This window comes from Amblyomma americanum, chromosome 1, assembly GCF_052857255.1.
Source record: "Amblyomma americanum isolate KBUSLIRL-KWMA chromosome 1, ASM5285725v1, whole genome shotgun sequence".
In the NCBI taxonomy this organism is placed as follows: Eukaryota; Metazoa; Arthropoda; class Arachnida; order Ixodida; family Ixodidae; genus Amblyomma; species Amblyomma americanum.
This window is the reverse complement of record NC_135497.1, coordinates 499,210,666-499,282,754: the sequence shown is the minus strand read 5'-3', so window position 1 is coordinate 499,282,754 and position 72,089 is coordinate 499,210,666. Positions and strand designations below refer to the sequence as shown.

The following is a 72,089-nucleotide window of genomic DNA, read 5'->3' as shown; positions in this document are numbered from 1 at the left end:
TTATTTGTGGCTTGGCTTTCGCGCGGCTAACTTCCCACTGAAGATGCAGGTTTCCGAGCCACGTCAAGTTTCCGCGCAGCGGCTGCTATTGCAGGCGTTTTGCAGAGTGCAGAATTGTAGAAAAAAAAAAGTCTTTTTTGCAAAAAACAGAGTAGCCGGAGAGGACTAGCTGTTTTTTTTTTCTGTACTCAATGTGCGAGAGCGCCATTTATTTTTCACGTAGACATTTAATTGTAGTCCTTGTAAGACAGTAAGCTCCAGAAGCAAATATGAAAATAACGATTGCTCGGATACTCACGGAATGCTAGATACAAAAACTGAGACTATATCAGGCCATATGCTGAGCTCCAGCGGTTCGGCAGGCAGTGAACGGAACGACGCCTGTCATTTAGGTTGTAGCCTTGGAGCGATACGCGAGAAGTAGTGAGAGCACGGCTACCCTCAATTCTGTTCCTACGAACCGCAAGTGGCGGATCGAGGATCTTAGAAGTAGGTCAATTCTGAAAGGCGGCTTTGATAAATGGATGAAATGATGATTATTGTACCCCCTCCCCCCTATCATGTTAACAATTCCACACTTGAGATACCATAGCTGATCAAAAGCAGAAAAAAAAGTGTCACCTCAATTGAAGAGTATCCCGATTTCCACAGCACATGATCTGAGAACACGAAGAAGAAACTCGAAGCTGAGGGTCGATGGGGCAGAGGGGGCCGGAGGGGGGAAAGCGAAATAGAAGATTTCGGCCAAAGGCGGAATGCGAATCAGGCGGCCATAAAACGCGCGTGCAACGCGGCGTTCCTTGGGACTCTCTTTAAGAGTGAAAAAGAAAGCTTCCGCGTCACGAAGGTGCCGACCAACTCCACGCCGGCTTCGCCAGCGGCTACTACCGAGGGGAACGAACGTTGCTCACGCGGCCCGCCTCGCTCGGCGAGCAGCACACAGACAGGGGCAGGGTGCGTCGCGCTGTGTATAGCCTACGGGCCAACGGCGCCGCCTCCTTGAACAGCGAGCGTTGTCGCGTTTACCTTACGCGGAGATGAGGGGAGTGCGGAGCTGTTTCGGGAGAAGAAGGTGGCTGCTCCAGTGACGAAGGGCTGGAAGTTAGCTAGCCGGTGCTGAGTAACAGCCGAGAGCAGACGAAGTTGCGTGTCTTCTGCTTCCTTCTCTGGCGTGTCAGCTCCCGGATGATTCCAAAAACTGTGGTCCCAGTTACAGCGCGTGCGCTGCAACTGAAATCTATATCACTTAGCTCTCATTGACTAACGAGGAATGCATAGCACAGCAGCTGTCATTTGATTTTTTAACGCAAAATCATCTGGTATGCGTAGGCTCAACTAGGATACAAGTTGTCCTTGGTACTCCCAGCCATGGGCATTTTGAACGATTAATCTGTGTTTTCTAATAAAATGAGACACTTCTCCCTCTAGCGAAAGGAATTTTTCTCGTAGCTGTTAAGAGCCCCTGCAGAAAACACGGTGTGTGAGCGATTCCAACGGGTTCCAGCGGCCTACGCTTTGCCGTCTTAGTCAAGGGCAGTTGAGCGGCACTAGAACATGAAACCCTCCCGCATTACTGTGCAATTGTCAACTGTAGCGCCTCTATGTAAACCACATTGTTGCATCGTCGGTAACCTGTTCGATATCCTTGACGGTCTTCGTTTTTGATCATTATTTACAAACGGAACGCTTTCTCTTGGGGACGGAAGTATATTCCCTCTGCAAAGCATAGTAACTTAATGCAGTTAGCAATGGGGTGAGACTTTTAAACGCCGAGCCGGAGACCCAAACAGAGATTGAAACACCACTTAAAATCTTCGCAACTGCTACAACTTTGCATGTTTTGAAGACGGAATTCGTTTCCGTGGCCAACCGCAATTATTCCGCATATCTATCCAAGGAAATCGACCTCTGGGCTAGGGCAGCATATCCTGCCCCTTAAAAGGAGCACGCCAGAAGACAGCTTACTTTTTTTTTTTACTCCATTGGTGTTTAGAGTGTATACGTTCCACAAAGACTCCAGCGCTGTTGCGCTGAGCACGTCGTCCCGAGCTCAGTTTCTGATCATAACTTTCAATGGAGTCAAAATTCAAGGGCTCCCAACAGTTCATTTCTCTTGCACGCCGAAGAATCGTATTTGGTCAGGTTCATCGCGAAGCACTGTACTGAAGTCTCGTTTCACAGTTCCAGTGTAGATTAGGGTAGGATAGCACGCTAATCGAACGTTCAATTTTTGCACGCGTGCGCCGAAAAAGAAAATACTTGGACGCAGCTCCTCACAGGTCTCTAGGCAGCGTCCGCAGAGGACACGGTTGTATACAGAACCCCTCAGCGATGTAGCAGGCCGTAGCACCCGTTCAGAAGCCCGCTGACACCACGGGGAATCCCCGGCCGCATAAGGCGCTCTTTGAGACTGCCGCCCTCGTATCAGCTTCTCGGAGTGTATACTTCGCCTCAAACGAGCTGCAGGCGGCCGCTCGCTTGCCTTGATTGATAGCGAGCGTCGCCGTTGTGGGCGTCTGCACTACGTCCGCCGAGCTGACCTGCCTTCGACAAGCACGAGGATGGCGCCGCCTCGCTGTACTTCTTTGGGAGGTCGTCTGGATTTTCAGTGTGCAGTGTGCATTGTTATTTAAGGCCGCGAGGAATTGGAGAAGTCCTTCATTATTTCCGCCCGCCGTGGTGTGCGGGGTGCTCAGTCAAGCCTAATCGCAAGCAGGATGCTGCTTCCGCGCACAAAAACTGAGCTCGCATGTTGAAACATGGCACTTAATTACGTCTGCCTAGTTCAGAAGCACCATTGAGCGGTGACGGAGCAGGCCTATTGTGTTTCGGATGTTTCTATGTGCCTGGGCGTCTTGCCTAAAGTTAGCGAAATAGTGTTACGGTTCTCTTCGGGGTATGCAATAGTAATATAAGATGAGCTCACCTGGTTGTCCGGCAGTAACGCAGTCCAACGTTAAAACTATCAGGCATGTACGCCACGCATATGGCAGGAACGGCGGACATAAAATGTCAACAAAAGAGTGAGACATGTTTTTCAACGGGCGGAGATTAAGAGTTACGCACGTCTACAATGCCTAGCCGATATGAAATTGAGGGCCACTGAGCGGGGACTAGAATATTTCAGCGCCACTTATTTCTCAACCCCTCTGACAATTCCTTGGATCCCTTGGAAGCAAGAAGTATCATACAACTCTCTCCACCCCGAGAGCAGCGTACATTAACAGCCGCTCTCAGGAAAAGAAAGCACCGAGAAATAACGAAAATTGCTTTCTGTTTTGTCGTAGCTAATCTCGCGACTAGCGTTCGGAGCAAAGCGCAGCGAAGGCTGTTTGCACGCCTATAAGGGTTTCAGAGAAGAGCAGAACTTTACGAAATGCTGAAGCCTGGCTGCCAGGGAGGCAGGCATAGGCCAATGGCCAGTGCACGTGCGTAAGAGAAGTTTTCTGAATATCAACCCAAGAGCGTAGCGCAGAGGGGAGGGGGAAAACATCAATTCTGGCCCACGCGGGACGGCCGCAAACGTCGCGAGGGTGGGCATCGCGCCGTGAGGTTCGCGCCCATCAAGGCGGGAGACGAGCTCGTGCGCCCGAATCCTAAGTATACAGAGCGGGCAGGTGTGCCCGGCGCCGGAGCTGATCGGCCGTCGCCGCAGCCGAGGCGCGGCCGGGGAATCCCCGATGCCTCAACGCGCGGGTCCTGACGCGCGCTCGCCACGAGCCCCTAATTGTACTTTTTTTCGGGAAGTGTCCACTTTTAACGAAGCTGAGGTGGGCCCACTGCTCATGACGGAAATACCTGTCGCGAGCGGGGAGCGCCTCAAGCCTCGCAAAAAACTGATATCGATCGCGGTCGTCACTAACGCAGTTCAGTGCATTATATACGAAAGCGTAAAATGATTGAGGAAATCGGATGGCAATAAAGCCTCGCTGTAGGCTGTGTGAGGAACGCCAGAAGCCAGTAGAAGAGTTTAAGAATGCCAGTAGAAGGCGGCGTGTTGGTTTCGTCGACATAAGCGGTTTTTTGAGCCGCACAGAAATGTCAGTGCAAGAGCGTTTTCGCGTTTCGCCTCCATCGAAATGCGGCCGCAAGTCTCCACAGTATAACCTGCTAATTCGCTCGCGTTCAGCAAGAAAAGCTTCAGAACCGCACAAGCCACATTAGCACATAGTTTCGTTATTCTTTCGCTTTCCTTCGCAGCCATGTATGGGCTCTCGGAGTAAGGTAATGAGAAATTGCCTAAGTACACTAATATGAGCTTCGGAGGTACAAGACCTCTGGAAAGCCAGAGCTGTCGACGAAATGGTTAGGAACACTACGTTGCAGCTAGAAAACACTCCCATTAAAGTAGTAGTAGTACTGGTTTATTAAAAAAAAGAGAAAAAGTGAAGGAAAAAAAATGTTGCAGGCAGTGGCAATTACTATCTAATATCTTGAGCACCCGAGCTGCGGCCGGCGCAGGTGAAAGGGAAAGGAAGATGATAGCGAGGAGTAGTATAGAGGGGAGCGATATCAAGAATGGACAGGGGAGATGCATTAAACTCGCCTGTCTCTTCAGGAATTCGGCTTTCGCGGGCACGGCCTTTTTATTAATGCTGAAGAACTATGCTAGAAAGAAGGCTTCTTAAACGTTACAAAATAGATTTGAATGAGAAACAACTTTTCTCTAGTTGCTGCTATTACGGTGCAAGCGTCACGCAGAGCGGAAAAATCGTAGAAATAATTGCGGAGCTCATATCGGCCAGCACATGTTTATGCTGAGCAGCGTTAAATGGTATCATCTTTTAATGCGTACTAGGCCGCAGCATTGAGCAGAGGACTTAATACATGAGGGAGACGTATTTCAAGTTTCATCACAGCAAACTTTATGCGAGAAGCGGTAGCCCAATGGTACTCTTCAATTTTGGACGACCTCAGACTTCACATTGCGTTGCGCCTCATTGATTTCAGATCAATGGACCAGGAACCAGCACTCTAATAACCTAACTTATTTAGTGGTTCAGTGACGCACTGCGGTAACTTCTTTTCTCTTCTTGCATGCCAGTGCTCCTCAAAGTGGACAAGTGGTCACGCACGAGAACAGAAGAAAATTACATGCGTTGAGTTTGTAGGAGGAAGCTTTATAACTGCAGGCAGGCATCGCAAGCTTTTCGTATTTCTCTAGAGTAGCATGTTAGTGAAGACAACTCGCTCCCGCGTGTGCTTCGCCGTCGGAGGCAACGATTCGCGAGTCGACAACACGAACAATCTCTAACCGCTTTCGGATGGGGCGGATACTGTTTCAAACCCACGCAGTAGATCTGTTTTGGCAACAGCCGCTGCATTCCCCTCCCGAGACAGCATGTGGCAGAGCGCAGCGTACGGTTGGGGTCTGCCACTCGCACGCCGCAAAGCACACACGTCGCCGGGACGCGGCGCACGTACTGTTGCTGCGCAGTGTGAACGGGCGGCCGGCACGTGACGCAACGCCGCCGCGCTGGCAACGCGCGCGAGGTGACCGCCGCCGGCGCCGAACAACGGCGTCCCCGTTTTCGCTGGGCCGCCAGCAGCAGCGGCCGCAGCGAAGGAAAGGGGGTGAGGGCGGCCAAGAAGGGAGAGTCGTCGAGCGGGATGCCTGTTTGCAGCGGGGCCAAGAAAGACCTTCGGCTGGCCTAATTCCGCCCTTTCGCCGACCCGAGGGGGTCCCATTGTTCTTGAGCCGCCCGCCATTGGCGTCCAGGATTGGTGGGGCCGCCGTTCATTCTGCGGGAGGGTGCCGGCTGTTCGGGCCGCGAACGCGACAACGCCCCGCTCCCGCTGTGACAGAGCGAGCAACGACACCCGCGTGTGACGCCGCGACCTCCTTACCCGCGGACGGGCGACGCCACCGTGGCGTGGCGCGTGCATTGCCCAGCACGAAGAAAGCCGAGTGCCACCAGCCATGCACGGTACTGCACGAGCTCAGAGCCGCGTGGTCGGGCATCCCCTGCACTGACGACAGCGAACGCAGTACGCGAGCAGAACATCACCGACTCGGCGCTTGTGGGCTTGTTGTCCCAGGTGGCGCAGTTTGTTTGCGCCGAGCGGAACGTTGGATGAAAGGACCGATGCACGACGCGTGCGTCGGGCCAAATACGTGCATGAGCACAAGCCCGCATGCCGCGGCAAGCACTCGCGAGACATATAGGTATGCGAAATCAGTGCATCAGTAAATCGATATTGCTCCTGACGGAAGCCAAAAATATCGTGTGCCATCAGGCAGACGCAGCGCCTGTCTTGACAGCCTAATATTCAAGCATCCGCTCAAAAACGGCGCACGGACAGGACGATACTCACGCCTCTTGGGTATTAATCGAAACATGGCTCTGTAGACTCAAGGTGCCAGGCAGAGTCAGTTGGTAGTGGATTGGCATTCTTTAGACTGAACAGCGTGAAGACAACGAGATCCCTCGGGGATGTACTACACAAGGCTGCGCATAGGTTACCTGGTTCTCGACGTCTTGCAACTCTTTAGTCGCAAGAATGACTCCGCAGAACCTGGCCAACTCTGAGCTTTTGTTAAGGAGCACTGAGGAGAAATTGAAGTTGGCTTACCTAGAGTGATTGATATGTTCTTACGAAAAAGAGGTCACTTACATGAAAAACGAAACTTCAATAGGAAACGCGAACTTAAATACGAGTATTGCCGCCACAAGCCGTTTTGAAAAGGAAACAGCGATGACGTGAAATTATTTTTGTGTGGATCTGCGAGGCTACAGCGTACCCCTTTGGCCGCTCATCACGGAGTCCATAATGCACTCGTAGTCTTCCTCGTCTACTTCACGCGTTTGAATCAAGTAAAGATATTTTATTTTAAACTTCATATTTCTCAGAAATAAATCCGTATTTTCCTACCGAACGAAAGTCAAGAGAGCCACAAAAAACGAATAGTTTTATCATCATGAAAATAACCGAATGAATAATTAAGTGAACACCAACCAGCACCCTGAGCTTCCGTTGGAAATTCACCGTTCTACTGAAAGTGTAAAATGCTGCAGGTATGCAACATATCATGATATCTGTCCGAACACTCAGGCCGATATCATCAGGCGCCTGCTGTCACTTCAGCACTGTTTTAGTTTATACTAGGCAGTGAACAACGAAAGCACAGCCAGTACTAAGAAAAAGAACTGCGAAAAACACCCAATGGACGCGAAAGCCTGTATGTGCATAACCTCCAATTGATGACAGAAGTAACCATTCTTCTGCCTTCATTTTTCGGTCTTTTAAAAGCTACGCCCTCGGCAAGTATATAATTTCACGTTGAGAAGAACTCGAGATCAGCTTTCACGTTTAAAAACCAGATATTAAAAGTAACGATGCCTCGAAAAGTAACCTGAAGGTCCATAACGCTTTGTGCCGCACAAAAATTGCAATTAAAACTACTCAGATTAAAACGAAAATTGGATGCCCTTTATGGCTATACTGACCACGTTCTGCGACTACGAGTACTCACAATGAGCTGCATCAGCACAACTATAGCACTCCAGACTCTTCGAACACAGGCGACAGTATAAAATGGTCAGTCACGCTTTTGCACTGTCGTCCAGTACGTGGCCTGCGTTGTTTTCCGAGGCGGGCTGGTACTGACGGCGCTGTATAATTTGCAGTTTTTGCACACACGAAGGTTATGATCTTCTTGCTGTCCAATGCGTTTGCATGCCAGTGAACACGGCAAGTACACTTCCTGCAACGAGAAGTTTATGACCAGCACAGAATGCGTGCCTCATATCCCCCCCCCCCCGCGCGGAGAACCAATGGGGTGGAGAGAGAGAGAGAGAGTAACGGCTTTTGAGGCACCGCTCAACCGGGCCTCCGTTCGAAACGACGAGGACAAAGCCGGCACCCGCTTCCCTTCGCTCACGCGGTCTTCGATGGCCTCACGGACACCCTGGGCGGCGCGGACTGTTTTACGACGAGCCGAGGCATAACGGAGAAACACCGGGCAGGCACGCCATGCATTGGTGCCTTTCACACGCTGGCCCCGTCACTTTCCACGCAGCCGCGACCCCGGAATGAGCGTGTATAGCCTCTTGCCTCGAGTTTATGAGGCCGGGAAAAAAACAAAATCAAAAGGGTTCAACTCGCAGAGCGCCATGCTTCCTACTCGACCGGTTCGTTGTTCGGCGCCGTACTCCTTTGGTCTGCTCTTTTGTCGCCTGTTGGAGCTACTTTGTGGACGGCTAGATTCGTGCGACCATTAATGTTTCTCTGGGGGGACGTGGAAAAACCCAGAGGACCTAATCAATCAAGCACAACGAAAAAATGCATTAGATCGAAGCTTACCGACTTAGCGAATTATCCAGCTAATGCTGATTGGCATTTGCGGCCGATAGGTCCGGAGTGGCAGGCCCATTTCGATGTTTCACAGGCCACTGCCCGGTTGGTCGTCTCAGTTGTTCGTTTTGGCGTCTAAACGCTCACGTGCACATTCTGCCTTCTTCCGCTTGCGGTCTTCGGTTCACTTCCCGGCACACTTGACAGACTTCACGACCCACTTGCACGAAGCAAATACTCTAGTTCCTAGTGTTGTCTTATTCGCAGTCTAAACCTTCCGTTGGTTATGAAGAAAGCAAAGGCGCATATCTGGCTCACTGGGTCAGTGGACACCTCATCGGACAACACCAATCCCCACAAGCGGCATACAACACGAAGTCTGTATATTCACTCTATGACCATCATGTCGTGCGCATAGGAAAATTACCTTTTGCTACTGATGATGACAGCTAAAAAACTAGAGTGAAATCTCAGTTGATTAGTTGGACGAGAGCTTGAGCCATGGCATCTGATATCGGGCATGAAGGCAGTGTTCGCTAAACCTGGATGAACCGTGTCGCTTCGCCCATTCTTGATGGCCATGCGTATGAGCCTTATCAACGCCGCAACACGAATAGGTGGCGTCGCGACGCTGAACCGTTCCCGCACAGACCGATGGCAACCGTGTGCTGCGCGGTGTCCGAGGAGGCCCTGTCTTTGAAACAGCCGTGGGGAAAAAAACAAAACAAAACTATGATGTGCCCTGTTCACACTTCGCACCAATTGTTCGGAAACTTTAGAACGGATTTGTTTCATTTCGGGTAATTTTAAGCATTCACTTTTCGATGCGTTCAGAGAATCGAATGAAAGGGTATTCGATTGAATTCCCGATTACAAAAATTTCGAATATTCTCGCATTCCTAGTGTGGGGTGCGAGAACACATATTTGGCGGGATCCTCGCTGCTAGGTGACGATCATTCAAATGCTCCAGAACAAGTTTATTCAAGCCCGGGAGCTTCTGTTGCTGCTTTTGTTTTGGCTGCTCGTCATCGTCGCTCTCTGTGTTTTCTTGATACGGACATCCATGAAGTTGACATATTTTCAACGGGGACAAAATGATTAACGATTGAAAATGTGAAATTTGACAATTTACATCAGGAGGCAAGGGCCTAGCATATCTATCTGCGAAAAGGGACCGCAGGGGTGCGCTACAGAACTGCAAGCTTGGTGCGGCTGTTCAGTTAATTTGCATGCAGACTTCTTTCTGAGAATCAGTGGTGAATAAAACTGCGCATCATCCGGTCTGTTTGTCATACCGAACAACTCTAACCACTTCCCTTTGCGCTTGCTTTTAAGCAGCAGCACGAAGGTGTCTGTGTGTGTGCGGGGTGGAGGGGGGGTGAGTGGTAATGGCGGTACAACTTCCGCAGTTCCTTCTGCCGCATCATATATACTCGTATATATAATATACGAACGAAATTGTCTGGAAGTTTTTTTTTTTTTTTCTGTGCCTTACGGGGAATAACTGCATACGTTTGGTCCTCATTTCAGCCTTTGTCAGGCTATATTGTTCGAATAAACCGACCGGTCGCAGTGTATCTTCTGCTAAGCCACACACGCGATTTTCGTGCTGCGCCACGCACTAGTGCATGCGCGCAGAGGCCTAAGAGGCTTGCGTGCTGCGCCTTAAGCGGGACAGCGCCGTGGGGCGACAGTGGACAGATGGCCGCCGCGCGAAGCTGCACCGGCGGGTTGCCCAAGAAAGGGCTGCATGAAGCGACAAATGTCGTCCTCCATTCCGTGCTTGCGCTTCTCGACAATTCGCGCTGGCGGGCACCGTCAACGGCGTACCCGCTGCGCTATGAAAAAGGACGGCTTGTTGGCGCCCCTAATCTGAGCAGTGCTGCGCCCTCATAGCCTCTTTGAACGGCTTAGAAATTATTTGTATCAGCAGCGGCACTACCGCGTACTGCAGTTAAGGGAAAACAATGCACGTTTTCTTCTGCTCTAAGCGCCTCCCAAGCCGACATCCTAATTCCACGCTGCTCACTGACACACATGCATTTTAGACGTCGTTAAGGCGAGTGAAAAGTACACCATGCGGGCGAATATTTTAGACGATACGTGTGCATTTCAGATTTTCCATCTGCATACGTTACTATAAATATAAAAAAATACGCGAGTACAATTTTAAATGAAAATAAGTTTCCAGATGGCTTTTGTGAAATATGTTTCAGAATCTACGTATCTTACTATAATAACAAAACACATATTGAGGACTTATTTTTCATTCGCCCGTGGTCGGCCTCCTTTATTAGTTTTTCGCTTTAGGAGGTGAACTCGTACGTGGGAATCAGCAGCTGCACATTGAGATGATGTCATGCGCATCGACAATGCGATGTTGCCACTTACGTGTCATCGACGCCGGGTTTTTGCGTTTAATGACAAGAATATGTGAGGAAAGGTTAGTGTATTGCAGGGCCACCGGGCACTCTGTGCTACATAAGCAGACGAGTATAGGTCCTTGAAATCTTGAAAATAAAAATAGTTTTGAACTCATTAGTCCTCCATACTCCAAATTACTCCAGTTTCATCTTTAGCTGTGTGAGTGGGCAGATTCTCGCCTATACGATGGCACTTAGTTAGTGACCAAATAAGAAAGAGTTAGGACGGGATTGGTTTCGTGGCTGGACCGTTTTAGAATGCAGGTCCTGTTACTGCCTCCAGTGGTGCGGCGCTTTTGATTTCCGACACAGATAGACTGCAAGACCAGCCCTTTGTTTAGTGAAGAACACCTCAATTCTCAGCAGTTGCCGCAAACACTGACGAAGACACTTGTTCACATTCATAAAAAAAAAAGAAAACTGGTTGCAAATAGGGCTTACACCGCACATTGTAAAGACAAGTTCCCAGCTGCTCCGACCGGCCCACTAGAACTTCTTTTCAGTTGTTCATTATTAGTGTCGTAAGTCCTAATGCAGAGATACATCAAGCGCAAAAAGAACTGAAAGAGAACCATATCTTGGCTGTTGAAAAACGCCTGCTCCCAACAGCTCGGCTTCACGGTTGCTATACATTTGGTACTCGACTCTCCTACAGAGAAAAGCTTTCGCTCCCATCAAGGTGATCTGTCTGCAAATATTCCCCGTACATCCGCGCAAAATTAAACTGTGCATTCAATATAAAGCAATGGCCATCGGGTTCGCTGAATAAGAACAGCCTGACCAAAAGTAAGATAAAAAGAGGAGTATATCCGCCGGCGGATGAGCTAGCCCCGGCATGCGGCGTTTCCGCTGTCCCCTTATTGGGCATGGCGTTCTTTGTTCCATCACTCCGGTCTTTTCATTTGCTTTTGTGCCTTTCCGGGCAAGGCCGTCCGTGCGAGACCTTCATTTGGCCCGTCCGCATGAGCTGTGCGGAAGTGGCTGCCACCGCGACCAGCAATTCGGTGCGGCCTTGAACGGGCACAGCGTGCGACATGCAACGTCATGTTTGGACACTGGCTCAACATCATCGGTATGCGCATACTGTTGAGGTTCACCTACGGGTAGGGAACGAGCATATGTCTTCTTTTTTTTAGCGGATAAATTGCACGCATTGGACAAGATACCATTGTGAGATGACTTGAACAGGGTATCATGACTGCGTCTGGTGCGAATGCATGCACGGATATGCAGATCTGTACTTGGCGATGGCTGCTCTCTGTTTCGGAAGTTGGTGCGATCCGGACAAGATGCTTGGAGTAGGACTGAAAGTGGCTGTGATTTAATTGCGCTAGCTATTTTTTAGGCCAATCGAGGTTTTTGCCCTGTCTTATGCTCTCTGCAGTACTGAACTGATGTTTTAGCAATTCTGTGAACTGGGAATCCTTAAACGGCTTAATGTTTCTATCAATTTGGGAGCAAAGTGCGCAACCAACAAGGCGGGACTTATTATATTGAAACACTTGTTGCACGATGTTCTTGAACTCTGCAAGGAATTATGCAGAGAGTGTCGTATCATGCACGGAGATCAGTCTATAAATAGCACCAGCAAGTTACCTAAATTGGAGCAAACCAATCATGAGAACAAGAAAGCTGGCACCGATAAGACTCTTACGCCGAACGCATTGCGTCCAGGAGTCATGGACAGCTGATGCTTAAAAAAGCCATCAGTATCCCCTGTACTAGCCGTGATACCACTGCATGAAATTTTGCAAAAAGAACGAGGCAATGTTCGTTTTGCAAACTTTCACGCCCATAAATATGTACGATATATTCGCGATCAGTATGTATTACAAGCGGTTCCAGCATCGTGATGTTTACGATGCACGTGGGCTCGAGTAGTTAGGCTGGTCGGCGTGCCTAAGGGGAAAATAGGATACTCACCGCGAAGCTGCTTGAGAAAAATCCAAGGGAGGCTCTTCTGACGCACTGCTTCAGTAAGTTTCCTTCTTGCCTATAACTCACGTCCTCTGAGCATCCACTGTGAGCAAAGTCGCTTTCACAACGATGCCGATCGTCTGGTCCAGGCACAATCAAGCATAGGATAACGCTGGTCGAGCACTCGCATGTCGAAAATGCAACTCGCCGGCTCTTTCACTCACCGAAGGCCGCTTGATTGCCTCTCAAGGAAAACACTGCTCGTGTACAGTCTCTCAGCGCATTCCGACCATGCGAGAAGAGGAAGATGCCGAAGGGCAGCGGCTTCGGAACCGTGAGTGCTCCCGTTAGGAAATGGTTGAGATTCTGGCTGCACGGTTTCGAGCACTCGAACAAGTACAAAGCGAGGACACCGTGCAAGGAGAACCGGGAAAACGCGTCTCGGCGGCTCTGCACCTATGCAGGGAGGCAGGCAGTCAGTCGCCGAACGGGGGCAGTCGACGCCTCGGGCGCGCGCTCCTTTGAAGCGGCCCACGTCGGACCGAGTGACGCACGTTGGGCGGCCGTCCGACCGGGCGCTGTGCGGCGGCCGGTACGCGCGCGTGGTGCCCGCGAGCTGATGCACACTGGCACTAGGTGCGCGTACTACTCGCCCGTTGCCGCTGCCAGCGACAACAAAAGGCACCGCCGCCCTCCTTTTTCCTCTCTCCTCCGCCTCCTCACCCTCTTTCTCTCCGGCCGAGTGCCTTGAACGGGAAGGAAAACGCCGCGCTGCTTTGCCGGCAGCCGCGGCGCGCGTGAAAGGTGGAAAGGCGGAAATCGAGGCGCGCGGAAGCGCGGGCGAAACCGAAACAAGCTGGCGGCGGCGCGCCTCCGAGCGCAGTAGTGGCCAGTGCGCCGTCGTCTTTCGTTGCGCGGCGTCAGACGTGGCGTCATTCGGTCGCACTAATGGCTAGCTGAGGAACAGAGGAAAACTCGGAAGTCACGAGTCGAGGTGCTAATAGGAGCGGACCACCACGTCCTGGATGAGAAGCGTTCTGCATTTTTAGCGTCTGAATAGTTAAAAAAAAAATTTCATGAAGGGTTCCGCGCAGCTCACGCTAGCACGCTTCAAATATTATTTTCGCAATTGTACTCGGAGCTTCAGTTATGTGGCGGGAGCGCCGTTGTTGGTTGAAGTGTTGTCTCTGCAGCGTCTGCAAAGCAATCACCATGTACATAACCCGTGGATCATCCCATGCCATGCGTCCTAGCTGGGACGCTTTTCCATCTATGATTTCACGAAAAACATCGCGGCGCTTTAACTCTATCTTGCATACGCGTTCCTGGAGACAATTTGCTTAATAAAAATCTCGGAAGTCGACCAAAAATTGGTGCCAGTTCAAAAGTCCCCACAAACACTGGTTGGTAGTTGCATTTTGAAATTTTGCTTGGTGTAATTTATGATTGTAGGCTGGTCGCCCATACAATGACCATAGAGAACATTGGATTTTATTCTAGTTTAGACAGCCCTTATTAACGGCAAAATATGGGATTTCCGAGAATTTTTGATCAAATAGACGTTATCGGTTCGAATTCAAAACTGTTCTCCATGTGCTTGCGATGTATTTCCTCTATACAATAATTTCAAATTTGCTGTTGAGGTGCAAGTACCGCAATGTGTTCCAAATAAGAATACACCGACCTGGGCGAAGGATAGATCGTATAGCAGCTGTCAGCAAAGGCTTGTAAAACTTGCATGTAGTATCTTTCATCGTTTAAAAGAGAAAATGTTTTTTTATTATTTGAGCATCGACAACACCGCGCGGCAAGTCCCTGAATGCTCATCCCGCCGCATACCAAGTTGGGGGCGTTCTGGTACTGTCTGTTGGTCACGCACCGAAATTCTGCACTTGAAAACTGAACTATCTTTAACGCTTGTTGTTAAGAGAGCTATGTGTTTAAAGGCTGCACTAATTTTTTTTTTGGCCCGCGGAGTATGCTGAAGAGGCGGCGAGTTGGTCGAAGCGGTCACGCACATTAAACTGCTAAATACATATCTACTGCAGATTTAGTGCAGCTAAAGAGACGACAGATTGCAGTTGTTTTTTTTTTTATGCAGCGCCTTCTTTTTCATTTTACAGACAGTAGAGATCAATCTAGCGAGTTTTAAGGGCCACATAAAAGAACATGAAAATGAAAATTGGTTTTTGGGGAAAGCGAATGGCGCAGTATCTGTCTCACATATCGGCGGACACCTGAACCACGCTTCCACTTCAAATCAAAATCTCGTTTCATGATATAGGAATTTTTAGCACAAATCTAATAATAATAATAATAATAATAATAATAATAATAATAATAATAATAATAATAATAATAATAATAATAATAATAATAATAATAATAATATAGTAATAATAATAATAATAATAATAATAATAATAATAATAATAATAATAATAATAATAATAATAATTGGTTTGGGGGAAAGGAAATGGCGCAGTATCTGTCTCATATATCGTTGGACACCTGAACCGCGCCGTAAGGGAAGGGATAAAGGAGGGAGTGAAAGAAGAAAGGAAGAGAGAGGTGCCGTAGTGGAGGGCTCCGGAATAATTTCGACCACCTGGGGATCTTTAATGTGCACTGACATCGGACAGCACACGGGCGCCTTAGCGTTTTTCCTCCATAAAAACGCAGCCGCCGCGGTCGGGTTCGAACCCGGGAACTCCGGATCAGTAGTCGAGCGCCCTAACCACTGAGCCACCGCGGGGCACACCTGCGCAGACTTCCATTACTTTGGTGTTTTTTTTTTGTACTAAGGATGCCGACAGGAGCCACCTGAAGGTGGTAATATTAGGACGCTATAACGATGGAAAACTCAGCTTTTACCCAGAGGCTCAACTAAGGATCTTCCGACTGACATAAGACACCATCGGGATCCAAGAACCGCTAAGCGTCGCCTAAGGTGCGAGGGCTAAAAAAAAAAGCCTTCCCTATATCTGCTGGACAATACAGTTATTCCGTCCATCCATACACGTACTCAGGGCGGAGGCCGGAAATAATCCAGGCGTTAAACTGAGGCATGAGGCAAAAAATTTTGGCCCCCGTGAATACCACTCATACGTTCGGTTTTGATGAGACTTGTGTGGCGCCGAAAGAACTTGTCCCATACCACCTATTCTCTGATGGGCATAAATTGTTTTCAACGGGGACTTACCGCTGTCAGAAGAGAATGACAGAAAGAACTAACCTTGAAGGGAAATTTATCTTGCAGTCCCCGGCTACACCTAGCGGCGCATGCTGGGTAGTATGTTATGCGCACCCATAATTGTCCCCGTGGCACTTGGCTTCACATCCCTGACAATCTGCGTGCATTTGTGACAGGGACAGTACACATGCAGTAGGAGTGTCAAGTGGTGAACTCGCATCAAGAATACTTCCCATGCCAGTGTCGGAATGAATTGAAAATTATTCTTTTGCAGGGGAGTCGAAAAGCAGCGACTTGTAAAATCACCAGTGCTCCTGAAGTGCAATGGCAATTCAATTGTGCCGCTTTTTTTTCTGTGAATAGAATGACAGCTATTCCGCGTCAGGGCGCGTTGGACAGTGGTGTGCAGCCCAGCTGGTGCTTTAAACAATGGTTCAAGAGTCGAGGGCATCAACATTGAACGACGGTGGGCTTATAATTAAAACGAATTGACTGCCGGTTAACTGTGACTGACTCCTTCCCAAATAAATATATGTATTTTTTCTGGAAGTCCTCTGTTTAGTCCACGGTGATGGTAGCTTTCAAGAGTTTCCCACGGTGACACCTTATCAGCAGAGTGTCCTTCATTCGTTCTGGCCATTTACAGCTATTACGCACTTCGTTAGTCTCGGTGTTTTACTCCGGCTGTTTCCGGTGTCCATCATTTCCCACATTTGGTCCACATGATGATGGTAGTGTATTATGTTTTCGCGCTGCTGTGGCACTGTACATTACGGCTTTCACTTGCCGACGCATCAAAAAGAAACGAAAGAAGATGAGAAGCCCTGAAGTACGCTCGGTCATCGCAGATACCCCCCCCCCCCCCCCCCCCCCTTAAGCGACCGAAGTTTCTCTCTCGTCCGAATGGAGTATAATGAGCTCTTGCTCTTCGGTCTTGTAGGGTACCTCGATGTGCGTGCTCTTTCTGGGCCCGCGTAAGACAGCTTCACTTTGTTACAGGCCTGCACGTCCATTGTGGAGTCTTCCGTACATCGCGCTCTCCTGTGGCTAAAAAAGTGCAGGAAACTTTCGTTTATTTGGGACACTGAGGACAGGTCAAAAGCAATATGCCGCACGCAAGCAATGTCGCCGCACGAGAAGCTCAGACAACTTTTCTCGGAGGCGCTGACACCGAAACGTGCTGCATGGCATTCCATGTGGCACATGTGATAAGATGCCTCGCGCAAGACAACGCGCTGGTAATTTTTGCGGCGTACAGGGGTGCTCAGTCGAAGCACGATGGAGGCTTAAAATTTCGCTTCGGTGACCATCCGGGGAAGAATCACGCCCCTTTATTTTGGCAGCCACTTGGCATTAAAGGGAATCAAATAACTAACTAAACGCTTTGGAGAAATGCAAGATTTAAGCGTTCAAACGTTCGCCCACGTGTTTGAAAGAAACTGGTAGTAAAATCACCAGTGTCGAAGGTGACGTTCCTAGCAGACTGGGCAAACAAGGAAATCCCAAGCGCAGTTTCGCGTGAGATGCTGTGATGTTTTAAATAAGGAAGCCCTTGAGGGGGCGTTCTTTTTACATTGATAGCAAGCAGGGCAGAAAAAGTTTGGCATCCAGAACCGCAAAAATTATGGCATGTAAAGCTGCGCCACGGTATGTTTTGCCGTGCCCATTAATTTTACTAATCTGGCGAATGTTCAAATGCTTTTACACGTCTAATATTGTGTGGACTTCTAATTTTTTTCCAAGCCCCGCTCAGTCCGAGGCATTCCACTTGCAAGCCCATACTTTACAGCTGCTATACTTGGATACAGAGACGGGCTGATAACCTTGACATTATTTTTTCTTGAAATCTCGCATGTTATAAACACGTAGATTATGTAACTATGAAAGCTAGCCATGCGTTTAATTTCATCAAGCGAAATTTCAGGACTGCTCCCAGTGAAATTAAGAAAACGTTATATTTTACTAATGTTAGCTCCATCCTACAATATGCTGCAGCAGTCTGGGATCCTAATTTCATTGCACCGATAATAAAATTAGAATATATTCAAGATAGGGCTGCACGTTTCGTGACTAACCCTTACAGGTATAATATCAGGGTGCCCACACCGAAGACAGTACTTTCATGGCAAGCTTTTGAAATACACCGCCCCTTATTTAGGTTCACACTGCTGAAGCAAATAACGCGGGAAAATTTTTCGTTGATCGCTATCTCTACCTAAATCCGCCTACTCTAATCTCTGCCAGAAGAAACCATAGTTGCAAATTTTATAAAATAGCTTGCCGGACATCTGTATACTAATCGCGGTTTTTCCCAAGTAAAATAAATCAATTGAAAAGGCTACCAGAGTGTGCAGGTTCGGACACTGACGGCACTATTCCAGATCTGATTATGCAGCAGCCATGGGCTTCAGTGTGAAGATTGAATCCCCGAGTTTTTTTTTTCTTTTTCGGCGCATAGTATGGCACAGGCGAGTTATCTATGTTGAGTGGGCTTACCTTCAGGTTAAATGTTATTGCTAGAACCGTTTATTTTATACGACGCTTCTTGTCTTGCCTTGACGTTTTGCCCTTGACGACTGTACCATTGCTTCGCATGTTAAGCCACATTGTTGGTAAAATACCATCCTACTCTACTCCCTTAGGGAGCGATGCAGGTACATGAATGAATGAATGATTGAATGAATGAATGAATGAATGAATGAATGAATGAATGAATGATCTTTCTATTTGTGAGCTGTGGGACAGAGGCCTGTAATGCGGTGTAATGTTGATACTAACAGAACAATCATTTTCATTTGATTATAGAGATCCTGGCTAATCGCAGCGGTAGTGGAGTTATATAACTCTGCTTTAGCCAGTGACGAGCGACAAATGGAATCAGACGAAGGGGAAGGGAACTGGAAATGAATCGCTGTATGGAGTTACTCTAAATAAGCAAACAACCACATCACCATGCGTGCATGCCGCAACAAATCTGAACTAATTTCCAGCATCGAAGGAAGGTTGTTATTAAACGCAACCATGACAGAAAACTTGACTTGTCGATTTTCGCGTCTATATAGCGTGCAATTAGTCGTGCGCTCAGCACTGTGTCAATAATTACTTAATTGTGCTCATCTGGGACTGCCTAAGACCGCAGACAACAATCTTTCAGAGTGATGCTAAATTCTTGACAAGAAACACGCGGCTACAGTACGTGCCAGGAAAAGTTGCGCTTTTATGCAAACATTAAGGGGCACGCTGTGGCGTGAAGCTTCGGAATGATTCTGCCCATTTGTGGCTACCTGATGAAGACTAAAATCGTAGTAGACCTGCGTCCTTGCGTTTTCCTGGATCCAAAAGGCAGCAGGAGCCAAGATAGAGCCCGCGACTGCTTGTTCATTCATCTAGAAAATACTTACGACTTAACACGAGACACGAAGAGAAAAAGCCGCCGTGGTGGCTCTGTGGCTTTGGCGTTCATCTGATGAATCCAAGGTCGCGGGTTCGATTCCGCCCCTGCAGCCATAATGTGACGAAGGCGAAATGACTGTGTGCTACGCGATGTTAGCACACGTTGAACAACCCCAGCCGCGGCGGTGGCTGAGTGGTTACGGCGCTCGGCTGCTGGCCCGAAAGACGCGGGTTCGATCCCGGCCGCGGTGCTTGAATTCTGAAAGCCCGTGTACGGTGCGATGTCAGTGCACGTTAAAGAACCCCAGGTGGTCGAAATTTCTGGAGCGCTTCACTACGGCCTCTCTTCATACCCTGAGTCACTTTGGGACGTTTAAACCCCCATAAACCCATAAAATATACAGAATTACATTTGCTCTGCGGTGCACCGTCCTCCAGAGGGTATTTTGAATTCTTTTATCGATCACCTTGACAATCTCTTGAGCCGTGTAAATGATAACAGATGCAAATTACTACTCGGAGGGCATGTTAACATCGACCTGCTGAGTGCTAGTCCCGAGAAAGGTTTGCTTCTGTTTACCATAGTGTCGAATGGCAATACCGTTATCGCAGACACGCCCACACGGGTTACCGCTAGCACAACGACGCTCATTGATATCGTTATCACTAATACAGATAAAAGCAATACTTTATCAGGCGCCCTGTTCCCGGACATGTTATCACTTTCCCGTTTTTTTTTCCTTTCGAAAGTTGCCATGAAACCAATGCATCATATCGCAGAAAGGTCATATAAGAGAATCACGCCCCAAAAATTGGACACATTTCTTAGTAGCCAGAGGGACGAAGGATGGAATATAGTCAAACGCTGTGACTCCGCGGACGCTGAACACATAGTGTTTATTCATATTTTCAAGCGCGTTTACCATGAACATTTTTCCTGAAAAACGCTTCACGAGAACGAGCGCTAAAGGCCGCAAACCATGAATCAGCGGCGAATCTTTGAAACGAATCAAATTATACAAAAAGTTTTTGAAAAAAAAGTCGGTCCCAGACTTGACTAAACTCTAGCAGTATCGCAACAAGCTGAACTCATTTTTGAAGAGTGAGAAAAGTAGGTATCTAAGTAACGAGTTCAGCAGAGAATGCTGCAAGGGAACTGCTGATGCTTGGAGAAAACTTAATGAGTTTTTGTATCGTATGCAGGCGCCTTTGGTAGTTAACGATCTTGTTCTGGAAGGTCTTCACACGCATGGTGCTGATTTGGCTGAAAAATTCAACAAATTTTCCAAGGACGTTGCCAGTCAAGCCCAGCAGGCCTCCCCGACGATATGCAGCATTACGCGAAATACTCCCACCATATACTTGGAACCGACGGATGAATCCGAAGTGCGAAATACATGCACATCTTTAAACAACAGCAAGACACGGGATACTGACGACATTCAAAGTGAACCTGTTAAGTATGTGCGTGATGCTATTTCCCCACTTCTTGCTCATATTTACAACCTTGCGTTACGCATGGGTGTCTTCCCTAAGCTGATGCAGGTATCTAAAGTTATAGTCGTGTTTAAAAATGGCGATAGAAATGATTTACGCAATTACAGGCTGATTTATATTTTGCCTATTCCCTTACAAAAATTTCTTTAGACAGTCCATAGACTGTCTATGGACTTTAGTCTAAGAAGTCTATAGACTGTCTATAGACAAATCCTTTAGACCAGTCTATAGACAATTTATAGGTTTATGGCCACACATTTATTAGACTTTTATTTATAGACAGTCCATAGACAAATGTCTACTGAAAGTAGATAGGTCCATGGACAGTCTATAGACACAGGTCCATAGACAGTCTATAGAAGATTTATATATTTACGGCCATACACTTCCTATAGACTTCTGTCCATAGACCGTCTATAGACGAATGTCTACTGATAATAGACACAGGTCTATAGGCAGTCTATAGATGATCTATAGACTTAGGCCATATACTTCCTGTAGATTTCTGTCTATAGACAAAAGTCTACTGGTCCAGTAGACATAGGTCTATAGACTGTCTTTAGACATTCCACAGTTATGTGGCCTGGCAATGCTGTAGACGTTTGTCTATAGACAGTCTATAGAGCTCTGTCTAAAAACCTTAATAGACCATTGTCTGTAGACTGCCTATAGACAGTCTACAACTGTTGAAACAGGTCACCACATGGTCTTCACAAATGACATGACGATCAATATACTTACAATTTAGTTTATTTCCAAGCTATGCAGGCAAGGAATATGCAATACATGCACCATAAGAATGCACCACATAAAAATAAATGTTGAAAGTAATGGTCCGACTATAGTTTCCTCAGAAGCAATCTTGCGACCTGTTGTTTGCAGTCAGTCATCCGGGCATGTTGACCTGTACAGTGGAAGGAAGAAAATAAGAGGAACTGAAAAAAAATTCCCACTTCATATCTACAAATGCGCTTTACAACACAAGGCATATATATATCCTGGCTATCCCATTCAAGAAAGCTAGTCGATGTTTTGGTTTGGTTTTATGTGGTCCAAAAACCCAAGGTGACTCAGGCTATGAGAGGCGCCGTAGTGAAAGGTTGCGGAGTAATTTCTGCCACCTGCGGTTTCTTACCGTACACTGACATTGCACAGAACACAGGCCTCTAGCATTTTGCCTCTACCAAAACGCGACCGGCTAGGCCAGGATCGAACCTGCATCATTCAGGTAATAGTAGTAGTACAGTTTATTTGGGACAAAAATATACAAAATTTGTCCTGGGTGAGAAGGCTAATGGCATTTTTGCCTGATGAGGCCATCCCACCCCTGACAGCAGTGACAACCACTATAGGCATATTCGAACGCATTTTCAGTACAGTACATCATACAACAACCAATATGTATGCAAGCACACAAAACAAAACAAATGGACAACCCTGAGGACTGTGTGCATGCTTCTGTATATGAAAAAAAAGGTTTACAGATTCCTGAATACTATTTACACGTACAACAGACCAATATATCATCCATGACACAAAAGAAATTCTTTGACTTATTATTCCATTAGGTACATATGTCTTAGTGTTTTCTTTAGGTAGTGATGGGTAGATTCGTAATAATTCAAAGATGGCTGGATATTGATTCAATAAATTTGCTATTTGCATACATAATCTCACATCGCCATAGTTGGTGCAAGATCGGGGTACCTGTATTTTATCTTCCCTAAGGAGACGTGGAGTGTGTTTCTTTTTGTATTGAACCTCAATATTTGAACGGTGTAACATATACTCGTGCATGATTTCCAGAAATAACTTATATTTGAATAGCTTACTGATCTCTAGTATGTCATAGATTTTAAAGTATGGCAAGCAATGTTCTATTTTTGGAATTTTCGAATACCACATATTGAGCGCTTTTGCAGAGGGTGCAGCTAATCAAGGTTTCTTTGTGTTGTGTCTGACGATACCCGGGAGCAGTATGTTAAACGGGAATCAAAGAGAGCATAGTAAGTTTGTTGCTTCACTGGAAACCTGTTTAATATGCCAAAAACACGTGAAAGTTCAATTCAGAGAGCTTCTGTGTGCGAATTCCAGAGAAACGTTTCATGAAAGATAGCACCTAGAAAGCAAATCCTCTTAGACTGGTTGATAATGTTATTCCGGAACTTCAATTTGAACTCTCTATCTTTTTTTGCTACCTTTAGGCTTGAAAATCAGGTATTCCATCTTGTTTATCTTTAGGTCTAGTTTATTAAAGGTTAACCAAAAGTTTAAATAGTGAAGCCATTCATTTGCTTCCCTGTAAACAAAGCTTTCATTGCAACCTGAAAAAAAATACATTAGTGTCATCTGCATGTAACACCATTTCAGAGCAGCGTGGGGTGTTCACAATATCACTCATATATATCAAGAATAATATGGGGCCTAGAATGGATCCCTATGGAACTCCGTATATAATAGTGCCTCGATCGGATTCGATGCTCTTTATTGTGGTGTATTGCTCCATGCAAATTAAACAGCTTTCCATCAGGACATGTGCTGTACCTTGGATTCCACAGAATGGTAGTTTTATTAATAATATATCATGATGGACAGAATCAAAGGCTTTCCTGAAATTAGGAAATAAACCCAAAGTAAGCTTTCATTTCTTAATGTTGTCAAGAATTTTCTGTTTAATATAAAGTAAAGCAGTTTCAGTTGCCTTATTCTTTCTGAATCCAAACTGCTCTTTTACTATCAAGTTATGCAGAGTGAGGAAATCGACAATTCTTTTGTTCATCATGTGTTCAGAAACTTTTGAAAAGACTGAAAGCACTGACATTGGTCTATAGTTGTTCAAGTCTTCAAAAGCACCACCTTTATCAATAGCTGGAACACGCACAAGCTTTATTTGGTTTTGAAATATCCCTACTTGAAGTATGCAGTTGCATATATGCGTAAGGACTGGAGTTATCAGTTTGGCTACAGCTTTCACGGGGGAAACTTTCACATTATCTTAGGCTGATGCACAGTTGTCCTTCAGCGTCATGATTATGTTGAGGACTTCTTCGGTGCAAGTTGAAGCGAGAAATACAGCTTGAGCACATTGAACATTTATGTATTGTTCACACGATAATGTACCATGAATATCATTTGAGGCACCAACTTCTACAAAGTGCATGTTGAAAAGGTTTGCAATGTTTTTGTCAGTTCAGCCCTGTGTAGGTAATGCACAGTGGTAATGTCATCTTGTGTAATAGCCTTAACTTGCAGCTTTTCTACAATCTCATTTACTTTGCTTAGCAAGTCCTCATCCTGGATTTCAGTCAATATATGAAGCTCTAGGGTTAGAAAGCGACTACAGCCACCCCAAATCATCTAGGTCCTGCTTCAGCTGAGTTATATCACTACTTATATTGTTAGATTCCAGCCCTTCAACTCGCTTCGTTAGTTGTTTTGTAGTATTTTCTTGAACAGTCAGGTGGTTCTGAAAGTCGTCAAACTTATCAGAGAGCAACTGCATTTGCGACTCAAATGCATCAAACTTTTTTGACAAAGGCAAAAGAGCATTAAGCTTCATTTCAGTCTGCAGTAATCTGAGTATCACGTCGGAATCATGCTGCGGATTTTCTGTGGTGCTTGTGCCCTTGCGGTTTCCTCGACAAGAGTCACATTTCCATGCTTTCTTTTTGGCTTCACGCTTAACATTGAAAGATTCTTCTGTTATTCCCGCACATGCACCACGATGAAAATTAAATTTGCACTCTGAGCATGTTGCAAAGATGCTATCAGTGAGTGGAAGACGGCAAGCACAGCAACGAGCTATAGTACACTCAGATCTTTTACAAAAAACCCATCCACTTAGCAGCAGCGACGACATAAAAGGAAAACAAAATCACATTGAGTGAGGCATAATTATGCACAAACCTGCACAAAGGCAGAGACGGTTACATGATGCTCGCAGTTACGGTCACCACTGCCAAGTGAGGCCCCAGTGGAAGGAATCTTCTTTTATAGCCCACAATGAACCGTTGATGCTGTGCCGGATTTCCGGGTGACACCGACGACCACGCCTTCCTGGTCCGCTGCTTGAGACTACCGTCTGTCTTCAGGGCACGTGCGATGACCAGTGAGATGTACGGCTGCACAGTGGGTAATCTGCACATAGGCAGAGAGGGTTACGTGATGCTCGCAGTTATCGTCGCTACTTTGCAGTGGTGACAATAACTTGAGCACCTGAAGAACACGACAACCACTGAGCCATCGCGCTGGATTCATCATTTCAGTAAATATGCATGACAAATTCTAAGTGGCTTGTCATAAAACATTGTAACTAATATCCACATTCCATGCAGCACTCTACCTCTACACTAAATACCTACTGCGAATACTGACCTCTGTATGCATTCCCTTTACATTAATTGGAATAGAATACTTAGAAAACTTGTGCCACTTATCATCATTGACTCACTACGAGCTGTTGAGAATGCTGCCCCATAAAACGTACATTCAGTGCTCCTTGCAAAGGATCCCAACTGGAGAATATTCAAGCATTTGTTCTTATACCCGCTATTGAACAAGCGCTTCAAAATATCCTGCATGAAGCCTGGTACATACGCCGATACTCAAACGGGCACAAGCCATGCAAAACCTACCAGGCAGACTGCGAACCAGTTCACCACGGTTTTGTGCCCACAACTTGAAACACTAAGACGAAACAGCATACTCATACACCAGCGTGCGCTCTTTGGAACAAGCGGGTTACAGCGCTTCCATGCCGTGCTAATTATCCAGAAAAACTCAAACAGCACATAGTGGTTGCAGCAGCGCCATTTCAGAACCAGACGTGAGCTTCAGACCACAAGCTCATTATTGTAAGGATGAAATACCACCTCAAATTCAGTTAATTTTTACTTCAAGTGCAGCCCGGACAGAGCAGTAAAAAGGAGACACTTGCATGCAGGTACGCTAACCTAACCCTGATAGAAAAATCAACGAAAGCAACGAACACGCTCAAAGTAAGAATTATTTCATTGAAACAATTAACGTGTTCATCAAAAGGCGCAGCCATAAAAAAACATCGCGAGCAGAATTGCATTCGTGGAGCAAATAAGCGCAAAGTTACATTGGCGTTTTTGTGATGTAGCAGTCTGAGATGAGAAACGCATGCTCTGCCTCTCGCACAATTGGTACTGAAGAAATTTGTGCCCGCGTAAGCGGGGTTCATGAACGAGCCTCTCGGAAAGAAATGTAAGCCATCTCTTATCGAGGCGAGCTTTACTCAGCTTTCGAAATGAATTGCCCGCAGGCCAGCGGCGGCGGCCAACGGCTCGGATAACAGGGATAGACGAATCCATACGTGTGCAACGAAAGGGGAGGCGGGATGCAGCTCGTAGGTTCTTCGCGGTGTTTGTACAGGCTCGCCATTTGCGCCGGCAACCACTTTTTTTTTTCAACCATAACTCTATTAGCATTCCTCCACCGCCGCTTCACTACAACTTTGACAAACGCCTCGAGCTCTAGTCTATTGACTCGGTCTGTGCGCACGACGTCGTGATTTTGAACCGGAAAAGGTATGCACACGACGCGACCTTAGCGCCCTCGGTCGCCGGCTGCCGCGACTACTCGATTAAAATCGGCGGCCGGACGTACTACTGCTTGGCGCGCCGTCGTGAGCTGCTGCTGGCGTTGCAATCTGTAAATAAAGCGATGTGCAGTGGCAATTCTTTTCCGCTTCTACGGGGGTACCCGAATTGCTGGCAGCGAGATTCGTGACAGTTGCGCTGAAAAGCACAACGCCGTGCTCGTGCCGTATTGCCCGAATCAGAATTAACTGACATCCCTTTGCTGTTGAAGAATGTTTGGCTCGGCCGCCGCAACGCCGTGCTCGTGCCGTATTGCTCAGAGTCAGAACTGACACGCCTTACAACAGTAATATACCCCGACCCTAATCGTCGTCGGGCTGACTCGCGCGCGGAACTCGACCTTAGGTTGGTGCTCCTTATCACGTTTAACAGCAGTAATAGACTGTACGACAGCAGCTTATAACTGTTTTACTAGCAGTGCTACATTCTCTGTTCGGTGAAGTGGCTGCCTGCCTGGAATCGTGGAGCCGTGTGAAGTGCTGCTACTTAAGTTTTGAAGACTGTCACATAAGTTCTAGTAGTTCGCAATGAAAAAGCATAGGCATGCGAGGAAACAGTGGTAAAGTAGAACTACAATTTTCCGGAAAATTATCAGAAGGAACAGTAATAATTATTTCTTTCCATTAAGTAAAAGTGCAGAGTGTGGCATAATAAGTCGTAACCGAAACTCCTGTACGTGCCCGGGGGGGTCCAAACTCAATTTGCATGTATCCGGCTTTCGTAAGTCCGCTGCTGCTGCGGCCGATTATGTTTGCAAAGGAAAATTCGATGTGCCCAAGGAAGCGGGCGACCATCACGGCGCTGACCGCACCCGCGATAGATCAGTATATATCGCCAGCATGGGCAGCGGTAGCGGCACACAACGCCGAGCCGTCCGGCCGCCGATTTGAGTAACGTGACTGCGACGAGAAAGCAGTCTCCGCGACCGTCCGTGAGGCATGTTTGGCGCCGGAGTAGGGGCACGGGCTCGACAGCCGGCAGCCGAACCCGACCAGCCTTCGTCGAGCACGCGCCGCCACCGCCGCTGATGGCACTAAGGTCGCGTCGTGCGCATACCTTTTCCGGATCAAGATCACGACGTCGTGCGCACAGACCGAGTCTTTGGTGAAACCTCGCTGCCCACGACGCGCACCGAGTGAGCGGCTACAACAAACAAGCAATTAATGCACACCTCTCAATGAACATCACTCCATGGTCCCGACAGGCGATAACACAAAGAATAAAAAATAAATGTAATCCACCTCAGAACTTGATTGTGCGTTTCCGCAGATGCCAAGTAAATCGTGCTCAAACGGCTCTAACGCATAGTTTCATTTCGGCCTTCACTCACGGGCTAAGTGATATTTCTGGCTGCGCACCTACCTTTCAACACGGAAAAGCCAGTAGAGAGCTCGCGAGAAGGGCTTACCGTCCCGGGTTTCGCACCGTATGCCTTTCCGCGCGTCAGGAAAGACATAGCGGCACAGACGTAAGCGCATTATTCGAGAACATGGCGACTGCCGCTGCTCACACAAACGTGGGCGCGTCTAAATGGAGCAGGAACCGATAGGGACACCAGCCCTCTAGCGCAGGAACCTAGCGCCTTATGGCCCCTAGGCATTTTAGGCGTTTCAGAAATCCTTAGGTTGCGATATTTACGTGTCAAAAAGTACCTGGTCATCTCGCTTTCCTTTCACGCGAGTTAACCCCGCGAACTTCGACCGTGCGACCAAATTGGCGGTTCTTTTCCTCTCGCTGTGCTAGCTGTCGCTTCCAGCGTTTCTGAGTGCCGATTTGCAGCGGCGTTGCGCGGGGCACGCGTCAGCGACATCCAACTGAAGCGATTGTGCAGGTGCCGTCTGCGGTGTTTCCCGTCGGTGGAGACGTGCAGATTCAGCTTTGGTGGCTACGATGTCGTGCGCATCAGCCTGCACCCTGCAGATTTCGCGATTTTGTATGTGGGGGGCAACGACCTGTGGAGTTCCAATGCGAGTGCGCAGTTTACCAGCGACAGCATCACGGTACGTGGGTACAATGCGCTGAACCTCGGCAAATTTCTGTAATGAATTCTTATTTATAATTTTTCATCACAGGCTGCCGTCTTGCATCTGCTGCGTGGCCCCCCTGCGGTGCTTGTCTTCAGGATCTTGCCAACTTTCTCGGTGGTTTGCCACGGCAGACGTTGAGGCGAGCCGTCGCTGGCTCGGCCGCTGTCGCTTGTTCAACCTCAAGTTGACGGCTACCATCCGGACGTAAGTACCCGACCCATGCTTGTCTTTCTGTACGCCTTTCGAGTGAACAGAGCACAAAAAGGCAAGTCCCAACTAGCCCAGCAGCAAGCACTTCTAAAAGGAAGACCAGAAGAACACAGCACATGACTTACAACATTTGGGAATCGACATTTGTGCATGGCAATCAATTAACAGTCGAGGAAGAGTAGATTATAAGGCCTGTTGGCGCGAACTGGCGTGCTCTCGGCCACCTCGGCCTTGCCCAGCGGAACCGAACGTCTTTTGTTTGAACAGCTGGTCGCCGCGCGATACTCTTCCGTCATGAGTTTTGCTGACCAGACGGGTTTTCGTTGATACAGTCTTCGCCTTCTTCTGCAGACACCTCGGCTTCCATACTTCCCTGCGTCTGGTCATCTTTGTTTCGGAGGGCGGAACAACCCACGAATTCAAGTGTGCGTCCACAGGTAATACAATGCAGTTGCCCTTCGAGGCCAGTTTTCACCATGACGGCACTCACACTCAACATTTCATAACAGAGTGGCTACTCTTGCAAGCATGCTAACTGCTTAATTGCTGCACGAGGAAGGACTGTAGTATACCACATAGTCTACACACATGAGAAACTTCAACTCATGATAGCACTCAGCAACATAGCTACTATGGGCCAGAAACATAGAGGCTAACAAGAAGGGTTCAACTTAAATTCAGGACAACGCAGTGAACTATGGAAATGAAAGTGATAAATGTTACATTAAGAGACAAGAAGAAAGTAGAGTGGGTCAGGGAGCAAACACAGGGTAACAGCATACTAGTTGAAAACAAGAAGAAATGGTCTTGGGCAAGGCATGTAATGTGAAGGCAAGATAACCACTGGTCCTTAAGGGTAAAAGATAGGATTCCAAGGGAAGGGAAGCACAGCAAGGAGTGGCAGAAAGTTAGGTGCGCTGATGAGATTCGGAAGTCTGCGGGGAAACGGTGGCCGCAGCTGGCACAGGACAGGGTTAATTGGAGAGGTGTGGGAGAAGCCCTTGTCTTGAAGTGGACCTAGTCAGGCTGATGGCGTTGATGGCCATATCATTAGAAGAGTTAACTGCTGGGCTAGTTGGTGATCATACATACTAAAAAGATTTTTGCGCCCAAACAACACACACAGGAAAGACGACGACACCATAGGCCAAATCACAATTGGCATGTTCCCTAAATTTGGCCTATTTCTGAGCAAAATTCTATTTTTTTCAGCTTCGTTTCTTGGGTGCAGCAAAGCGCAGAAGAGGCAATTTTTTGCTGGTGACGGGTGCGACCTATCGGCAGGCAAAGGAATTGAGGAGCCAGCCAAGACCCTCATCAGAGGCCTGTACATAACAGGCATTCTTGCACTTCGCCAGTCAGGCAGTCCTTTTAGCAATGCCATCACTGTGTTGCCAAGGGCTCTTTAACATGCAGTGGCATCACACAGCACACAGGCATTTTTGCATTCGGCATACCTGCCGGCATTTGTGGCCAAAATCAATCCAGAGCTCCCCACTCGGTATCGCATGTAGCCCATGTGGACCTTTGGGACGTTACAGCCCATGTTACAAGGATTATTCACATTGACTGATATTGTGCTATCCTTCAGAATTTCTACCAATGGCAAGTTAGAAATCTTGGGCGGGAAGAATAATTGTGAAGGACATGCAGTGTGTGGACCTTTACTCCTCTGTAAGCTGCGTCCCTGCAAATAGCAGACATAGCCATGTACCTCTGCTGCACTTCTCTAGTTCACCAAATCACCTCAGCACAGTGAATGTGCCTCGTGCTATGAAGGAAGTTTGCTGCTTAGCCATTTCCCAGTGTATGGTGCACATGCATTATGTCCAGGCCAGTCTTGATTGACTGAGACTGTTTGCATCAGGTGCCATGGAGAGGGTTGCCTAGCATCTTGGTGCCTAATGAAACCTTGCACAACGACAGACTGGTCCCGGAAAACATGTTCTACTGTGTTGACCATGTGGGTGCTCTGAACATACAAAGACATTCTGAAGTAGAGGCCTGCTGCTTCCATTGTGAACGCTGATGTACTCAGTCATTTACTGGTGACGTCGTCTCCAACTCTGGAGTCTGTCCTGCAGAAGGGTTCATGCTAGAGGAGTCCTACCCAAGGATGTTGCCTGCCTGTGCTCTGGTTGAGAGCACTGTAAACATGCAAACCCTTGTGAAGCTTTTGGATGATTTGTGCCTATGCAGGGACTCATTTGAATCAGCTTTGAAGCAGCATGCAAGGGCAAGGTAGCTGTGTTCATGAGAACTGCATATTACTGTGTGCTAGAGTCAAAATTGCTCCGTTTGTACAGCATGCCATCCTGCAGTTGAGTCGCAAAAGACAATGTAGTGTCATTAAAATTAATCTTACAGCCAAAGGCATATTGAGTGCTCTTCTGTCGATGAACATACCACAGTCACAGTCTATCACTGGCTAATATGTCAGGACCATCGCAGGCCGACGTTCCCTTAGCCATTTCCTTAGTAGCTGCACTTGTGCCTTCTTGTAGAATTTGCAGCACTTCTTACAGGTTGATATCACATTGTCATACTGAATGGTTTTGCAAAAAGGTTTAAATATTTTCAAGCACACATTTGCTCATCAGAAGCCATAATTTTGAGTCTATTTCATGTTCTCTAGTCATGGCTTGCCTGAATTCATTGCCTCTCACTGTGGTGCAGCACTTACTGCTGGTTTGAAGATATTTCTACACCACAATGGACCACTGCATCATGTCTTCCTGCATAATGGTGTTGCTGCAGATTTGGTCCAAATACCTCAGTCCACACTCAGGAAAGTCACTGATAAAAATCAGCTAGCTCAGTCAGATACCGGTGAAATATGCGGCGTCTTTGACGCAACAGGGTCTTTATGTGCACAGCTGCTGGTGGACTGGAAATTGAAGGTAGCATTCATTGTGCTGCACCCGGATCTCGTTTCGTTTGTCCTGCAGAAACAAGTGATGACATGTGACATGTCTGGTTCCTCCTTCATGGCCACATGAGGCAGTTTTTGTCTGAAACCTCCACCCAGGACCTTCCAGGTACATCATCGTCATCAGCCTGACTATACCCACTGCATGACAAAGGCCTCTCTCTAATTTCCCCTATTAACCCAGTCCTGCACTAGTCGCGGTCATGTTATCCCTGCAAACTTCCTGATCTGCCCACCTTACTCTGTCACCTCCTGCTATGCTTACCTTCTCTTAGAATCCATTCCGTTTCCCTTAATGACCATCGGTTATCTTGCTTTGTTATTATATTCCCAGCCCATGCCCATTTCTTCTTCATTTCGACTAGGATGACATTAACTCGCATTGTTCCGTGACCCACTTTCTTCTTATCTCTCAATGTCACACTTATCACTTTCCTTTGGATAGCTCTCTGCATCACCCTCAATTTACGTTGAACCCCTTTCATCGCCCTCCAAGTTTCTGCCCCATACGTTAGTACAGCTGGAATACAACTATTGTATATTTTTCTCTTGAGGGATACTGGCAAACTGCCCTTCATGATCTGAAAATGCTTGCCAAATGCACTCCATCCCATTCTTATTCCTCTAGTTACTTCAGTTTCGTAGTCCGGATTTGTGGTTACTACCTGCTCCGGGCACATAATTGATAGTAATTGGTGCATAGAAAATTTTAGGTGTCAGGCTGCGGGATAGTCAGTACTGTTACCTTCGTACCCAGCTGTGTTGGGAAACTAGGGATCTGTGTCTATAAACCTGGGCCACATTCGGATGGGGAGACGAGATAGGAGAATTTCTAGAGCTCAAAATGAATCAAGTTCAAAAGCATTGTCACGTGCACATTCTGCTGTAGTGACTCGCATGTCACTGCCTGGATGAAGCTGGAGCTGCTCTTATAGGAGGCTGGTTGTGCAGCTGTTGATTTCACTTTGTTGAAAGGAGGGGTGGATCACTTCACTCATTCTGACGTGCTAATGTGACATATTATGATATGATGTCTACTGAGTGCATTTGTGTACTAATTGAATTTTCTCTTTGACAGTTCCTAGTGTTGTGCGTGCGTTGTAAATTTGGATAAGGCTTAAAGAGTACAAGTGCTGTGGTATGCAGCTGTTACCATTTGTGCAAAACATTTCAGCTCTGCACATTTGTTTCCCTATCCTCCGCTCGTGTCTTTTTTTGTAGTGCAGAGATAGGAACAGTAAATTATTTCGGTACAAGTGGTGCTTACAGAATGGCAATATGGGTAGTGTGTGTTTAATGGTCCTACCTGTTGTGGCTGCATGCTCGTGTCTGTTCACCGAAAGAAGCGACTCTAATTGGTTACTGTATATATTGGTTCTGTCTCTGTTCTGCTCCCGTTCCTTGCAGAGTGCCATCACAAGATAGTGCTGAAGAAGGTTGTTATCACATGCAACCATTCTTTGTCCAGTGGACAGCCTTGTCACATTCCTAGCTCTGCCTGTGCGTTCTTAAAGGGAAACTGCATTGGAATGTCTACATACTTAATTGCCGTGCATTAGCAGCAGATCCGTGCACAAAGAGGTAGTATGCACCCCCAAGTGGCATGATGGAGAGGGCACAAATTTTGTCCCCCCCATATGGAGAGAGCTGAGCATGCTTATGGTTAGCATTTAGAGTAACCGCATGACTCAGAGAGGTGTTTCTTGATGCCTTACCGCCTTGCATCTCTGGATTACAAAATTCTGCTTACAATGTAAACAGTCTAGTAAGCTTCTATGCTGTTAACTTTGGTGTGCCTCTTGTACCATCCTCTATCCTGGTTTTCCTGACTTCTGGGAAATGCCATTGGTTACTGGGGGACAAGGGACTGGAGCATGGCATCATCTGCTAATCATTGTCACACTTTCATACACTTATGTATTTCTGCAGGCTTCTTTCAGCTTTGCAGTGAATCACCTTTTAAGTGGCTGGTATTGCATCGCAATTGCTTTTGCAATTATACTTATACTGCAATCATGACTAATTATGCCATGGAAATGACTGCTCTTGTTTTTACCTGCCCACATTCTGACATGCTCTCATTGCAGTCATTTTCAAATCACACGGTGCCTGTCAGTGCAACTGCAGCAGAACGGCCCTGGGCACTGCCCGTGCTTTCTGGAGGTACCGTATTTACACATAAATAAAGCGACTGTAATTATAATGAGAGTGTGGAGTTTGAGACCTAACGAAAATGAAAAAAAAAATTCTAATTATAACGCGATCCCAGCCTGCTCATGCCAACTACAACCGAGAGCTTGGAAAAATGGAGCCTGCACGCAAAAATACGAAAGCGATGTATTGTCTTCATATGAATATTACATAAACATTATTTCAGAGGCAACACTCCAGAAGAGCGTACAATGTTGTCGAGCGCAGCAATGTCTCCTATGAGTTAAATGCAGTCCCCCACACAGTAGCAGCCGCCATCAGCACCGTGCCACCATTTCAGCATGTTTTATGCCGCCCAGTCCTGTGTCCTTTCGCCCTTCTTTCTTTTCGCTACTCCACCCATCTATTTCAGTGCCCTCTCTTTCTTGGCGGCCTGCGCAGCTTTATTTCTACCTTCAAATTTTCACCCTATGCGCTCAGCATGGCCCCAAGGTCGTCGCAAAGCTCGCTTTTTCTAGGAGCTTGGTAGTCTTTATTTATTTATTTATTCAAAATACCTTACAGGGCCCAGAAGGGCATTGAGTAAGGGGGGCAAAACAATAGATTAAGCAAATAGGAAGAATAAATTAAAAACAACGCGTGATACAAGGCAAAAATTAAATACAATTATAAATATACAGGGCAAAACGTAACTAAAAGACATACATCACCGCGAGCAACAAAAAATTAAATTAGTAGCAAGAATGCATCGCAAGTGCCCAATAGGCATCAAAAGGAAAAAGCAGTAGTCATAAAAAACATACAGATGGCTGAAATTGCACAAGAAACCAAAACTTTGTAAAATACCAACGAGAAGAAAAGGGGACCATGGACACAGAACAACCTGAAACAAGACACAATGTCGTTAAAGAAAATGTTTGTGCAGTTGGTCTTGAAATGATTGGTGGTTGCCGATAGATGCGATACAGTTGGGAAGATCATTCCAAAGAATAATGGCACGTGGAAGTGCAGATGAATTGAATGCTAAGGTTCTTCCGTAAATGCGTGTAATGCTATACTGATTATGTAGGCGGCGTGAAATGCGTGAAGGCTCTTCGAGGGGCAAGGGAGATGGTCTGGTGCTATGACGATATTTATGAAGTAAGCATAAAAGAGCGATGGAGCGACGAATATGTAATGGTTCGAGGGAGATATCAAGTTTAATCTTAGTGATACTGGACTGGGGGTGGTACTTTTGTGTGATGAAACGAGCGGCTCTATTTTGTACGGATTCAAGCATGTTGATCAGGTAATTTTGATAAGGGGACCACATAGGTGAAGCAAATTCTAGTTGAGGACGCACGATTGTTAAGTAAGCGACTTTTCTCACGTTATTAGGGGCGTTTCGCAAGTTCCGGCGCAGGTACCCAAGTGATCTTGAAGCTTTGGCACAGATGGATTGAATGTGTGTGGCCCATGAAAGATTATCTGTGAGGTGAATACCTAAATACTTATAAGATGATGCCCGAGACACTGCGGTACCTTCAATGGAGTACGAGTAATTAGAATTAGTACGCTTGCGGGTGAAAGAGATGACCTTGCATTTAGATGAGTTGAGCATCATTTGCCATTTACTGCACCAATTTGAAATTAAGTTCAGGTCAGTTTGGAGGGCAAGGTGATCATGCATAGAATTAATGGGCCGGTAAATGATGCAGTCGTCAGCAAAGAGGCGTATAGAAGAAGATATGTCTGTTGGCAAGTCGTTAATGTATATTAGAAACAATAAGGGGCCAAGAACACTACCTTGGGGTACGCCAGACTCTACATCACTGAGTGGGGAGGTGAAATTGTTAACTGTAGTGAACTGCTGGCGAAATGAAAGAAAGTTACGTAGCCATGACAGTGTTAAAGAATCTAGGCACAGAGCAGACAATTTTGAGAACAAGCGGGAATGTGCAACACGGTCGAAGGCTTTAGCAAAATCTAAAAAGATACAGTCAGTTTGAAGGTTAGCATCCATGTTGAAATGCAAGTCAGTCGTAAATTCTAGCAGTTGGGTGTCACAAGAAAAACCTTTTCGGAAGCCGTGCTGATTAGGAAAAAAGAAAGAGTTAAGTTCCAGATGGCAGTAAATGTGAGAAGCGATAACATGCTCGAGTAATTTACAGCAAATGCAGGTTAGCGAAATGGGGCGGTAGTTTTCCGGTGAATTTCTGTTTCCACTTTTGAACACTGGAACGATCTTAGCAATTTTCCAATCTGTAGGAAGTAAACCGGATGATAATGATTGCTGATAGATGAGGCATAGAATTTCACTGGAGATCGATACGGTGTTTTTCAGTATTTTAGAATTTATGTTGTCAACACCTGCTGATGAGGAAACCTTAAGATTAGAAATGAGACGAGCGATACCTTCAGCGGAAATGGTAATAGGGGCCATAAATTGGTAATCATGATCAGGAACAATGGGTATGTTGGAATGATCTTCCCGAGTGAACACTGACGCAAAGTATCTGTTAAATGCTTGGGGACATTCACTCTCCGAAAGCTGCACGTGATCGTCGTTGCATAATGGAAACTGGTTGTTAGTACTGTCAGGAGATATCACGCGCCAGAACTTTTTGGGATTAGATTTTAGGAGGGCGGGTAGGTCATGGGAAAAATATTTTTTCTTTGATGCCCGGAGGGCCGAGCAGTAAGATTTCAGACAATCGTTGTATTTTTGCCAAGCACCCGATGTAGATATCAACCGAGCCTTTCTGTACAAACGCTTTTTTTTGTTTCGATGACGACGGAGAGATCTAGTGAACCATGGATTAGATTTGTCGTTTGAAATTGAAACCAAGGGAACATATTTGTAAACTAGATTGGACATCATGATCTTATAAAGTACCCAGTTCTGATCGACGGACCTGTCCGCAAATGAGGGCAAGAACGTTTGAATAAAAAAATCGTTAAGTGCAATATTCATATCTCTATAATTAGCTCTATTGTAATCGCGAATTTTCGTGGATGTAAGACCTTGAAATGCTAATGGGACATTAAGTTGTAGATGAATGAGCTTTTGGTCACTAAAACCGTCAAGGAGCAAGACTTCGTTAATCGTTTCGGGCGCATTGCAGAAAGCTAAATCTAAAATGTTTGAACCGCGAGTAGGTTGGTTAATCACCTGAAAGAAATTAAAATCTAACATAATGTTGATAAGTTCTGTTGAGGCGCGGCAAGATGACGACAAATGTGACCAATCAATCTGTGGAAAATTGAAGTCACCAACCAGGTAAATGAGTTCAGTTGGGCATATTTGCATAGCTGAAGTAATACTGCTATGGAGTTTAGAAACGAATGAGTGATCTGAATCAGGCGGACGGTAGCAAACACCAACCAGTACCTTCACCGATGCCAAAATACAAGCAGCCCAGACTATTTCAAGTGAAGACCCGGTGTTAATGAGGAATGAATTTAATCCTTTTTTGATGGCGATAAGGACACCACCACCTTTTCTACCGGAGCGATCACAGCGATATACGTTGTAGTTATCTTTACTGGGAAAAATTTCGCTATCCGCTACGTCAGGGTGCAACCAAGTTTCCATTAGTGCCACAATATCATCGTCAGAATCATCCAGAAAAGAACACACCTCTTCACGCTTAGGCAGTAGGCTTCGGATGTTAGTAAATGATAAAGATAACTGTGGACTGGAGCCACAAGACCTAGGCAGAGCCTTAGTGGGATGGCTGTTGCTGAGCTATCCGGTTGATAGAATGACAGAATTGGTCGCGCTATCATATACGTAGGTATTTTTGCCAATGTGCAGCTTATCAACGACCAGTTTGCCCTTCTTATCCTGGAGCTTGGCGAACTCAAGTAGCTTTTGCCGTGCCTGCCTGGTTGGCAAAGAAAAATCCTCTCGAATTGAATGATTCGAGCCTTTTAGCTTATACGCTGACGAAAGAATCCGCTGTTTGTCCTTAAAAAAAGTTAGTTTCGTGATAATGGGCCTATGCTTGTCGACAGCGAACCTTCCCAACCGATGTACACGCTCAAACTGGGAGTTTGTGACAGTAATTCCCAGTTTTTCGTGGCAGAAGGAAATTATTTTCTGTTCCGAATCGTCCCAGCTTTCGTTCTCATCGTCTGTGAGCCCAAAGAACAACAAATTGGACCGCCGAAGCCTGTTTTCAGCATCAATACACCTCTCTGTACTTGGGCCAGTTTTTCACTAATGTTATGCAGACCGGGATCGAGAGTGCTGGCGTCAGGTTGGCTAAGTGGTACAGCTTTGGCCTCCAGTGCTGTAACTCTGTCAGAAAGCTGTTTAATCATCACATCTGTAGCATCCTGTTTTTCTTTAACACCCTTAAGCTCGTTCAATATTTCCGTTTGACCAGACTCGAGCCTCTGCATAGTTTCCAAAATCGAGGAAAGCAGGTCCTCAGGAGAAGGACCTGGGTTTGATTCAACGTCACCGGCAAGTAAGATCAACAAGGACAGGGCAAATGACCAACATCGCGACACTGGCAGTAGAAAACGCTTCACTTTGGCGCGGAACTCTGTTGGGCACGACACCGCCAGCAGACAGTAATCATCACTCTTGGCACAAGTAGCACCGTTGAGGTAACTAACCTGCACAATCAGGACCGGTAAGTTGTGCATGGCTGACGCGGTGTCGAGCCCAATTCCGCGCGCAGCCCTGTCGCCGTTATATACCGGGCTGGCTGTGACGTGGTCCGTTGTCGACGATGGATGTTGCCAGATGAAAGTGTCGGTGGCATCCAAAAACAGCGAAGGCGGCAGTGAACCAAGAACGGGCGGCAGCGATGCTCTAAGACCAGCCTCGCGGTAGATGGCCGGCCAGCAAGCGACGCCACAGATGAAAGCACCCTGCACAATCAGGACCGGTAAGTTGTGCATGGCTGACGCGGTGTCGAGCCCAATTCCGCGCGCAGCCCTGTCGCCGTTATATACCGGGCTGGCTGTGACGTGGTCCGTTGTCGACGATGGATGTTGCCAGATGAAAGTGTCGGTGGCATCCAAAAACAGCGAAGGCGGCAGTGAACCAAGAACGGGCGGCAGCGATGCTCTAAGACCAGCCTCGCGGTAGATGGCCGGCCAGCAAGCGACGCCACAGATGAAAGCACCCTGCACAATCAGGACCGGTAAGTTGTGCATGGCTGACGCGGTGTCGAGCCCCGGTGAAGCTTGCTGTAGCTGGCTTCAGGAGCAGCGAGGAAAAGAAAATCACGTTATATTTGTCCTTGCTTTCGAATATAACGCGATATGCATTCTGAAACCACTGAAGTGAGGAACAAACTCGTGCTGTATTTGTGCAATTGCGGTACTTTTTGCGAGACTTCTCTCTGAATCTGTTTTGCCAAGAGAGTTCTAAACAGGTCCGGAGGCCATTGTGGCACTAACAGTCAATGTTTAAATTCCATCTGTTGTCGCTCCACGGCATAAACATGAATTCTGTGTTACATGCTATATGTATTCTGAAATATTCATAAGTGAACATTTCTTTGGACTGCAGAACTGTATCGGTGTTGTGTGAATGAGATATTGATGGCCTGGCATCATAGAAAACAGATCTATCGAGCTCTGTTAGGTCCTTCCTTTTGTAGCTAGGACAGCATAACCGGGAAGTGGAAAAGAGAAAGAGGGCATGCCCTATGCATAGTGGAAAAGATGCAGCTCACATTGCAGATTGTCGTATCACAGAACATGTCAGAATGAGTCAGCACTTTTATTGTGTACTTGACGTATTCACAGTAGGTGCCGTAAGGAAGTCAGAAATTTATTACAGGAAAACTCCTCCTCTTTAACTGCAATTTCGCATTTCTCAGCTCTGAATTTTGCATTTATCAGGCTAGCTTCAGAGATTTCAATGCACATTAGGGCATTGATTGCGTTGCTCTATTAACGCTTCCTGCACCAAATGTGGCATCTGCATACACATGAATGCCAGAAAGGCTGGGCCAGTCTTCTGTTCCCAGTAGATATGCTAGAGGGTACGGTAGGCATCGCAAAAGAGACATTTATTTGAATATTGGGTAATGCAGTACCGCCTGTGCATTCGGGTAAGGACGTGGTCATATGTGCTCGTTGGTAGCTGCCACCACATGATGGCCTCCTCTCATGAGAGGCCCTTATGCAGTGGTAGTAACCTCTGGGTAGCACCGTGGTAATGTTGCACTATATCTGACTACTAGGCGAGGGCCCAGCCTGGAGACGGGCATGGCGTTCCATCTTCTGTCCAGCTGCCTGTTTGCCCCAGGGCTCAGAAAATGCTTGCTCGAGTCCAGCATGGGCACGCTGGTTGCTCACATCTACATCACTTCAACAGGGAGTATATGACGTGGCTTAGTGGTGAGTAGCTGGTGGGCTATGGGGAAATATGTCTGCCGTGGCAGGAACGGCAGGCTGATCAGGAAGCAGTTATCTTGTCTTCGCTGTGACGAAGACAAGATCCAGGATGGAGCACTCTCTAGTGGTGCAATCAACAACCTGAGTTCAATCAAATCAGACGGCCAAGTCAGTCAGTTTATTACAGAGAGCCCTGTCGTGGCCAGTTGCTATCGAGGAATTCCAGTCGACTTGAGGTCTGTTCAGATCCCCACAGACAATCAGTTTACTGTCATGAAGTTTGTGCTTTACGGTATAATCAGTGAGAGCCAAAATGGTGTTTCCACCGTCATCTGGAAGTCGATATACAGCATCAATTCCTACAAATAAATTCCATATCCTAATCCTGCGCCAGGCAGACTCTGTTTCAGAGAGATCAGGCAGCATCACGTATTCGGTATAATTTTTATAAATAGTGCTACACCACCACTCCGACCAGAGAGGCTATCTTTCCTAATAACTGAGTAATCTGGTGGCAAGAATTCTTTATCGGAAATTGATCTATTCAACCAAGTTTCAGTGACACATATTACTGAGGGCTCATGTAATTCTACAAGGCAGTTGAAGTTAACATATTCATTTACTAAACTGCGGGCATTCACGATCAAAAGTGTTAGGTTGTGTTTCAGGGGAGGCAAGGATCGTTTTGTGCAATTGTACTGGCAGGTGCTTTAACAAAGAACTTGTTGACATCGTCCCACGATTACCGAACATTGTCTATGAATAGGTGGTCAAACTGTAGATGAGATTTGGTGGCGTTCTTCTTATGGAATTATTCCTTAGCAATTTACGCACAGAATGCATGTGCGCCGAAAAATCCTCAGTTATGTATTCCTTGGATCCCTTTAATTTGCTAACGTTGCGCATATAGCAGACTTAGTTTGAAAATCTAACACCTTAGAAATCACAGGCCTTACTTTTCCATCTCTTTTAACGCCTAATAGTTGCCAACGCTGGATGCTATTGCATGCCACACCTACCATTGTGGTTAGCTGATTTGAGTAGCGTGCCAGGGGTCTCATCTGGAAGTTCCGCCAAGCCGTGTATGATTAAGTTGTTCTTGCGGGACCGATTGTCAAGATTATCGTTGTTTTGGTCAATGCTATGCATAATGCCCTTTATGCCAGTGAGAGTTTCTTCCAATTCTTCAACATGCAAGGCGGTGTCATTTGTAGCAGCAGAAGCCGCTTCTAGTTTTGTGAAACGATCGTCAAACAGGGCAATCTTAGCAGTGAGGGCAGCGAGTTCTTGGCTAATGTGGGCTTGACTAGCCAGTAATTCACCCAACATTTTTTTCTGATCCCGACTCAACATCATGTTCAAGGGTGGTCCAGGGTTAGCCTCAGCATCACCAGAAAGAAGGAGCAAACTTTTTGCAATCCCTGATAACAAACAACTGCTAGCTTCAGCAAGCACAACAAACACAGTGGGGTCTGCCAACAGCACTAGAAATCTATAATCGCTTCTATAGCACCTAGTTATGAAATTCACCCACCTGTAAAGCGAAGCAAAAAAACCTCAGGAAGCTGTGCGTGCTGCCGCGAGATCCTGAAGCAGTAATTGGAGGGCGATGGCCTTTGAAAGGTGTGTCAGCATCAAACCGCACGTGAAAGCTAACAAATTGTGCATAAAAAGGCTGCATGCGGGTCCTTGCTTGAGGCAGGATAAATTTTCCGCATATTTTATGCACTGCCGGCAAAGCAGGTAATGCGCGGCGATTACAGTTTTGTGCACAAAATTGGCATGGAAGCATTGGGCATTGTGAAAAAGCATTACACTTAGCGTCAAATGTCCAATGCGGTTCATTGGATGTTCGTTGTATGCCACTGCGCAAAAATTTTACTTTGTAAAAACGAGATGTCAGTTATATGGCAGCTTCCAAGGGGAATAGCCAGCTCCTTCATTATAACCATTATTTCATCGCAAACCATTTTGTTATAGTCATGTTTGACTGCACCTGTCTTTTTTGCAGCCAAGGTATCTCCAGTCTGTCACTGCATTTGGAAGGGCCCTTATTTTCAACATGGATCTTGTACTTCATGTTGCAGATCTCTGCTCCAGTCAAGTAGTGTCCAATCCATCACTACAGGGGGAATGTGCCTTTTCAACAAGAAATTTGTACTTAATGTTGCATATGTCTTTTCCACTCAGAGCATGTCCAGTCCATCTCCACAGGTGGATATGCATCTGCAATGATCCTTTTAACAGAGACTCATACACTCAGCTTTGCTTCTATAGCTTCCATCTGAGTGGCTGACAAGCGCTGGTGCTTCATACTCTTCTTGTGGTCACAGTGCTTAGCCTGGTACTCCATAGTTATCTTGCTCACTTTCTTGTGTGACGACCATAGTTGCAAAACAATGCGTGGTCCTTAAACACTTGTTCTCAAACTACATTTATATTGGAACCAGTCTTTATGCTGGAATACTATTTCCTTTCCTTTCTTAGTTGCTCTCTGGCTGCAGCCTGTCAGGTTGGCATTGACAGTGCACACTTTCAAGCTGTCCTAGGCCGCCGCAGTGGCGCAGTGGTTATGACGCTCGGCTGCTGACCCGAAAGACTCGGATTCAATCACGGTCGCGGCGGTCGAATATCGATGGAGGCAAAATTCTGGAGGCCCGTCTACTGTGTGATATCAGTGCATGTTAAAGAACCCCAGGTGGTTGATATTTCTGGAGCCCTTCACTGCGGCGTCCCTCATAGCCTGAGTCGCTTTGGGACGTGAAACCCCCATAAACCGCATTCAAGCTGCTCAAGTACACTTCGCCCTGAAAAATATTGTTACATGCAAAATGTTTTCATACGCATAGAATGTATTGCATTTGGTTATGTATCAACTGTATCTTAGTGTTCAGTTTCGCTTCGTTATACTGAGATGACTTGGGAGTCAATGTACTACTCATAGGCGGCAAGTTTTCAATCTGCCGAAAGGAGGGGGGTGGGCTCCAATTAGCACCCTCTCTCTTTTTAATTGTTTCCCCCCCTCTCTCTCTGTCTCCCTACCCCCCCCCCCCCATGCATGCTCTTGGCAAGCGATATATATGCGGATATACAGTAAACATCAGTTTTGGCTTGAGTTGAGCGAATATGCTATACAGAATGACCCCATGGTTCTTAAAATACTAAATAAATTAATTAACAAAAATATCTGAAAAATACTAACCTCTAGGTAGACGTCCATAATGTCCATAGTCGAAGTGAAAGGAAACACTGGGCAACACAAGCATTTCCACAACATGCTAACAATTCATATATCACAGACTCATTACAAATTATTCATTTGTAAAAACCACTGGGCAATGCAAACATTTCCACAATAAGCTAACAATACAAAAACAAAATATTTTAAACCCTTCATGTCTAAGGAACACTGGGCTCAACAAACATTGCCATAGTATGGCAACAATCCAAAGTGTAAACATAGATTAAAGAACTGCTTGTCTATCAAAACTGTAAACCAGCTGCCGAACTCTATACAAAACAAAAGACAGAAATTGGAATCAAAGAGCAAGGGCTGTAATGGGGAAGCGGAAACACGAGGAATTGAATGCTGATTTTATAGGAAGGGGTAATTTGAACTGTCACAGTTTGAAAAAGCTGGCATACTTTGATGAAGTTCACTGTCGTTTGTTTCATACAAAGGCTAGCATGAAATCAAGATTGTTTCTTTGCACAGTCGATCTCCAAATAAAGTTGTCCGCGATGCCACTGAGATTTATTTTGCAAGTCAACTCTGTGTGCCCATGGAAAAGCGCTATGTGAATGTGATTTAATGAAATCCACAACACACTCTCAGGTTTCTGTTGCCTCTGAATTCCATCACTTCTTGGAAGCACCCGCTTGTTATCTTGTTGCGTAGAAAGGTTATCCATGCCCATATATTAAAACTAGTGTTGCGCGCTTTCTATGCGAAAAGGGAAAAGCAGAGTGAAAGAAGAGCTATTTTGAAAGGTGCGCTCATAGTTGATATTTCGGATCAAAACATGATCCCAATGCTTGGGGACAGTTCGAAGTCTTCAAAAAGACTATGTTCAAGCACAAAAAACTGCACTTATCAAGTGGCCGGTCATTTGATTCCGCATAGAGACTTGGAACGGGAGACGTTTGGTGAGCTCCTGTTGCCAGTCAGATCCTTGATGATGAACTGGGTCTATAACTTACTATTGTCGCCCTTCGTAAGTGGGAAACAAGTCTATATGTATCCGTGGCAGTTTAAGGTCATGCTGTTCTTGCAGTGTGATTAGGCAGCTGTAATTCTTTTAGAGAATTTTTTGCTGGGCTAGTTGGTTTTGGTCCATTCTGAATTATTTAGGGTGCAAGGACGTCCTGTGTTTTTCGAGCTTCGTCGTGTCCTTGCGCCCTAATTAATTCAGAATGTAATTTTTTAATTAATTTGTCCAGAACCGTACGAAACAAGATATTCTTCCCCCTAACCACATCATTCAACCTTCGAGGGGGACAGAGGAAAGAAAAAGGAGGGGGGCTTCAGCCCTTAAGCCCCCTCGCAGTCGGAGCTTATGGTACTACTTGCAGAAGCAAAGCTGCACAACAGTTTCGCTGGGCTAAGACCTGTGCAACTTGTGTATACTGCGTAGACCTTTTGCACGACTTTCAACAAAACATTTTTCGTGACAGCGTATCCAGCTCGTTCGGTCGGAAAGCTACAAGTCCGCACCGTGCGCCGTAAATAATCGGGGGTTGAGTAAAAAAAAAGGAACATTGCCACACAGTGCTTTGGATGGTGTCATGCAATTCAGCGTTTCGTGCAGCATAAACTTTCTAGATATATAAGTTAGACCCTAGCTTGCGGCAGGGGTTCGAACGGACGACCTATTACCGGGGGCCTGCGTAAAAAAAGTTTATCATGGTAATTAGTGGTTCTAGTGAGTGATCAGTGTGTGACAGGTGGTGAGTTGATGAAATCATTATAATTGATTAATTAAAGAAAGGAAAAATTGGAAAAGGGGGTTCCTAGGTGTCAGATTGCTCTGAGTGAAAAGGCACTGCTTGATGATGATAATTAAGAAAATGTAGAATGTGTAGCTGTTCATTTAAAGAATTGAAACAGTTTAAACAATGAAAAATGCTTGCAAACCTGTCTAACCACTCAGAATGGGAAGCCTAACCCACAATGCTATTGCGTCATACCCGTAAGGCGCAGCTTAAGTGGCCTCTCCATGTTGTTTTTTTTTTGCTTTTTTTGGGGGGGGGGGCGCAGTTGTGGAGTGGGCATGGGTGGAGTTTAATCCTCATTAACGTCATCTCTTTCTTGCGCTACCACCACAGCCCAGTGTGGACTATGGCAGCGCCTTTGGACTTATCTGGAAAGGGGCTGTGCAGAAGAAATTTAGTCCTCGCTGTGCGAGAAAGAACGCGCAGTTTGTCTTAATTTGTGTTGTTAATTAATATAAGACTGCTTCTGTATCATTTTGTAAGCAAAAATACACTTCCGCATCAGTTCCTACTTCACGAGTCCGTATCCATTGCAAGTCAAAACGAGCCTGTAGCCTAGCACAAATCCGAGAAGCAAACAAATATGGCGGAGTGCGTGCATGAAACGCGGAGTGTACTTCGACCTGCTGCTTAACAGGTAAAGCCATCGCTAACGTGTAGAATAGTAAGCGAGAGCGATAAATGACATTTAGCTACCGATTCGAGAGAATTAGGGTGCCAAGAGGATCGAATGAGAGTGATTGATGGCAGCGGCGTTTCTGAAGTGAGTTATTTAGAACGCAAATAACTCTTCTTAATTAGCATGCCGGTACTCAATGTGCGGTGTTTGTTTTCATTGCTTACCTGAGGCGGGCTATGCTTTCGTACAGGTGCGGTAATAATATGGAGCATGCGTTATTCACAGACCAGCTATTGCTTGTGGTGCGATCGCCTAAATACAAGCACAAGAAAAAGCTTATCTTCTCTACAGTCGCCGCGAGAAAAGTTACACTTTGAAGCGTGGACCTTACTATTTCGGCCGCTCCTGTGCATGAGCCTTAAAAGTTTTCGGAACACTAAAAACACGAAAAACGTGCAATTCCACATCACCCAGAGGACCAGCCAGGTATTGATAGTACAGCCTGCAAGCTAGATGGGCACAAGCACCTTTCCCGGAAACCTTGGGCTGCTTTCCAACTTGTTTTTATTGCACGGCGCACATTGCTCGAGCGTTCTGCACAGGGGTGACGCAGACTGTGCATTTTGCAGGTGGCACAGGGATGTACAAAGCTTATCCTTGAGTTCGTGACCGCTTACTTGTACTGCATAGCGGTCGGGCTTTATCATATTTCTGTGTTCCAAAAACCTCTGCGCTGTGCTGTTCACCAGTGAGGAGTCTGCCTTCTAAAATGGAGCAAGATGACGCATCTTTTGTCCTTGGCGTTAGTCTTCCGTGTATCTGTTCCTCGCGTTCTGTGGTCGGTTGTCGCTGTGCGCGCTATCGTTGCTTGTGTGTAAAAATTGTGACAATTGTGTGCGTGACTTGGATTGCTTGGGGAAAAAACTATAGCTGTGCTTTTGTCTGTAGAGTGTCATTTGCACGTGGTGGTAATTATATTTCGTCGACAGAACGAATTTGGTTGAGTCTAGTGGGCTTCCAGAGTACATGAGGTGGCTGTTCAATCAGGCCCTCCGGTGCATGCTCTAGTCGTGGGGTCCGGTCTTTCCATTCCCAGTTCCAAAGCCCAGTTGACGGCCTGCAGTTGAGATGGTGGGTCCAGGCTGGACGCGGCATCCTCCCACTCTTGCTCGTTTAAGAGTTGCCTACCTTTCTTCAGTTTCAAATTGTTGCATTCGAATGAAATGTGCTTTAAATCTGCTTTTGTGGCCCCGCAGAGCTTACAATAGGGGGTGTAGACCCCTGGGGAAGCCCTGGAATATGGTGGTTTGGAAATGTGTCTGTTTGCAGTTTCCGCCATGCCATCTGTTGATGTATGCTAAGGCTTTTTTCAGTCGGCGGCAGCATCCTTCTGTTGTTTCTATAATGTGTAATTCCGTAGTAGGTGGTCAGGGTCTCTCTGGCCGACCGCAGGACCGGCTCTTGCATTGCAAGGTTAGCGAAACGTCGGGCTAAGTTGCAGGCTACCTCATTCCTGGGGTAAAACGTGTGGGCTCGAACCCATTTGTTTCTAATGGGTTTTGTGTTAAGATATTGCTCTTTTAGGATTTGTCTGACGCGCTGTCCAGAGGCTGATGTTGCCGCGTAGAGTGGCAACGATGGGTTTGGTAAGGCGACAAGAAGCTTAGCCGTGGGTATGAGGTTTGTGTTGAAAAGAAACCAACCCTTCCAGTGTGCCTTTGATTCTTAGCTGTAGTCTATCTGACTTGATGCTTGCAGAAGTGATTTCTGCCTTTAGGACATTCGTGATGGCAGTGTGGGTGACATTATCAGTCTTTCGTGAGGTCGAGTGCCAGTATTGCTTTAGTGTTGGCGTTAGTCAGTGTGCATATTACATGTTCAGAAAGCTTGAGCATTATAGCTTGCATACATAGGTTGGGTTGGAAGCCTGTCATCATGTGCGGGAAGAGATTGTGCTTGTCCATGTGGTCCTGTAAACTAGATAGCGCCACACGCTCCAAAACCTTCCGTGAGCCTGAGGTTAGGAATATGGGCGTGAGGTTGGTTAGTGAGTTTCTTGCCAGGCTTCGGTATGACTAAGAGAAGTACCTTGGTGTGTTTCCGGGTGTCTGGAAGCCATCCATCTTTCCAGAAGTTGCTATACTCTGTGATCTCCTGAATAGAGTCCTTGTCCAGGTTTCCGAGTATCTTGTTGGTAAGTTCATCTGCTCCTGGTGCAGAGGATGTTGTAGTTTTCTGCATGGATGCTATTACCTATGGTATTGTTTTGTCTTTATCATTTTAGGATTGGGGTTGCTGCTGTAGTTGCGAAGTTTTTTAAATTTTGCATAGATGTCGTTTCTGCATTTCCTTGATCATCTCTTTGTCATTGGGTGGGCTTCCATGCACTGTTTGTGTTACTGTTATCTGGGTCTAAAATGTATCTTAGAATTGTTCTCATTATTGTTTCTCGAGCATGGCTTTCGATTTGTCTCTCTAGTTTGGCTGTTCTAACCATTAGTTCTTGTTGTGTTTGTTTCAGCCATCTCTTTTGTAAGCTGTTATGCGTCTGACACGTGTAATAACATACTCTCAGTGGCTTGTTTTTCTGCTTCTATCCCTATAGTTTTTGTGGTGTGCTCTGCATCCTTCAAGAGTCAGTGCACTCTTTTTGTTTTTCAATCTTCTCGCCATCTGCATTGCCTTGCCTTCTTTCTTATCCCAGTTTACCACTCGTGTCTCCCTTCTTGAGTGTGCTGCTAAGTAATGGTCGCTTCCTAGGTTCTCATTTATGTTTCTGCATTGTGCATGTATGATGTTTTAGCATAGGGTCAAGTCCGGGCATGTGTTGGCTTGCGCACTATTTCCTATCCTAGTTGGCACTAGCAGATCCATCTCATGTGTAGCCATTGCCTTGAATGTGTTGCCAGAGGCTCATTCCTTTATTTAAAATTGTTCTGTAACCCCATGCCATGCATTTTGCATTGATACTATGAGGGGATTCGTTTTGCTTATTTTTCTGGCTTCGTTCATGGCTTTCATTAATATAGGACTCCGCTTTTGGGGTTGCTATATATATCTAGAATGGAGTATGGGGCCTCGCTTCTTTTTTGTGCAATGAGCTCAATCAGGGGGTAGCGTGCACCGTTTCATTCTGTGTTGTGCCGTATTGTCCTCATATTTCTGTGGACCAAGACAGCCGTGAGTGGTCTTCGTTCCTTAGCATTTTCACGTTTTACGGTCGTGAACTTTTACTTTTTAGCGTGGAAGCACTGCTGCACGAGCAATCCCAAAAAACCCGAGGGGACTACAAAGCCACAACTTATTTCCCTCGAGGGATACTGGTAACTGCCATTTATTATCAGAGTTGCCATGAGGTGAAAATTTGCTTGCCCCATACCCAAAATCGGATTAGGGCATTATGTACATTGACTTGGAGTTGAGTATTAGACAAATTCTATTTCCACATTTTTAGAGACGTCGGTAGCCCTTACAGGCTGCCACGTGCTGTGGTTGACCCTTGGTCTAGGATGCTGCACCTGGTTGCTGCCGTATTGGCTTGACGTACGAGAAACCTCTGTACATCTCCTTCCTCGCTGGGCAGCAGGTGTTCCCACTGTGTCACGTTTGGGTTGTCTTTTTTCAGATCCAACTCTGCATGCGGGCAGGTCCGTATTACATGTATGGCTGTCGTTTAGCTTGCACCACGGGCATTTGCCAGTGTATTGTGCAGGGCACATCTTTTGGAGCTCATGCAGGTGTGAGCAGGTGCCTGTCTGCAGCCTTCTCTAATCTACCACCTCTTTTGGTTAGTTTTTTGTGCAGGGCTGAGTAGCACTTCCATCAGCCCCTGTAATAATCTAGGATGTCTCAGTATGTCGGAATGGCAGGTTATATACTTGGCCCACCCCTCAAAATTAACTTTGCCCAAATCGAGAATTGAGTCGACCCACTTTCACACGTCTTGATCGGTTTCACTGTCTTATATCCTAATCATTTTTTACCTTTGTTTCTTGTAGGCTTTTTTCTTTTGAGAGCGTTTCAATGTTGAGCTGTAGGTTCTCCCGTTTTCTGCAAAGTTCCTACAGTTCCATTGCCATATCTCCACCAAGCCCTGCTCCATAATTGGTTTTAAGGAAGAATATGGGCTGTGCTCTGAGATGACATAAGGCTAATTGAGTAGCTGATGGGCAACTTCAATACCAGGGCAGGCAAGAAGTAGGCAGGAGACCAAGCAGGGGGAGTGGTTTGTTAATATGCACAGTACACAGGCCTCTACCATTTCACCTCCGTTGAAATGTGACCACTGCAGCCAGGGTCGAATTAGCGTCCAGCTGAGCTACTGTGGCTCAATGTTGCTGTAGTAGCTTGTTGGTTGCATTTGCAAGGACATTTACTTTTCTGCTAATGCGTTGCCCTGATCTTGTTTTTTATGTTTGCTTCTATTTCCTCAATTCTGTCAAATCTGCTCGTTGCAAGCACGGTGCTGCCTTTGCTATTAATGTAGTATGGTGCAGTTTTACATGTGTAAATCTAGTCCATGGAAATAAATGGAAAGTCATCCCCAAAGTCGTGGATTTATGCCGAATGCTTTTTTTTTTCTTTCGGCAGACTGCAATTTTGCAAGGTTACATGCTACAGGAAGGCGCCAGTCAATAAGACAGCGAGACCACAATTGCAGGTTCATTAAGCACACTCAAGCGCTGTGGTAAGTTTTCACACTCCAGACACACAGGTCTACTTTGTCAGTATTCAGGCTTTTGTAATGCAGTCATTTAAGGAGCACACGAAGGCACTCTCTCCCCAACAGTTTAGGTCGACGCATAAAACTGCAATAAAAGTGACAAAAGAAACGTACTAGGGAACAGCAATTTATTCTGTGGGCCAGTGCCCTCCAGTACCATGAACTTTCATAATGAAGCAGCTCACCCACAGAAATTTTTAAGCTGTTTTCATCCACAGTTGGACAGCAGCTTTCACGTATTGCAGTTGCAACACGTTGAATGCTGAATATTAAAGAAGTTGCTTCCTTGCAGCAGACGAACCACTGGTGATGCCATGCTGCAGGTCTTCGGTGCGCACATGTAAGAGAGAGCCAAACAAACACGCACAATTAGTTTAGCTGTAAGAGAGGTTTCTTTCCTTGCAAAACCACAGTGCAAAGACGAATACACTGGTTATGTATGTGCCCTTTCTATCTCCATCCTTCAAAGCTGGCCTGTATTACTAAATGCATTTCAATGATAGAGTCACTATTTTCACTTGACTCAGCTTAAAGGGACACTGAGAACAACTTTATTGTTAGCAAAATCCAATATGTGGGCATTTCAAAGAGTTGTTTGTCCAGCAGCAAAAGACTAATTGTAGAGAGATTTGGATTCTGAGTTCAGAACGATTTTTCCACCTCTCTGACTCAAACTCTGGACTCTGATGATGTCACCTCCAAAAAGTGACATGAACCATGACGTAAATGCAGACTCTCTGATTGTTGACTGCAAGCGGAGCTAGCAGCAGCCGGAGTAAAAGCAACCACCGGCCAGACGTTGAAGGCGTCTTTTGTCTCTTCGTTGACACCAGCAGCTGGTATGGATCCCGTTCCCGATAACAAAGTTTCGCAACAAACTCTGTTAGCTCCACCCTGCATTTCCCCAAACTTAGCCCCAGAGAGTGCACAATGCTTCTGAGGACTTAGAAAACTGGACTACCTGGATACCAAGAGTATTGGGCACTGACGAGTTGGCAGCAAACGAGCTATTGCCTCGACCTGCAGAGTGCGGTCATATGTTACTGCCGAGTCACTCTCTCGACAGTGTCGCTCGAACCTTGGAACCCTCGTGTTCAGTAGATAGATGGATGTCGTTGCATGTGCAGTCCCTAGTGCCGCTAACCATGCGCTCCGTGGAATCTGAAGGGAGACTTCTTGTGAGCACTGCGCAGGTGTGTTAAGTGGCGGCTGTGATGTGTCTGCACCGTTGATTGACAGGAATACAGTAAAACCTCGTTGTACGTTTTTTTTTTACTTGCGGGAAGAAACATATTATTCAAACCACCTCATTTTGAGAAATGTAACTGCTGAATTGAGGGAGAAAAACATTTGACAATTTCACTTTATAAAAATGCCAATTGGCATTTCTTGGCACAAAAGCTGAACAGATCCTATTCCAGAGCTCGCTGAATTCAGTCTGCGTTCGCGCTTTCTTTAACGCGGAAGGAAATTCGTAATGCGTACGGTCCGTCGATGGCAGTGACGAAAGTAACCAAACTCTCTGCCTTGCAAGTTTCGGATGCTTCACCCCTTCGCTCCCCAGTACTGTGGGAAAGCCACTGTGGCAGCTAATTGTCGCAGTGCTGCTTTTTAATCCCAGACCCGGCCTATTCATATACAAGTTCATCGCTATAGTTGATAGAAGCTTCGCCTCGTTTCTCTTATGCACCGCGAAGAAACCTCAGCGTTTCTCCTCTTCATATTAGGACCCTGCAGAAATGGCCATTGCGAACGCTAGCACGCAGTTTTTATTTTTTGTTCTTGATGGCGGCGGTGGTGCTTCGCCTCGTCGCATTGAGACACCGCAAAGAAGCCACCACAGTGGGTGACTGCCGCAAAAACACGTCATGTGCCCTCTCATTCGGCCCACTTGTATGTTTGCACATGTGCACTTGGTCAATATATGTATTATACGACCACAATTTGTCAAAAAATTTTAAGCGTATAGCCGAGAAATCGCGTTTCTGGGAACATATTAACCGGAAAAAATATAGTTTAACTCTAAAGACAATTATAATGTACATGATTTAGAGTGTACGAACCGGGAATGTATCAACGAGGTTCTACTGTACTGACAAACTTCGTCCGAGGAACACTTAGAAAGCGTTTGGGTTAACTGCTGCTCCATACTTGTAAATCATGGCACAACAAAAATGAAACCACACAGACACGAATCGAATCGCCAGACCAAGGATACTGATACGATCTGCCTGCCTCTGGCGCCACCAAGTAAAAGCTGTCTTTAACTTGCAAAATTCAGACTGCCTTTTTCACTCTTCGTTGTGTGATGAAAGTGCACTAGCATTTGGAAATGACGCTTGCTTCAATAATCAGATGCGTAACCTTCATGGGCATTTGTCAGCTTCATAGATAGTGTTATTTTGGCGGTGTCATCTCACCTGAACTTGCGAAGTTGGCCTGTAGCAACGATACCTATATTTCAGTTCTAGCCTTTTTCTACGTTCCAAGAGGCATTTTTCAGCGAGACTGGTCTTTTTGTGATTAGGAGCTGGCATTCTATCAATACTAGCCAACTTCAAATTCTCCTCTGCATTCCACGAGACAACTTTCCAGAAAAAACAGCAGTTCAGAAAAAACAGCAGATAAAAATAGAATATTACAACACGATAAAACTTAAAAAAATCGCACTTAGTAACAATGGGCCATGGTCTGCCACAACTTGCATTGCTCTGCTGACGAATCAACAGTCAAGAAAATCAGCTTTTTGAAGTCTCACTATCTCAAACAAACCACAGGCAGCAAAATTCGTGACATTGTAATTTCGGCTTGCAATTTAGCTTCTTTTTATTGCTCGAAAACGGACTACTTTTTCATCAAGTACGAATTCCGTGTGACGGCCCTGAAAGTGGGCCCTAATGAAAGTGTTAAAACAGATTGAATTTTTAATTTTGCTAAATATACATGCAAGTCCAGCAGTTAAACTTTAAAATAGTTCACTAAGAGGGAAATAACTGTTCATGTACATAAAGGTGAGGTGTGTAATTACCAATTGTCAAGTATGTTGGAATGACTGTAAAAAAAAAAACTTGTCTTTATGCAGGCATCTTTTCGGAACTGCAGCATAAAAAAGTTACTTATTCTAGTTCATTGCACAGGCAAATATATAGAAAAAATAAGTAGCACAAAAGGTTTTTCAAGAAAAACAGCTAAAATGATTTGAAACATCTATGAATGCATAAAGCAGTCGAGAGGGTTACTATCTGCCAAATCCATACGCTGACAGGAAGATTTCCAGTTATAGTCCCATGTGAGGCAAGCCTTCAATGTTTACACATATAACTTGATCCCATTGTGGTTCAAGAATTCTAGCATCCTTCCCTTGCTATTGTTCAGATGACACATGGCACCATAGAAACCAAGGCTCAGTGTTGGTAGGATGTAAACTGAAAGAGTAAATGTCACAAAAATCTTCCATTGATTTTCCTGTGTGTCAAACTGAAACAGTTAACTTTGGTTTTGCGAGACACTTTTAATGCTCCAACTTTGCCTTCATGTTTGGAACGGTGTAATGGGAACATGATTTCTGAATGATTTGCAAGAAAAATTAATATTTCAATAAAGTTTGAAAAATTCTTTTCCAGAAAGGTGATGGGGCACTTCTACCCTTAGGTGTACAATGCAATAGCATTAGAGATCCCTCCCATGCTTTTTGTCCCTAGGTTTTTGCTCACAAGCCCAAATGGCGTTACGTTACTGTGTGACATGCAGGGGTGTTGCAGAAGCAGTTCCATAGTGCCACCTGGCATGGTAGGCAGGTTACGAGGACGCCACATGATCATGTGACCTCTAATGACCAATTAATTTTCGCCCCCCACAGTAGGCAAGTTGCGATAACAAATTCACATGATCTCACTCGACCAATCAGTAATTAGATTGCGATGTCACAAGGTCACATGACCTGTCTCTACCAACCAGGGATTTTTATGACACAGAGAGATGCCACTTTTTCTCAAGAATGGCACCTTTAAAGCTATTGCATTAATATGCAGTTTTCAAAGCAACCTCATAACATAAGCTTTTAAGGCCAAAAATGAAATGCACATGTTCCTATCACCAGCTGATTTCTGCAAGTAAACTGCAGGGTTTGAAAAGTTTCTTGAGATTAGACTACACCACCATTCACTTTCAACAGGGTTCTTTATGTGTGTGCGACTTATGAGCTTGAATAGAGTGGCTGGAAAACTTTGAAATGCAAATTTTGCAGCAGTGGATGAGTCTGTTGCAGAACCATCACCAACAAAGCCAGAATGATCCATAAATTAAATTTTTACCATGAATGAAAAAAATCGGCAATAAGCAAAAGTTGTCAAGACTATGGTAGAAATGAAAACATCTTGGGTCCAATTTCAATTCCGCATTAAAAATCGCATGAAATAAAATAAGCTGCATTGAAACCTTGTCAATAGTGTATCAGACTTTGTGACCGCTTAGCAAAACACTGCCATAGAGGCAACAAATTTTTGGGCGCATGTTTTTTTTTTATTTGGAACGATGCTATGTAAATAAATCTGTATATATTAGGACATGGCATTCATTTAAGCCTGCTGATAATTTACGATTTTTTCCTCATGCTGTTTCGATGTGAACGCTGCATGGCAGCAGTGACATACGCACATACATGATGTGTCCAGTTCACAGAAGGCATGCAAAAAATAATCGTTCAACTATTGGGAAGGCTTGCGTAACAGTTGATGTGAGGTGAAACTAATAAAGCAGTGACCATACTGCAGTTTTTTTCATGCCTTGCACAACCTGAGCGCCTTGTGTACATCACAGCGGTCGTTTAACACTTGAAACCAGAACAGCGAAAAAAAGGCAGTTATAAATTATGCACCGCTTGTTGGCGAAGTCCGTCTGCATGGCCATTTTTCAGTGTGCTGCGCATCATTCGAAAGTGAGAAAACTCAAATTTAGTTCTGTACTCTTTCAACACCATGTGTTTTCAGTTGGAACTCTGTTCTAGCAGATTTCTCAGAAATCGGGTTAAGCCTCATTTCTACCCAAAACTGCAGCTTCTGGAAAATATAACTTGCCACAACACAACGCCAAGAGCACTGCACGGGTATTAGTGGATGCCTTGTACTTGTTATAGAACTACATTTTTAGTGCATGGCGTAACCTGAAGGTAAGTTCGAACAGAACATTTTCAAAGCGAGGCCTAGACAAGGTAGTGTCCAGCGTCATTGTATGACCACTACCAATGCTAATGACATGTTGAGCCAAAAGCTGGAACAAAGAAGGAGCCAAAGGAAGAGGAAAGGCCAGCAGGTTCTCCATGGCTGCTGCATTTCTTGCGGCATTGAATAAAGGTTTAACAAAACAAAAGCAAGCAGTGTCCTGTGCATCCTGTTGTTTGTTGCTAGGAAAGAAAAACATGCACTAGATAGAGGTAATTTATCATTGTTGGTAACAATGATGCAAATTCCTGTCTCGTCGCTTAGTTGGGCTCCATGGTGGGTGGCTGGCACCTAACCTCTCGCCGACGTGTGTGGTGCTTGTGGCCTAAAGGCATTTTTTACATGCACCGTTCTAACTATTCGCGTTCCTTGCTTCTCTTTATGTTCCTATATTGCATTGTTATATTTTTGTGACCTTTGTTTTACCACATCAACCTTGTATACGCTCCCCCCTTATGTAATACCCCGACAGGGGCCTTTAAGGGACAATAAATGATGATGATGATGATGACCGAAAAACTTAATTTTTTGTGGCTCCCCCACTTTAAAAACAAGATCGCTTTCTCAAAAGAGGGCAGAATGAGGAAGACGACTTCTTTCAAAAAAGAAAAGTAACTTTTCCAAAATATCATGTGATCCACAGTGAAGAAGAAGATAAGCAGGCAAGAATAATATCCCCCTTCCTTGTGTCAATCTGCTTGACAGAAACATTAGGCACTGGCTATAAGCTCTCAAAAATGGCCAGCGGCGATTTATTGCTTGAACTGTGCGACAATGTCCAACACTCCAAGTTCTCCAAACTGACGTCCATAGCGGAAATCCCTGTCTCCGTGACTCCTCATCGCTCACTTAACACTGCCCGAGGCGTAATATCCGAAAATGATTTTGTTCACATCACCGAAAAAGAAATGCTCGAAGGGCCCACCGACCAAGACGTCATAGATATCCACCGATTCAAAATCCAGAAGGACAATAAGGAAATAGACACCAAACACTTGATCCTTACGCTCAACACCAGCACATTGCCCGACACAATTGACGTGAGATATTTGAAAGTTAATGTAAGACCATACATACCCAACCCTCGCAGATGTTTCAATTGTCAAAGGTTCGGCCATGGCTCACAGAGTTGCCACGGTCGCAAAACTTGCGCAAAATGTGCTTCGAATGATCACCAGTCTGACGGACGTGACGCAGCCCCGCACTGTGCAAACTGTGGAGACCATGCTGCATACTCCAGGGCGTGTCCGTCCTGGAAGAAAGAAAAAGAGATAATCACCATAAAGAGAAAAGAAGACATTTCATTTAAAGAAGCGAGAAGGCATTTTGCACTTACAAACACATTCTCCTTCACAGCAAAACAAAACTTCGCTGATGTGGTGCGCAGGGGCGTAGCACCACACAGCAATCCGGCACCTGCCAAGGCCGCTTTCACAGAGCCTATGGCAGGGCCATCGACGCCCCAAGCAGGGTCAGCAAAAGCTGCCCTGTCATTGCCAAAGCAGGGAGCGCCGGTCCATGGGTCGGCATCCCACAGGTCTTCCCCTGTCAGGGGAGGCCTGAAACTAACACAACCGCAGCTGCGTGGTCCTCCAGCAGTTCTGGCAAGGTGATGGATATAACTCCCAGTCCGCCTGCTTTGCAGCGGCGGAACAGCTCTCTTGAGCGAAAAAAGACAGGCCACTCATAACAGGCCCATATCTAAGTAAATCCCCTTTCATTTCCTCTCAAAAACACAAACATGCCTTTTTTGAATTCAGTGGAATTGTAGAGGACTTTCGCGGAATTACAGCGACATAACACATATTTTAGGGTGAAAGTTACCCATAGTTTTATGTTTTCAGGAGACCAATCTTGGTCCACAACATGTGCATATCCTGAAACATTATAAAACTTTTAGACGCGATCGAGAGCAGGCAAATCGACTCTTGGGAGGCGTCGCGATTGTCGTTCAAAGCGGCGTCCCTGCTCGAGATCAAGCTCATTACAAAACTTGAAGCAGTTGCAGTCAGCATCATCACCTATAAAACACTAACAATCTGTTCAGTATACATTCCTCCACAATTTGCATTAATAGCCCATGATCTACAAGAGCTGGTAGATGAACTTCCAGAGCCATATCTGGTAGTTGGGGATTTTAACGCCTACTCCCCTTTTTGGGGAAGCGAGCGCTGCGACTCTAGGGGGCGAACCATCCAAGATTTTACTCTCTGAAACAATATATGTCTTTTAAAGACGGAAAAGGCCACATACTGCTCTCCAACCTCGGGCAATATGAGCTGTCTATATTTGTCTTTTAGTTCACCATCTGTTTTTAACGATTTTAAATGGGACGTTATCAACAACCCATATGGCAGCGATCACCTTCCTGTATTAAAGGGACACTGAGGAGAAATTGAAGTTGGCTTGTATCGATAGAATAGCAGCTCCTGATCGCAAAAACGCCACTCTTACTGAAAACAAAGCTCTTGTAATGTAGAAAATAGCAAGAACCAAAATACAGGTATCGCCGCCACAGGCCAATCTCGCAAGTACAAGCGTGATGACTTCCTAGGACAAGAGGCGCCACCTTGGAGGAGTTCTCCTTACTTCATGGATGTCGCGAATCTCTGAGGCAGGCAAAGAAAGGTTGCGCACCGAACCGCTAGCCGTCAGAAATCACGGAGTCTGCGTTTACGTCACGTGTCACGTCACTCCGTTCTGAGACGTCATAAGAGTTGCCGTGTCGTCATAAGAGTTCCCTGAGTTTGAATCAGAGCGGCGGGAAAAACTTTTTCATCTTCGAATCCAAATTTCTTTGAAATAAATGCATCTTTCGCGCCCGGACAAGCGGCAATGAAGCCATGAAATGCCGAACTATCAGATTTTGCTAAGAATAAAAAATTGATAGAGTTCTCCTCAGTGTCCCTTTAATAGTTTGACATCAGCACCAGAAATCATCCCAACTAAACCGCCACATTGGAAGCTGCATTTAGCAGACTGGGAAATTTGAGCACAGGCCAATTTAGAAAATATAGCTTTAGAAAACCTCAGCATCAACGAAATGTTCCCGAATTGCATAATTACTGCCGTACACTTAGCTGTTCTTCAGTCTTCAGGAGTGGTGCGGCAAAAACACAGTGTGGTGGACAAAGGAATGCAAGGAAGCAAAAAACAAAATAGAGCTTGGGGCAAAAAACACAGTGTGGTGGACAAAGGAATGCAAGGAAGCAAAAAACAACAAAATAGAGCTTGGGGCAAATTTCGCAGATACCCTATACATAGAACCTCAAGCTCAGTACGTCAGTCACAGTGCTGAGAAAGCCTCATGGCAGAGTTACATTTCATCTGTAAGCTGTCAAATAACAAAAAAAATAAGATTAACATTTGTAATCGAACCCCGCGAACTTGATGCCCATCAATGCGGTTATAAAAAGGGATGCTCAACAACAGACCATTTAGTTCGCCTCGAAAACAATGAGAAGCTTTTATACACAAACAGCACTGTCTTGCCGTTTGCTTTGGTATGGAGGAAGCGTATGATACAACCTGAAAGTTTGGTATCGTCCGCGACCTTGGCGACCTAGGTATCCGCGGTAGGATGTTAAACTGACTTCCTTTCCGACCGTTCATTTCAAGTACGCCTGGGATCAACTCTGTCCAGGAGTTTCGTTCAAGAGAATGGGGTTCCTCAGGGATGTATTTTAAGCACGACATTGTTTAGCATAAAAATGAATGCCATAAGTAAAATAATCCCAAAGTCCATCCTGTATTCAGTGTACGTTGATGATCTTCAAATAGCTTGCACATCCTCAAACGTAGCAACATGCGAGAGACAAATACAGTTGACAATGAATAAACTAGTGACATGGGCAGATCACTACGGTTTCCAGTTTTCCACACAGAAAACAGTAGCCATCCTTTTCTCGCTTAAACGAAGCATACAAGCTCACCCTTTTATACACCTGAACGGAACACGGATACGTCAAAAAAGAGCACTAATTTCTGGGTACAACTTTTGACAAAAAACTCAATTTCCTGCCTCATATAAACGCACTGAAAAAGAAAGCCTCCGGATCCCTAAATATACTCAAAGCACTGTCACGTAAACGTTTGGGTGCTGACAGGACGTCTTTTACAAATTTATCGCTGCATGGTACGCTCCACCTTAGACTACAGATGTATAGTTAATGGGTCAGCGAGGCCTTCATACCTGAAACGACTAGATCCAATACATAATTTAGGTTTGCATCTTTACTCTGGTGCTTACAGAACATCAAACATAACTAGTCTTCATGTAGAAATCAACAAACCATCGTTTACAGATAGAAGCACCATGCTCACATGCTCATACATTTTAAACATCCGTTCACTGCCCAAACACCTATGTTGCCCAATAGTCGCAAAGTGCCCATCTAGAACACTGTTTCACAACAAACCGCTCGCTATCAGGCCACTCATTCTGTGTATTGAAGAGATGTGCCAAAACCTCGGCGTACTAGATACATTACCTAACATTGCTCGGAGACGAGATCCACTGCCTGCATGGTACAATTTTCCTGCAATATGTGATCTCACTCTTACACAGTTTCATAAGAAACAAACTCCGCAACAACATATAGTACAAGAATTCCTTGCACTGGAAGAAAAGTACAGTAGTTTTGTACAGATGGTTCAAAAACGGACGTTTACGTAGGAAGTGCAGTGGTCCGAGGGAAGTCGGAGAAAACAGTACGACTTCCACAGTGCTCATCCATCTTCACTGCAGAATGTTACGCAGTCTGTGTGGCCATAGAAAAAATAGAAAACGAGAACCTTACCAACAGTATTATTTACACAGACTTCCTCAGTATACTTACAGCTTTTCACTCTGGAAATGCAGTCACTCCGATTCTTGGTGACATCATGCACAAGATAGTAACAGCCGCAGCTCGAGGACAAAACAAACTTCTGCTGGGTTCCCAGTCATGTCGGAGTAAGAGGCAACGAGAGGGCAGTTACTGCACTGCTAAAGCTCGTGGGAAGGAAATAAAAAAAGTAAATATACCTTTTAAGCATTGCATAAACTTGGCACAGCGTGAATTAAGAGAAAAATGGCAGTCGGAATGGAATGGCGAAGTGAATAATAAACTACACTTGGTGAAGCCAGTTTTAGGTGAATTTAAATCGTGTGCACCAGGAACGTTTTAAGGAAGTGATTTTATGCCATCTCCAGACAGGTCACACGCACCTTACGCATAACTTCCTGCTAACAAAACAAGGCAAACCTATTTGCGAATGCAGAGATGATCTTACGGTCAATCGCATTTTATTTTCATGTGTGCAACTGGAAACACTGAAAAAAAAGTAACTCAATTTTATAATGAATGCATTCCTTTTCATCCAGCACTGCTCTTAGATGATAATGCCATTGTTAACATACATTGTTTTTAGCGTTTTAAAAGAAGCAGTGGTGCTTGAAAAACTAAATCTTGAACCAATGGTTTGCTTTAATACATGATGCACCTCAGCCACTTCCTCATTCCTGAGAAGGCTGAGGCTTTTTATTTCAGATTCAGACCATTTTATTTCCTTTCAGTTGAAAGTGGAAGACGAGGCAAAAGGCATGGAGCCTGAGAAGGCCTCGACTCCCATCTTTAGTTCGGAGCAGTCAAAACTTCAATACATTTGCAGGGATTTCTCTTGATGAAACGGTGTACACATAGACATAAAATAAAAAGTACATATGAACACAAAATGCTGGAAACCGTGTGCTCGCAGAGGTGCACTGCCTTTTGGGCCAACAATCTGGCTGCTTTTCCAGATTTTTGTTTGCAGCAGTGCGCTTTGCTGCAGATGGCTGCTTATCCGGAAATTGCTTTAGCGCCTGTCTTATCTCATGGACTTTCTTTATCACGAACTCTTCTTGTGCTGCATCGCCTGATTCCTTGTTCGCTAAGTCTTGTAAAGCAGCTCCAAGCAAAGTACGGATGTTTTCAATACCACGACCTTGCGGCTCAGGGATTGCATCAGTCTGGATGCTGTCGAGAAGTGCCTGGGGCCCATCTACAGCGAATGTATCATTTTCTGTTGAAGTTGAAGGAAGAGCTGCGCCTTTTTCAGTCGATCCCTGAGCGCTTGAATTGTTTTTTTCACACTCCCATTGAGCAACTGCATGCATATGCTTACACAAACTCAAGTGCTGCTTGTAATCCAAGCATACACATTGCAAGGTGTGGATACATATGTTGCATTGTTTGCAACTGTAGCTGCACCCTTGGCATGGTATGCTGCCCTTTACTACAGTGTGCTTAAACTCTTGCAAAGATTGCAACTGCACCAGCCACCATCCATCAGGTGATTCACTCACGCCAGATTGAGCGAGCTCGACACCTGCGCAGTGCTTCTTATAGCAGTCTGCTGTCCGGTGGCTTGCCATGGGCCTCACATGTGAAATGAGCTGCTTGATGAGCCGATCATTCGTAAATTCCAGTAAAGTATGCAGCAATTTGTCCAGGCGCTGGCACTGCTTTCTTCGCAAATAAACAGCCTCATTGTGCATAGACTTTATGTGATTGTTTGTCGTGAGGCCAGTACCTTGCCTATAGCAATGCGCCCACTGCTCATGACGCTTCGCATAAGACTTTTCGAAATACTCCACAAAGTCTTTGCACTCCCCCACAGACTTAGCTGCCAGAAATTTTTGAAGAGCCTGAAATTCTGGTATGCTTGGGCAAGCCATCAAAGTGTGCAGAGTGTCTGACCAGTTTTTTATTTTCATCGCCACTAACTTTGCTAAGTTTGGAGGTCCAACTGCGTTTTACGTGCCAGGTGCAGAGCGTCTCTGAGGGATCCCCATTACCTTTTGCCAAGCACTGCAATATCCTGCTGCATCGTCAGACATGAAGGCCTCACAGCAAAGTGCCTGACCAATACTATCTTTTATTGCCTGAAAAAACCGAACCATAGTTTCCTCCGATGTGCTTTGAGAGAGGAGATAAGCACAAGGTATGCCTGACCAGTCAGCCGCAATTACGAGCACTGTCATGAGCAGAAGCCCATAAGAATTCGTACCATGCATCGTGTCAACACATACAGCCTTGGTGCCATAGTGCAGAAGCATTTCCCTTTGAGTGAAAGTCATAAGGGCCATGTTAAACTCCTTGATGTCTTTTCGTGAGAGCAACTCGTTATCAGCATACAACAGCGCTGAATCTGTGCTTTCCTTTACATCATGGATCCACATCTGCATACTGACAAAGTCATCGGGATCTCTTTGCTCCTCATTTCCAATTTGGTACTTGTACTTTATGTTATATATATCTTTCGTAGTCAAAGTATGGAGCCTGTCCAATGCAACTCCAGCAAATGAGTGTGCATCTGCAAGAATCCTTCTAATGGGGACTCCTATACCGAGCTTTTGTGCTATGGCAGCCACGTCAGTGGCGGACAAGCGCAGGTGTGTCACTCTTCTCATGGCCATAGTGCTCGGCCTGGTACTCAACGGTTACCTTTTCACCATCCTGAGTGACAACCATACCAGCAAAACAATGTTTGTTGCATTTCACACTGCCCACTGCCTTTGGCTGCCGTTTACCTTGTCCAGACTGCACAGCTACTCCGGTACGGTGGCACTCTAGGTACCTCTTTGTCGCTCTAGGGGACAAACGTGTCACCCCTCTCTTTGCGATGAAGTGCGCTTGCTCCTCCATTTCAGTGGTTTCCTTCCAGGCTTGAAATTCTGCAAAAAGAAAAAAAATTATATATTTATGCAGAGACCACACCATGAGTGCATTTGATCTGCTATGTTCACAACCATTTACATGACATTCTTCAAGCCTTAAGGCAGCCAGCTGTAGGCTTTGACCAAAAAGCGGAAGTTAATCACTCTCTACACGACACAGCTACTAAATGACTGCTCAGACTACTTTGAAGACAGCAAATCGCCACGATGGCTCGATAGTTATGGCGCTTGGCTGCTGACCCGAAGGACGCGGGTTCAATCCCAGCCGCGGCGGTCGCATTTCGTTGGCGAAATTCTAGAGGCCAGTCTACTGTGTCCGACGTCGGTGCACATCAAAGGACCCCAGAGTGTCCCTCATAGTCCGAGTCACTTTGAGATGGTAAACCTCCATGAACGTAAAACCCAAAACACTACCAACACTTACACTTCACTACTGTCGCCAGCCTAAGCTTTAAAAACGGTTCAGTGCACTTTTTAAAGCAGGCGTCATGCATTTTACAAATCCAGCAACCTGTAAATAGCCTACGAAAGATCAACACTAATCCTGAATCGGCACATTATTACGGTATACCACCTACCGCTATGTAAAAATCTTGAAGATTACCATGCCCAGTCTTCAATGTTTACACTGCATGCATTTATTTCAATTTCACTTGTCTTTCATTTCATGCACCAGAAAGACCACTTCTGATATAAGGTGAACAGTGGGGCTAGTTGATGCATGATATACTGGTGACAACAGCATCTAGAGGATGGAGGATAAGGGACACAGCACGAGGGCTTCAGACAAACCTCCTTCCCTGTACATAAGCTAACATATTCCTTCATGCGTGCATACACAAACAAAAACTAAGAACATGTGATTCTTTCTCACCTGCAATGGAAGAGAACTGAACCGTGCTGCGTCTCGCCATAAAGCCATGCTCCTGCTCGTGGTGCTGCAACAGTTCACGACGGTGGAGAAAAGCATTACAACAGAGGTCACATGCGAAAGTTTTCTCACGAGCTGATGAGCTCGCAGCTTCGAGGTGCTTATTTCACACATGCCTACTTTCAGAAAAGCAAATTCAGCTTTGCACACAGGGCACAGATACTTATCTCGCGCTGGTGACTCAGCAGGTGGTGAATTTGGTCCTTCCATTCCAATGAGGCCACGAGGCGGCAGGCACAATGCTCACAGCACTGAAAAGAAAACTTTAAACAAAGGACGCGCAACTGCACTGACAACAAAACGTAAAACAAAAGGCGCGCTACTGCGCGAACTCGCGAGTGGACAAGAGCACTGAAAACAAAACAAAGTACGCGCAACTGCGCAAACTGGCGAGTATAGAACGAGAGAATGTGACCGAAACGAAATTGGCGTAACAACTATCAAAGAATCCCGGTGCACCTCAAGCGCAATTAACGGCGATGTCCTAGCCCATTGTCCTAACCTAGGCGAGGTAAGTAACCCGACCGCGTAACGGCAGTCGGCGTGTCTCTGCGGTCCGACAGATTCAAATCTGTGCCTGCGAAATGAAAGTAGTCACGTGATTTGACACAACTAATAACAATGTATCAACAAGTTCAATTCACAGAGAAACAGAACATAAAAAAATGTGTTTATAAAATTCATAAGCTTTGTACTGCAATCGTATCCAAAATTTTTATTTAAATGAGAAACAAAAACAAACAAATGTTGCTAGGGACAGAGAATTCTAGGGAGGAACCAGATCTAAGGACTGCTGGGGACGGACTGAAGTAAACACAAAGAAAAAGGCCGGTTCCGGGCTCTGTCTAGACGCTTCGCACAAACGTGCTTACAAACGCCGCTTACAAACGTGGATAGGAAGTTTGTCGCTGCGCACATAATCTGCTCTGCACACACAGCACTGTTTAGACTGGCTAAGGAGACCAAATGAATAAAAATAATCGCGTAGACTTACCGTAAGTGGACGATTAAGTTGAATTTCAATCAAAACGTAATCCACGAGAGAAAACTCCGCCGACGCCGACACACCGGCGCACACGGTCGTTTGCTGCCCGGATGATTTTCCACCGCCTCCGGGCAAATGGGTAAAAAATGAAACAAACCAATTTCACGGTCATGTCTATATTGGTTGCACTGTTGCCAAATGTAGCTTGCTCTAGCATCCAAGAACACAAAGGGCCTTTGGTTTAAAGCATAAATTCTCCACTCGCGCTTTAAAAACATTATTACTTTCGCGAAAACCAAAACCGAAACCATACTACTTTTTTCATGTGCGCCGCATCTCCCATCGAATAGTATGTGGCGCCCTTTTCAAATAATTAAAATGCTGCATAGCATAACGTCTTTTTGGCGTGTGCTCGTGTTTGGAAAACCGGTATGGACAAAAGCGTGTTATCGCCTCCGATGCAGCAGGTGTACGGCGAAGAACGAAAATATACTGGGTTTGTGATTGTTGAGTCGCAGCACTTTTTCACGTGAATGCAAACTGCAAAGGTATAAATGACATATCTTAATTCGGCAGAGAACCATGATCTTTGAGACTCTTCTAATCATGTTTCTGAGAGATGGGCACATCCTTGAATTCTCACCCCCGTTATTCCCCCTTATTTTACAGGAGGTTTTAAGGAGAAATAAATGTACAGTACTGATGAAATGCTTCTTAATTAAGCGCGTTGGACAGCAACGATAGAACGATGTAATGGTATATTCTCGAGCGATTCCTTTAAGGGAGAGCGTGAACATGTTCGTTTGATGTAGTACAGTTTACAGCACCCTTACTTCAGAAGTGGGTGCTTTCCTCGCTCTGCCTGTCAGCATTCAAGATTATTGAATTATATTCTCAATATGCGTAGCGGTTTAAGGAAAATTAGCTCTTCAAAGCTTCTAAAAACAATATACAGGAAGGTATTGCATTGCCGTCGGACGATATTTTTTTATTCCTGAAATAGCAAAGGAAGCGGAGGACTCTGACAATATAGTTGCGGTCACCCGATGCAGTTTGGTTCGTGGGGGTTTAACGTCCCAAGCCAACTCAGGGAATGAGGGACGCCGTAGTGAAGAGGTCCGGAAATTTCGACCGCCTGGGGTTCTTTAACGTGCACTGACATCGCACACCACACGGGCCTCAAGAATTTCGCCTCCATCGAAATCTGACGGCCGCGGTTGGCAACGAACCCGCGTCTTTCGGGTCAGCAGCCGAGCGCCATAACCACTTAACTACCGCGGCGGCCCGATGCAGTTCTACTCAGCATGCAGTGCGAAAAGAAATGGATATTTTATGGACTGAGTCGAAAGGCAGTGTATAAATTGTTAGATAAAGTAGATAAAATTAGGATTGTTACAAACAATAGACAATAGGTCTATAGACAATAGTCTATACAAAGTCCAAATATTGTCTATAGACGATAGGAAATTAAGGCGGTTAGAGATTTTGGTCTATAAATTGTCTCTAGGTCGTCTATAGACAAATGGCTGCTAAGCCGGTTATAGACTAGTCTATAGATGGTTTATAGATTGTCTATAGACGAAAGGAAATTATGGCGGTTATAGGTTTTAGTCTATAGATGGTTTATAGATTGTCTATGAACAAAAGGAAATAAGGCAGGTTTAGACTTTAGTCTATATAAAATCTATTCACCGCCTATGGACAAAGGAAAATTGTCTACTATAGACTTTGGTCTATAGATGGTCTATAGACTTTCTATGCACAAAAGGAAATGAGGCAGTTATAGACTTCAGTCTATAAATAATCTATTGACCGTCTAAAGACAAAAAAACTTGTCTGTTACAGACTAGTCTACAGATATTCTATGGATCATCTATAGAATGAAGAAAATTATGGCGGTTATAGACATTAGTCTATAGATAGTCTATGGACCACCTATAGACGTAAGGAAATTAAGGCTGTTATAGACTTTAGTCTATAGATGATAATATATTGACTGAATATAGACAAAAAAATTGTCTGTTATAGACTTTAGTCTATAGGTGATCTACCGAGTCTATGCACAGAAGGAAATAAGGCGGTTATAGACTTTAGTCTATAGATAATCTGTTGACCATCTGTAGACAAAGGAAAATCGTCTGTTATAGAACTTAGTCTATAGATAGTCTATGGACCATCTATAGACAGAAGGAAATTGATGCGGTTATAGACTCCAGTCTATAGGTAGTCTATGGACCATCTATAGACAAAAGGAAATTAGAACGGTTATAGACTTTAGTCTTTAGATTCTCTATAGACAGTCTATTAAAAAAATCCAAGTCTAAAGGGCGTCTATGGTGTCTATAAAAAGCCCATAGACAGTCTATAGACCATTTTCAGAAGGGTTTCTTCCAAAGCTCTGGAAAAGATAATTCTTAAGAGATTATCAAATGTATGTCAGAAGTATCATATGAGCCCGTCACAACATGGATTCCTATGTGGCAAATCTACGGAAACAGCATTGCTGAATCAGAAAGAAATTATGCTCAAGGATTTCGAACTTAAACAGTTGTGCATAGGAGTTTTCGTTGACTTTTCAAAGGCTTTCGACCGCCGCAATCACCAAACTCTATTTAAAAAGATGGAATTGTGCGGAATTCGTGGAACAGCTCTACATCTTCTTCGGCCTTGCCTGCAGCACCGCGTTAAGTGCGTTAGCATTGCAAACGCAACATTCTCCTTGGAAGTTATTGTTACAGGTGTTCTCCAAGGAAGCGTTCTGGGGCCACTGCTTTTAATTTTGTATATTAACGATATTATATCTATAAGCAATAATACTAACTACGTTATCTACGCAGACGATACTAGCCTGTTCTTTCAAAGCAGCGACATGCGGTCACTGGTGCGCACAATTAATGGCACCCTGGTGGAATGAAACAAATGGACAGAACTCAACTCGCTACTCATTAATACGGCAAAAACAAAATCTGTCCTTTTCCATCCACGACAGCGTGCGACACCAACAATAAACTGCGACATATATCTTAATAGTAGCCGAATAACATTTTCTGAAACAATAAAAACTCTAGGTGTTTTTTTAACGCGAATATGTCATGGGATGCCTACTTTGAGCCCCATGCCGAAGGACAACTTTCAAAAAGTGCCGATATACTCGCTAGATTTCGCTGTTTTTTTCTTGTTTCCATAAAGATTATGATTTATAACGGCCTCTTTCTTTCATACCTTAATTACTGCTATTTAGTGTGGGGGAATTCTACATTCAGGAATGTTGGCAAAATATGTCTTTTGCAAAGAAGGGCATTTCGCTGTATTGCAAGCGCGAATTTTCATGCCCATACTGAGGGACTATTTAAAAGCTTCAGTATTGTCGCTGTAAATAATTTATATGAATATTGTTTAAATATTAGATATAAGAATTCTGCCAATAATCATCAGGATGTGTTTTTCCTGTTAGCCGATTTAGAGGCAAACCCGAATTAAATTTCCCCCTTACCAACTTCGACACCAGGAATTTTTGCGTGTTTCCAGTTCCGGAACTCAACTTGGGAGCCAGGTGTTGTGTTGTTCTATGCCGCAACTTTTAAACGGACACTGAGGAGAAATTGAAGTTGGCTTGTATTGATAGAATATAAGCTCCCGATCACAAAAACGCCACTCTTACTGAAAACAAAGCTCTTGTAAGGTAGAAAATAGCAAGAACCAAAATACAGATATTGCCGCCACAGACCAATCTCGCAAGTACAAGCGTTATGACGTCATAGGACAAGAGACGCCACCTTGGAGGAATTTTCCTTCCTACATGGATTGCGCAAATCTCTGAGGTTGACAAAAGAAGGTTGCGCGGTTCAATATTGAAGTAAGTTTTGTTTTAAAAGCGATAGTGCACTTTTATCACACAAGGAAGACAGACAAAAGACAACCTGAATGTTGGAAGCAAAGAAAACCGATGCTTGGCGGCGCCACAGGCGGCCAGGAGAGTTTCGATTTGTTATGGCGCTTAGCGTCTACGAGCTTTGCGTGCCCCGCGATTTTGTTTTTGACGCGCCTCGATATACAAGCACCGAACAGCAGAGGAACTCCAAGTTCCGCTTCAAGTGCTAGTTAACCTTTGAAGGAGCCTGTTAAGGCTGGCCAGATGATCGCCACGGTCGATGAAAAACGATGATGGCACGATGGTCGGTGATCGTACAAGGCAGTTCGCAGTATAAAGAGCACTTGTGTCTTCGCTCGCTCGCCCGGCGAAACATTCCCGGCTGTGCCAGTCAACTTCTAACTACTTAACGGAAATCGTTTATTAGGGACGGGAGACAAGGTACAAGGCAGTTCAGAAAAATTGCTGATGGCCTAGCTCTGTTAGGCCAGGATATACGTAGCGAAAGCGCGGAGACTTCTGCATCGGAAGAGTGCATTCACTAGAGGCGCCTTTATTCATGGTTAGATCTTGAGCCGTCGTGGCGGATTGGTAGCGTCTCCGCCTTAAACGCCATAGGCCCTGGTTGGATTCCGAGCCTCGGCACAGCTTTTTTTTTTCATTCAGTGAGTGGGCGGGGGTATTCAGTGGCTCCCATAGATGCCGCCACCGAATACGTTGGTTAGCGGTTAAGCGCAGGCTCTGTTAAGACGCGTTTATACTCCGGCGTAACGCGCGCGCGCGCTGCATGTCGGCCAAAGCGAGACCCTCTATACTCCAACTGCGCTTGACCGCCGACGCGTTCGGCGACTTCGGCGCACTCTGACTGCACTGGCCGAGACTTGGAGCGTGTCTCTATTTCGCGCCGAGTCCGCCAGCCGCCGCCGGCCCGGCCAGACCGATTCGGCTCCGCGGCGAGGTGCGCGTTGTGACGTCATTCAATAGCTTCGGTAGTTGGGCTGAGCTGTTCTTTTCTAGCTTTCAGCTAATTTAATCCATTCACAGTGCACATCTGAAAGTACATGCAAGTGGGCGAGAGAGCCCGATCCAGTGGCATCGCACGCTCTGTGGGGCTGAGGTCGCTGAAATGCAGGCCGGAGTTTTTGCGAGAACTTCGTCGTCGGGTTCGAGAACGGAATCCATCGTAACGCTGGCAAGACGCCGGTTCAAACGAAAACTAAGCGACGGTGGCGACCCTCGATAGATGCCTTCAACGTGCGGCGGCGGTAGCTTTTATTTAGGCTGCTGCTAGACCGTACCGCTAGTCTCCAGAAATCACGGAGCCTGCGTTTACATCACGTTTCACGTCACTCCGTCCTATGACGTCATAAGAGTGCGCCGGGACGTCATAAGAGTTCCAGAGTTTGAATCGGAGCGGCGGGAAAAACTTTTTCAACTTCGAATCCAAATTTCTTTGAAATAAATGCATCTTTCGCTCCCGGACAAGCGGCAACAAAGCCGTGAAATTCCGAACTATCAGATTTTGCTAACAATAAAAATTTGATAGAGTTCTCCTCACTGTCCCTTTAAATGCCTTGTATTCCAGCAACGTACATGTGGAAAAATGTAGCTCTCGTTCCATCAAAGCCAGGTTCCTGTCGTAGCTCATTAAATATGAATGGCGGAAGGCTGATACATAGCTTGTGTATTTGTTTGTTCTCTTTCTATTGTTGTTCATGTATGAATTATATGTGTTACTACTTTATTTGATGTTCCTTTGCTCTATGCCATGCATGCTGTATACTGTATCTTATGTTGCTGATATACTATTATCAGAGAAGGAATTGATATGTAAATGTTTTATTTTGCTGTATATTCGCTGTATGCCATGTACTGGGGGACTCGGGTTGTCTTCAAGCGAAAATTGTTCACTTTTTGCCTGAGCCTGCCACATCTTTATGTTGTAAATAAAAATGAGATGAAATTGAAATGAAATGAAACCCCATGTGGTCTAAATTAATCCGGAGCCTTACCCTACGGCGTCCCTTATGGCTCATGTGGCGCTCCGGAACTTTAGCCTTACCTGAACAAGAGAGAATTAAGGAAATTACGCATGGTAAATCTCCACTGAGTTAACACTTAAGCCAGAAAGACCTATGTTGTTAGAGCAGATATGGGCACAACTTGGCTGACCAAAAAAAAAGCGCTATCGCTTTTGTGCACATGGGAAGCAGCTGCTTAAGAAGTCTTTATTTTAATTTCCGTAAGGTTTTTTTTTCGATGATCCTTTCACACGTTATGTACACAGCTGTGTACAAAGTGAAATCGCAGCTTTTTCTGAGAGTGGGCTATACCTATAGCAGTGACTTCGTTGATTCAGAGAATTTCGAATCCTTCGTGTCACCAATAAGGCGGTTTCTTATGTCATATAACGAACGCAGTAAATAATATTTCGTGAAACAAAAGAGCTGGGTTGCACGTCGTCTGGCCTTTTTGTGCTGACTTACTTTCAGATTCCAATTCCATTGGAATAGTAACGTTTCACGCTAGAAGCTTATCCAGTGAGGCTAGTCTAGCAGTGCTGTTCGAGGCGCTAGCGGGCATTAAATGGGATGCAATGGGGCTTAGTGAAGTTGCGAGGACAGGTGAGGCGTATACAGAACTAAATAGCGGCCACATACTGTGCTATCGCGGATTAGCCGATAGACGAGAACTAGGTGTGGGATTCCTCATCAATCAGGATATAGCTGGCAACAAAGAGGAGTTCCGCAGTATTACCGAGAGGGCGGCAGCTATCGCAATTAAGCTCAATAGGTGGTGAAAGCTGAAGGTGGCGCAGGTCTACGCGCCTACATACAGCCACACTGTAAAAAATAATACACCTTTAAAGGAGTTTTCAAGTGTCTATAACTCGCACCCGGCCCAGAAGGGAGTCTTGGTGTTTTCATACACCTTGCACGCGGTGTGTTTCGAGAAAGAACCAGCCCGAAAATGACAATAAGTCACCTAAAGGAGTTAGGGCGACTCGCACGCTATTACCGCCGACCCATTGGCGTTGTAGGGCTT

General features: G+C 45.5%; 2 protein-coding genes and 1 long non-coding RNA gene across 5 annotated transcripts in view; all 3 read right to left on the bottom strand.

Moving 5' to 3' along the window:
* The window catches only part of LOC144116121 (uncharacterized), a 344,387-nt gene extending 331,109 nt beyond the window's left edge, over positions 1–13,278 (bottom strand). For all 3 annotated transcript variants that reach the window (XM_077650806.1, XM_077650805.1, XM_077650807.1), the window contains exon 1: positions 12,643–13,278. The gene's annotated coding sequence lies outside the window, so the exon portion shown is untranslated. The remainder of the gene's footprint in view (positions 1–12,642) is intronic.
* An 8,175-nt stretch (positions 13,279–21,453) lies between these two features.
* LOC144116120 (uncharacterized) lies at positions 21,454–65,278 on the bottom strand. Its single transcript, XR_013311745.1, has 3 exons — positions 65,183–65,278; positions 24,626–24,856; positions 21,454–21,623 (listed from the first exon to the last, which is right to left on the bottom strand). It is a non-coding gene; the product is annotated as an uncharacterized LOC144116120 (long non-coding RNA).
* On the bottom strand, positions 62,953–64,493 carry LOC144123568 (uncharacterized). The gene is given in 3 exon segments (XM_077656602.1): positions 62,953–63,254; positions 64,132–64,314; positions 64,317–64,493. Coding segments are annotated over 3 exon segments (567 nt in total). The 5' UTR covers positions 64,399–64,493.
* Positions 65,279–72,089: the final 6,811 nt, after the last annotated feature.